This window comes from Diospyros lotus, chromosome 1 (assembly GCF_014633365.1).
Source record: "Diospyros lotus cultivar Yz01 chromosome 1, ASM1463336v1, whole genome shotgun sequence".
NCBI lineage: Eukaryota > Viridiplantae > Streptophyta > Magnoliopsida > Ericales > Ebenaceae > Diospyros > Diospyros lotus.
The window spans coordinates 6838513-6910601 of NC_068338.1; the positions used below are offsets into that span (position 1 = coordinate 6838513).

Sequence of the window (72089 nt, forward strand, 5' to 3'; positions counted from 1 at the left end):
TATTAAATTTGTTTTCTCATATATATATGTGCATAAGTTTTGCATTAGAATTTTTAAAAGGTGTCAATTCACCCCCCCTCTTGACTAGGTTAGAACTCAACAATTTTGAGTTATTAATTTTGGGATTTTAAGTATCTCGATAAATTTGATGTTTGAGGGTGTAATTGTAATTAGAGAATTATTCAAATGAAATAAGAATAAAATTAAGAGCTTATGTAGTAAAATATTGAAGTTGAGGACTTGAAATAAGAGCCAAAGTGTTATTTGAAAGAAGTTTGGGGTTTTAGCTTGGATTTCAAAAGTTGAATTCATTCTAGCTTTGGATTTCAAAAGCCATTCAATTATAGGTTTGAGTCTTTGGAGTCCATGGCTAAGATTGTGACAAGTGGCACAATGTGATTGGTTGGAGAAATCTATAAAAAGACACCATGGGTTGTTCTCAAATCATTCCAAATAACTTTGAGAGTTGAGGCACTCTAAGAGGAGGATCTTTCTCTAGAGAGAGAGAAGGAAGTTCGGCAAGGAGGCGGGAAGAAAGTGGCGGAGAACGAGCCTCGTCGGAGTTACAATCCTTCGTCGGAATTTGCCAAAATCAGTCAGAAAAAAAGCGAGGTAAGTCCCATTTTTTTATGATCTTATAGAGAGGGAAGATAGGGTCGCGTAGGTTCAAACGGTGGTCGAATCGGAGTTAAAATGAGGGAGTTATGGCCGAAATACCAACCCGAGGCGAAGCAGTCCGAGACTGTTGTGCAGCGCGTGAGATACACGCGCCGGATAATGGCTGCTCGTGAGGGCGCGTGAGGGGCCTATTTGTCTTCAAATTTTTCAGTTATGCCCCTACTTTAATTCCCTTCAACCTTATATAAAAATAGTCAAGGTTAGGTTTACCGAAACGCATGTTTTTTGCAGAAACCTAGGCCGTTTGCTGTGAAATTATACCGTCGAAAAGATAAACCAACAAGGTGAGACTCCTATACTCCAAATCCTATTTTTTATTCTCTTATGAGAGACTTCTATTGCATGAGACGTGTTTTGTGAAGTTCTCGTTCGTAAACTCTATTTATTCTCTTACGTGAAATCATGTTGCATATATGAAATGTATTTATCGGAAAAATATATGTTATTGGCTTTTTAACTGTCGCATTTATAAAATTCGTGTGGCCATACTGTTGTACCTATTTGTTGTTGACCGAGGGAAAAAGTCGGATATCCCCCGAGAAGCGCTATGCGTGCGCCATTGAGAAAGCTCTTGTGGGAAAGACCGTGAGTCTAAGGAACAACGGATGTGGTGCTTGCATGAGTTCTATGAGGTCAGGCCGAAACGACATGGTTAGGGACCTCCCAAGAGGCGCTATGCGTGCGCCATTGAGAAAGATCTTGTTGGAGGAGGCTGACGTGTTCACGAGGCACTTCGGAGTAGTTCTCCTTGTCTTCTCATACATTTTATACTTGATCATGCATCGATATAAACTGTTTTTGGAGTTTCTCACTAGAAGATTCATCTTCTAATTGGACTATGTCCCTGGAATATTCAAACGTTCCAGGTTCAACGAGCGGCTCTAAGGGAAATGAGGTAGTTGAAGAATAAGTTTAATCTGCTGTCTGTATCATGTTTAGCATATTTTTGTTTATATGCAAACCTATGTAATTTTGGATATGTTTAAGATGTTCAATTATCACTTGATGATGTCCATGTAATATATTTTGTAGACGTCTTGAACAATTTTATGATAAATAAAGTATTATGGTTGAGAACCATATCAGGTTCGATCTAGCTTCCGCATTCTAGATTTTAACGCCTGTCTTAGCTATTCGATTATTGGGTTTGTTAAGCTGAGAAGGTGAAAATTAGGGTTTTTGGGATATTGCATGATGTATGACAGCTATTGTGATATGAAAAATTTTTATATTCCCGAAATCCTAAGTTATAACACGCTCAAGAAATTTGGGGTGTTACATCCCCGCTTGATCAGTAGGGAGTGATCCTGAGCCGATGTTAGGTGGAGGTGGGATTGGTTGATTCCCCATCTGTCAGTTTGGAGAAACGAAACGGTCACCCCCTTGTGTTTGAGCATTATGAGGGAGAGGAGGAGCTCCTTGTTGTTGAGAGTTCTGTGGTGGCGGGCATGTTTCAATGCCTTGAGAGAGAGTTCGACGGTGTCCACGGGTATTTGCCATTCTTAAGTTGACTTTTCGTCTTTCGTTTCCCACAGATGGCGCCAATTGTTGTTGCCAAAATACAACAATCTATTTTTAATTGCGGATAGACGCAAGAGTCTTGGTAGTCGTGTCTTTGCTAATGAGAATCTTGACAAACAATTGGATCTGGTAAAGGTTCAGATATGGTAATTTGATAGAGCTGATGATCTGGTGGCCCAAAATGATCTGGTGGCCTAAAATGATCTGGTGGCCTAAAATGACCGAGTGGCCTTGATGATCGAGTGGCCTTGAAGATGACGAGTGGGCTTGGTGACGAGTGGCCTTGATGACGAGTGGCCTTGGTGACGAGTGGCCTACAAAAAGAGAGCACCGTTAGGACGCGGGTGGGGGTCCTCGCGCAAACCCTCCGATGCTTGAGTTAGATCTCAAGAGAAAATGAGAAATTGTACTTCAAATACTCAAGAATGCGTACCTTGAAAAGAAGGTGGGGTCTCATATTTATAGTGGAGGAGAGAGAGAGGCCTTGCGGTATTTTCGGCGAGATTCTCGTGGCCCAATCCGGGAATTTTGGGGCCCATTTGGCTGGCTAGACGAGGGCCATTCGGCTGAATCGTCAATCCCGAAAGGTCACTCGGCATGGCCGAGTGACCCCCACTCAGTTAGGCCGAGTTGGGGAAAGGGCCACTCGATATGACCGAGTGACCCCCACCACTTGGTCATGCCGAGTAGACCCCCACTCGGTTGCGCCGAGTGGGGAAGAAACCACTCGGCAATGCTGAGTAGACCCCCACTGTAACACCCCAAATTTCTTGAGCGTGTTATAACTTAGGATTTCAGGAATATAAAAATTTTTCATATCACAATAGCTGTCATACATCACACAATATCCCAAAAATCCAAATTTACACCTTCTCAGCTTAACAAACCCAATAATCGAATAGCTAAGACAGGCGTTAAAATCTTGAATGCAGAAGCTAGATCGAACCTGATATGGTTCACAACCATAATACTTTATTTATCATAAAATTGTTCAAGACGTTTACAAAGTGAATTACATGGACATCATCTCTCGCAAGATATAACTGAACGTCTTAAACATATCCAAGACATACATAGGTTCGCATATAAATGAAAATATTCTAAACATGCTATAGATAGCAAATTAAACTTATTCTTCAGCTACCTCCTTTCCCTTAGAGCCGCACGTCGAACCTGGAACGTTTGAATATTCCAAGGACATAGTCCAATTAGAAGATGAATCTTCTAGTGAGAAACTCCAAAAACAGTTTATATCGATGCATGATCAGGTATAAAATGTATGAGAAGACAAGGAGAACTACTCGAAGTGTCTCGTGAACACGTTAACCTCCTCCAACGAGAGATTTCTCAATGACGCATGCATAGCGCCTCTCGGGATGTCCCTAACCATGTCACTTCGGCCCGACCTCATAGCACTCATGCAAGCACCGCATTCATTATTCCTTAGGCTCACGGTCTTTCCCACCAGAGCTTTCTCAATGGCGCATGCATAGTGCCTCTCGGGGGATATCCGACTTTTGCCCTCGACTAACAACAAATAGGTATAACAGTATGGCCACACGAATTTTATAAATGCAATAGTTAAAAAGCCAATAGCATATATTTTTCAGAAAAATACATTTCATATATGCAACATAATTTCACGTAAGAGAATAACAAGCGTTTATGTATAAGAACTTAACGAAACACGTCTCATGCAATAGAAGTCTCTCATAAGAGAATAAAAAATAGGATTTGGAGTATAGGAGTCTCACCTTCTTGGTTTATCTTTTTCATGGTATAATTTCACAGCAAACGGCCTAGGTTTCTACAGAAAACATGCATTTTAGTAAACTTAACCTTAAATATTTTTACATAAGGTTGAAGGTTATTAAATTAGGGGTATAACTGGAAACTTTTAAGAAAAAAGGACCCTTCACGCGCCCTCACGTGCCCCAAGAAGGCTAGCCACGCGCCCTCACGCGCAGCTATTATTCGGCGCGTGTATCTCACGCGCTGCACAGCAGTCTCGGACTGCTTCGCCTCGAGTTGGTATTTCAGCCATAACTTCCTCATTTTAACTCCGATTCGACCCTCGTTTGAACCAACGCGACCATCTCTTCCCCCTCTACAAGATTATAAAAAAAAGCGACTTATCTCGCTTTTTTCTGACTGATTTTGGCAAAGACCCGCAACTCCAACGAGGCTCATTCTTCGCCGCTTCTTACCCACTTTCTCCCCGCCTTCTTACCGAACTCCCTTCTCTCTCTCTAGAGAAAGCTCCTCCTCTTGGAGTGCTTCACTCCTCAAACTTGGTTGGAATAATTTGAGAAGAACACATGGTGCCTTTTTATAGATTTCTCCAACCAATCACATTATGCCACTTGTCAAAATCTTAGCCATGGACTCCAAAGACTCAAAGCCATAATTGAGTGGCTTTTGAAATCCAAAACTAGAATGAATTTAACTTTTGGAATCCAAGCTAAAACCCCAAACTTCTTTCAAATAACAATTTGGCCCTTATTTCAAGTCCTCAACTTCAATCTTTTACCACATAAGTTCTTAATTTCATCCTTATTTCATTTGGATAATTTTTTAATTACAATTACACCCTCAAACATCAAATTTATCGAGATACTTATAATACCCGCTATTACATGGTATTGAGAATAAATAACTTTTGATTATTTTGTCAGGACCTCGGGTGGTTCGAGAAGACTAAGGGTCAATCTCGAGAAATTAATTAATAAAATTGTCGAATTAGCAGTCGAGAGTGCCTCGGGACTTGGATGTCCAGGGAAGAGGGCAAGGGATAGATGACAGTCTCGAGATGAGGATAGTGACATTGGAAGCTGTCCGATCGGGAATAATTTTCAGAATAAATTCTATATAAACACGAGTGGGTGCCAATACTGAATAGTTAGAGGGGACCCTAGAGGTGGTTCAGTTTTCTGAGTAAGGCAACCCTTAAGTGTTTTCGGGTCGAATAAAGGTCCCGTGCAGGTTCAGGGACGAGGTCGGTACTCCCGAGTAGTGGTCGATTAATAATTTTGATAAATCGAGATTTGTTGTAGCTTGGTGGTATAATTTAAAGTCTTAGGAGGGTCCAAGAGCAATTATAGAAAATCCCTAAGTGTAATTATTAAATTCCTTAAGTGGGATTAATGTGAAATTAGGAGAAATAATATAATTTATGTATTATATATATGTATATCCGTGTGTGCGCGGGAGAGGAAGCTTCCTTGAAGCTTCCTAAATGTTGCCCCTCATATTTTGAATCTGAAAGAGGAAAATAAAGGGATTTAATTTGGTAGTATATATATGTTCTACTGTTTTGTGCTCGTGTATAAGGGAGAGGAAGCTTCCTCCCAAGTTGTCTCTGTAAATTAAAAACAGAGAGATAGCATGGCCGAGAAGGCCATCCGCGTGCATAGAAAGAGAGCTCGGGAGAGAGCTTTACCGCGAGAGATCGAGAGAGTGGGGGAGATCGAGAGATGGAGAGATGGCCGGTTAGAGGCTGCGTGATGCAGAGGCGGCCATGGAAGCAACGACGGCTTGAAAAAGCCGCGGCCATGGTCGCGGTTGCAAGAGCTCGGAGAGACGAGGGAAGCAGCGAGGGCCGGCCAATGAGGGTCGAAGATGGCCGGTGAGGTCGTGCGAGCAGTGGCCAAAGGTAGCAGCGGGTCAGAGCGAGCAGCCGTGATCGGCCATGGCAGCGCAGGGGTGCTCGCGCTGCTGCTTGCAGCAATGGCTCCTGGTAGTGGCGGCCAACCGGTGTAGCGTGGCCGGCGGTGATGGCACGGGAAACAGCGGCCGGTGAAGCTGGAAGGCGATGGTTGGAGGCTGCCGTGGGTGAAGAAGAAGAAGGAGCAGGTGGCCGTGCGCGGGGAAGAAGAAGAAGCACAGTGCGCGCGCGGGAAGCCAGGGAAGAAGAAAGGAAAAGAAGGAAAGAAAAATAAAAAAAAAAGGAAAATAAATTCTGGAAAATAAGGAAAAATATGGGAAAAGTCTTGGAAATTAATTTGGGGCTCGAGGAGTGGGTCGGAGGTTCGATATGGGAATCCGAGGGCATTATGGCGGTCTAGTAGGCGATGCCAATCTGGGCGATTAGCCGATTTTCTCTTCCAGATTAACTGAGGTGAGTTAATTAATTCTTTTCAAAATATTTCCTTTATGTGAGATATTAAATTGTGTAGAGTAATTTAATTGTTGGATTAAACCCTGGGTCAGGGTTGTTTGGAATTTATTGACGGCTGGTGTAACGCGCCGCTCCCACTTACGGGTGTTACTCGTGAACAATCACCCGAATTGTCCACCTGCCCGGCCTTAGCGGAGGGTGAATCGTGTTTCAAGACGAAACGCCCTAGGTGGGAACTAGGCTCGTCCTTCCCTTCGCTGAATCCCAGGATTCACTAGCAAAATTGGGCTTTAGCCACACCGCATTGGATATAAAGAAAATCTCCTTCAGGCGCCCAATCGCCATTTTCTCATTTTATTTAATTCTTTTTCATTGAAGAATTTTACCGGGCTCCAAAAATCACCATTTAAACCAATCCATTGATGGATCACCAATTTTGGAGGATAAACTCATCATTTTCAAATTTTTAAATTTTCGGCATTTTCTCCAAAGGCCCGAAAATCCATTTATTTTGAAAATTCCTCCGGGGCCCAAAATCGATTTAGAAATGCCCCAATTTCTCCCAAAAATTCCGATTTTTTTAAAAAATTGGCCGGCGGGGCCCGCTGGCTCGCCCGGGGGCCCGCTGGCTCGCCCGGGGCCCCGCTAGGCGCTAGCCGCGCGGCCTAGCCGCGCCCGCGCGTGCCCGCGCGCTGGCACGGTCGCCCGGACGCGGCCGCCTGCCCGTGCGCGCGGCTGCGCGCCTGCCTGCGCGCGGGCTGCAGGCTGCTGCTTCCAGCAGCCTGCAGCTACCCCCTTTCACTCCTTTACTCCTTTTTTTTTTTTTTTTCCTTGGGCTATAAAACCCCAAATTTTCCAGAATTTAACTTAAACAAATAAACTTCACATTTATCTTGGTTTGCCTCTAATTCTCCATAATTAAGGCTTAATCCACCTCTTGATGAATACACAACATATCATACCAAAGTGAAGTTTTTGCCTAGGCTTCAACATGCCATAAGCCTCAATCTCATTCACTAAAAAAAAATCAACCCTTCAAGGAATATACACTCCAAATATACACTTTGGGCTTAAGAAACCCTTACATAAAGCATATACAACTTAAGCATAAATTACACCATTTGAGAAAAATATTCAATGTCTTCATGCTCAAGCTTCTTTCTCTTGCCAAACCCTTCCATAGCATGCTTCAATACCTACAAGAGGTCAAATAACCTCATGAGCTCCAAGAGCTCAATAAGGGTGCAATGACATAAAGTATGGAAATTAACAACATAGATGCTAATGCCATATGCAAGTGCCTAGGGTTCCAATACCTCAACCCTCAAGGTTAAAGGCTTCAACATACCCATCCCAACACACAATTTCATGGCCATGAGTCTCATGCACACAAGCATATGCAAAGCGAGCACAAAAATGTTAAAATGCATACAAGAGTCATGCTAGCCTCCATCCACTTGGGGCTTTCCCCTTACCTCATACTCCATGGATCTTCAAGTTTCCAACAACTTCAAGCCTCCAAAATCACTTCCTTTAATTTCCTCAAACTCCTTACATGAAAAACAAGCCTAGGATTATAAAGAAATCCTTTAAAAATGAGAGATACAAGAAAATTATGAAACCCTTACCTCTAGGCTTCTTGGATTTCTTCTTCTCCTTTTTCTTCTTCTTTCTCTCTTCTTCATTTCTCTTTATTTCCTTCAAATGGCTAAAGGGAAGACTTCCTCCATCTTCCTCTCTTTTCTTTCTCAAGACTCTTCAAATGGAAAAACTTGAGCTTGAACGTCCACTTCCCTTTTTATACACTTTCATTTCTCTTTTCTTTTTGATTTATTTTCCTAGCCTTGATATTCCCAATTGCAAGACTTGATCCTAACCTTTCATTTCTCCTTTACTTTTTGAGAATAAATCTTGACCATTGGAAGAAGCACAATCCATAGCCCTTAGTCTTCTTTAATCTCAACCCTTGATGCATTTTGGAAGACTAAATCCCCACCATCCAAATTAACACAATCCATGTGTTTCTCAAGAATGAATCCTAGCCATGGACTTCTTTGGAGATCCAATCTCCACCATCCATTTCATTCTTCTATTGGATCCTTACATCCCATTTGGCAATCCATGCCAACATAAAGCCTTAAATCTCTACCATTAGATAAATTCCAATTTCAAGACTAATTTTCCACCATTGGATCAAGTCTTCAAATCCCATAAATATCCCATTTCTCATTTATTTAATTGGGACTAATTTCACCACATTAAATATGAAAGACAACTTGGAGAGACATAAATGCTTTTCTTTCTCATTTATTTTAATCTCCCATTTCCCCCCATTAATGCTTGACCATTTTCTTTTCATTTGCAATTTCTTTTTATTGCAACAAATCATTACACTCACATGGGCTAAATGGCTCATCTTTTCCATTCTTTTTGGTTTATTTAAATCCTTTAATTTTGCTTGAATAAGACCATGCCAAGTGTCACTCTAAGACACAAACTTGGCTTCCAAGTCTTCCATCTCACCCATCCATTAATTATAATCATAATTTACCAATTAATTATTTCCACTCCCATAATTAATTTCCTCCTTTTCTCATAATTAATTCCTTTATGAAATTTCTCTCCAAAATTACCAAAACATCCTTTGTGAATTTTCAATCCCATTTATTTCCACATAATGCAAAATGGGAACTAATTCACTTCCATATTCAATTCCACCTTGGAATTATCTCCAATGTACCAAATTACCCTTTTATTGGACTTTGCCATCCAATTTACCAAAATGTCCCTCTCATAGGGCACCCTTATCTCAAGGATTCAACACCTTCTCAAGGGCATTTTTGGAATTTTTCTTACTTCCTTTTCTGTTCTCCTAACACCGGTTACACCGGGTGTTACATTCCACCCTCCTTAAGAGAATTTCGTCCTCGAAATTCACCTTACCATAATCTTCTGCCTAAGATAATCGCATTCTCAGGCTACATGGCAAATTCTTGTGCTCGAGAACCTCATAGCCTATTCATTTCTCACATTTACCTTGGGTTACACCTACCTCAAGGCTTTGCTTTAGGCTTTTGATCCTCCGACTCTCGAGGACATTCACCGATCGAATACCGCTTTGGCCTCCAGCCAAGCCGCACCTTTGGTCGCTGGTATCGCTTTATTGCAACGCTATCCATCTACAGATGGATTTTCTCTACCGCGAAGCATCACTTTGCTGTCCACTTCCCATTTTCCATCAATCAAACAACTCTCACTGACATTGCTTCACTGATCAGTCTACCACGGTTTTACGCCGATCACACACAGCAACGTTTCACACTGCCAAATCACATGGCCACGATTTTACGCTGGTCCAACCAGCAACGTTTTAGCACTGATCATCCACCGCAATGTCTCTTTTAGTGCCCACAAGACACTCTGACATCTATTCATCATGGCATACCGCCATTATCACACCCACGCATAGCCTAAGTTGATCCTCATGGCAACCTCTCATTACCGATCGACTTATCGTGCTACACTACATGGGAAGCACCTATTTAGCCCACCTTGCCAACTTCGACCATTTCATACATGGTCTTCTACCTTGACCAGCCAACCCTCATTTTCGATATGATTACGCAAAATCCACATACCTAACACCATGCCAGGTAATTACACCATTCAACCGTACGTACATTACCCGAGTCCAACTCGAGCCTGGCGATGCACGCACCATTACAATCTCACCTCGAGCTTAACCATGCTCGGGCCACAACCTTCTCCCAACCAGGAGTTCTTTGCATTTAAGCACACAAGGTACTTACTAGCCGATATCACACGCTAGTAGGGGTCTCTTACCCATACAAGGGAATTCTTCACTGAGCAACCCCTCTTCAATTCTTCACCCCATTCCGACTTTTACAATCATGTCCCCATGCTAGGCCTTACCTTGGTTATCTACCCTACCACGAGTCCAGGATCTTACCATTTCGCTTTTAGGTCACAGGAGGTGGCCGGTGATGGCTGAGACGTTGGCAAGGGGGGCTCGCAGCCATGTGCGGAGGCTGTTGGCCGAGAGGAAGGAAAAAGGCGCGCGGGAAGGTTGGAGAAGAAGGGTGAATAGTGTCGCGCGGGAAGCCAGGGAAGAAGAAAGGAAAAGAAGGAAAAGAAAAAAAAAAAAAAAGGGAAAATAAATTCTGAAAAAAATTGGGAAAAATAGCTGAAAATTCTAGAAAATGAGGGAAAGTTCTGGAAATTAGTTTGGGGCTTGAAGAGCTTGTCGAAAGCTCAAAAAGATGGAATTTTGGGCGCGAGCGGCAGCTCGGGAGGCAACGTCGGCGTGGTCGTTTCTGAATTTTGTTTCTGAATTGTCCGAGGTTCGACCGGGAAGGCAGTGATCCTAGAGGAACTTGCGGTTCAGGTTGGAGTTCGTGCCGAGGCAGAGAAGAGGCTTCGAGCCAGGTAAGGGACGGCCCCATGTGGAGGTGGCCTCGCAAGTTGGTAAATATGTCTGATAATGTTTTTATGTTGCATTGGCATGTAGTGGTTATATCTCGTGTGATGCAAGACCTAGTGGACCAATGGCCATATGGAGAACTAGTGGTGGGGGCTGATAGGTTGATGCCTCAAACCTTAGTGGGTTGTGAGGATGTGTGAGCCTAGCCTCATTTGCATGCATTTGGCATACATAAACATGATTATATTCATATTTACATGCATTGCACCCTTACTGAGTCTTTATGACTCATGAGGTTTTACCTCATGTGTAGATGATGCAAGTTTGGATGCAAGCAAGGATGGCGCCGGGGGGCCGTTGTGGCAACTAGCTGAGTTTCCCGAGTTATGTATTTTTAATATTGCTTGTATGTAGCCAGGGGGCGTGGTGTATGTATACCCTTGTGAGTAAATGTCTGTGTTATTGAGCTTAAATTTATTAAATTGTGTAATCATCATAGCGTGATAAATGGTTGTGAGATTGCTTGTTGAAGATGGCATAGTCGGTAAAGCCAAGTTTCGGACCGAGTCAAGATCAGCAAGGTACGTTCTCATAAATGCCCAATACTCAGCGAAGTGTTTGCATGCTAGCTTTGTGCCTGGGTCACCTCTGGCTTGCTATGGGGTGAGCTGAAGAGAGGTGAAGCTCACTCAGGTTTCGGGTCTTGGTCCGCTGGATTTTCTTATTTGAGTTGGGACCGATTCCTGAGTGGAGCGAAGGGAAGGACGAAGCCTAGTTCCCACCTAGGGCGGTTCTTGTTGAAACATAGTCCAACCCTTCAATTGTAGTTGTCGGGTGAGTAATCTGATCGATTATTTATCGGTGGCGCCCGTAAGTGGGAGCGGGTTGTTACAGCTGGTGTATGCTATAACACCCTATATTTTCGTGAAATTGCCACGTATTATAAGTGAGTTAAAATATCGAAAAATATGTTTGAAATGGCAACAAGTGACCGAATCAGTTGCAGGGAGTGCCCTAGAGCTTAGATACCTAAGGACAAAGGTATAATTTTAACGAGCGTCTCGAGGTGAGACTTATTGCACTGAAAGAAATCAAATCAGAAATGGTTTTCGGTTAAGCTAAGTTATAACCTAAAAATACCGAATGATGGTAAGGGGCTTCCGAAAAATCGTATATATTGAGTAATTTTGAGTTAATAATTCTGGGATTTTAAGTATCTCGATAAATTTGATGTTTGAGGGTATAATTCTAATTAGAGAGAGAGAAGGAGGTTCGGCAAGAAGGCGGGAAGAAAGCGGTGAAGAACGAGCCTCGTCGGAGTTGCGGGTCTTCGCCGGAATTAGCCAAAATCAGTCAGCAAAAAAGAAAGGTAAGTCCGATTTTTTTTTGATAATCTTGTAGAGGGGGAAGAGACGGTCGCGTAGGTTCAAACGGGGGTCGAATCGGAGTTAAAACAATGGAGATATGACCGAAATACCAAACCGACACGTTGCTGTTCGGAATCTGGTGTCTGCGCGTGAGTTACACGCGCCGGATAATGGCTGCGCGTGGGGGCGCGTGTCCATCCTTATTTGGGCGCGTGAGAGGTCATTTTTACATGAAATTTTTCAGTTATGCCCCTACTTTAATACCCTTCAACCCTATATAAAAATATTTGAGGTTACATTTACCAAAACACATATTTTCTGCAGAAACCTAGGCCGTTTGCTGTAAAATTATATCGTCGAAGAGATAACTCAACAAGGTGAGACTCCGTGAGACTCCTATACTCCAAATCCTATTTTTTTATTCTCTTATGGGAGACTTCTATTGCATGAGACGTGTTTCATGAAGTTCTTACACATAAACGCTTGTTATTCTCTTACGTGAAATCATGATGCATATACGAAATGTATTTTTCTGAAAATTATATGCTATTGGCTTTTTAACTGTTGCATTTATAAAATTCGTGTGGCCATACTGTTGTACCTATCTATTGTTGGCCGAGGGCAAAAGTCGGATATCCCCCGAGAGGCGCTATGCGTGCGCCATCGAGAAAGCTCTCGTGGGGAAGACCGTGAGCTTAAGGAACAACGGATGTGGTGCCTGCATGAGTGCTATGAAGTCAGGCCAAAGTGACATGGTTAGGGACCTCCCGAGAGGCGCTATGCGTGCGCCATTGAGAAAGCTCTCGTTGGAGAAGGCTAACGTGTTCACGAGGCACTTCGGAGTAGTTCTCGTTGTTTTTCTCATATATTTTATACCTGATCATGCATCGATATAAACTATTTTTGGAGTTTCTCACTAGAAGATTCATCTTCTAATTGGACTATGTCCCTGGAATATTCAAACATTCCAGGTTCGACGAGCGGCTCTAAAGGAAAGGAGGTAGCTGAAGAATAAGTTTAATTTGTTGTCTATAGCATGTTTAGAATATTTTCATTTATATGCGAACCTATGTATGTCTTGGATATGTTTAAGACGTTCAGTTATATCTTGCGAGAGATGATGTCCATGTAATTCATTTTGTAAACGTCTTGAACAATTTTATGATAAATAAAGTATTATGGTTGTGAACCATATCAGGTTCGATCTATCTTCCGCATTCAAGATTTTAACGCCTGTCTTAGCTATTCGATTATTGGGTTTGTTAAGCTGAGAAGGTGTAAATTTGGATTTTTGGGATATTGTGTGATGTATGACAGCTATTGTTATATGAAAAATTATATATTCCTGAAATCCTAAGTTATAACACGCTCAAGAAATTTGGGGTGTTACATATGCCGTGGTTAGTGTTGCTTGGAGATAGTGTTGATGCATGATTTTGCGGTGTAAGCAAAAACGAAGGCGTTGATTAATGCTTGATATGGTGGGGTTTTGCCTGTTTGTCTCTAGGTTCGATCAGGAAGGCAATGATCCTAGAGGAACTTGAGATTCAGGTTGGAATTTGTGCCGAGGCAGGGATGAAGCTTCGAGCCAGGTAAGGGACGACCCCATGTGGAGGTGGCCTTGCAAGTTGGTAAATATGTTTGATAATATTTTTATGTTACATTGGCATGTAGTGGTTATATCTTGTGTGATGCAAGACCTAGTGGACCTATGGCCATATGGAGGACTAGTGTGGTGGGGGCTGATAGGTTGATGCCTCAAACCTTAGTGGCACTACAACAAATTTTGGTTTTCTCTACAAAATTTTTCGTAGTTAAAAATCTAATTTTCGTAGCAAAAAACAATCAGCTACGAAATTTTATTCGTAGCTTGAATCGTAGCCAAAGCCTCGTAGCTAATAGTATTTAGCTACGATTTACAATTTCGTAGAGAATAATATACTTTTCGCTACAATCCGATAAACGTAGAGAAAACATTAATTTTATACTACGACATATATCGTAGCTAATTATACCGATTTTCGTAGGTGATGATGCTGATTTTCATGGTTGATGATGTTAGTTTTCGTAGCAAATAACATAGCTTTTACTACGAATGTCAAATTGTAGAAATAAAACTTATTTTTAACTACAACAAATCGTAGCTAATTGTACCAATTTTCATAATAAATTTTCGTAACAAATTTATTATTATTAATTTTCACATACCAATTTTCGTAGCAAATTAATTTTTTTCTACAATTTTCATAATTAATTCTATATACAACTAACAAACCATATCATTAAATTCAATTTCGTAGCCAAAAATAAAAAATAAAATCCCTTTTTTTGGAAATAATATTTTTCTCTAAACCTACACCAACCCTTACAATTAACATGAAATTTAAAATATAATACATAACTTCAAAATCATTCAATTAATCACATAAAATAAAATTAATGTCGACCACAATCTTCACCATGTTTTGAATATGGCTAGTACATAAAATCAATATGTGTAATATTGATAGCAACATTAAATTCTAAAATGAAATGTTAAAAATTGACACAACGAAAATGTATCTCGAAGTGTCTTTCTTGTTTTCTTCTTTTGCTGCTTACGCTTTCTTTCTCTACTACTTGTGCACGGCAAGAACCTGGAAAACAAAAGTCAACACAAATTAAAAGAAGAAATAAATAAAATACTTTTTGAATTGAACTCTTTGATGGAAAAAGAAAGGGTCATGCATACATACTGAGAGGATTAATCTAATAATTCTAATAGAATTAAGATCCCAGAGTAGGAAACTTGAAAAATTTTAGTCTAGGATATTTTAGAGTTGTAGATCATAAGTAAAAGCCAAAAATAACTTCATCTATGTTATTACTTGAATCAGCAGTTTAGGTTATAAAGAGTTTTAGGCTATGGAGAGTTTCAAGTTCGTATGGTTAAGTAGCCTAAAAAGGGAGATAAAACAAAAAAGAAGAAAACAAAAACACAATCTATGTTTAGAAATTCCAAAAATGAATAACACCCTAAGTTTAGAAGTCCTAAACCTAAATTTCTTTTATATTACCTAAAGTTTTACAGAAATTTCGGCAGAGTCTCCCCTGTAAATTGGACTTAGCCAACCTGTAAAGGGACACCACATCCACATCACAACTAAAGACACCTAATCACACTCATCCAACATCTCAACAACCACCAAATAATTCAAGTTTCAACCCCCAACTCCACAACAATAAAAATATTAACCAACTAAGTAAATAACTTAGTCCAAATAGAAGATTTGGATCCAACCAAACCAAAACTAATTTATTCAAAATTTTAGGATTAAACAATTAAAAGAATGGGTAAATAAATGAATACAACACACCATCAAATCACTTTACATTATTTATCTCAACCAAGATTTCATGATTAAACATCTTTTGTGCTCCTCCTATTTTACATTATTTATCTCAACTACTAATATTCACAACACCACTATTTCCAACATATACAATACACAATTGAAGAATTAACAATGTGAAGAAGAGGAAAAGGAATAAGATAGCATTCAAATCACTTACCATGAAAAATTATTCGGTAGAGTCAAAATCAGATCCAAGTAACCTCTTAAAAAGGAGATCATGTTGCTCTAACTTTGCCATGGTAGTGTTTAATTGTTCCTTCAATTGGTCCCGTTCTGCTTCAGATTGTCTAAGGGCCTCTTCCAATTCCAACATTTTTTGTGTATTTGAGTTTGTTGTTCTTGTTGGTTTTGGTCCATATCCGAGTCCCTTGATATATCCTGACTTTGTGCCAAGGACCATGTCACAAATTTTAGATCGACTTAATGAAGTACCATCAACAATTGATTGAGTAAGAAGTTCTTGCATTTCATTCTGCAAAAGTATAAGAATTGGAATGCTGAAACCTCAAAACTTATGTAATCAATTATTGAAATTAGAATGTAAAATTGTTATCCAAAGAAGTAACTTACATAATTTGCTTCTGCTGCTGGATTCGTCCATCCTTTCCCTTCACTACAGTAAGTGCGTTTATAAAATGTTATTCGATCACATTCCTCTCCATCAAGCTCATTCAAACTCTACATTTTTTTATATCAATAAGAAAAAGTTTATTGTACAAAGGATACATATTGAATAATAAAATTAATTCTTACAATTTCATTTCGAAGAGTGACAAAGGCTCGTGAACCTTGGCTGTGAGATGTAATTCTTTTTTTCCTATTCTCCTTATTCTTCGCACATCTTTCCTATACAGGAACAAAATCATATGAAATACCAAAAGGAAAGTGGAGAATTTGAGTTTGAACATTAAGGCGATACACACCTGAACCTTGGGGCTTGACCAATATGCACAAAGATCATCCCAATTCTCTTGGGTAAGCCTAACGGGTTTGCTTTGTTTTGCTTCTTCTAATGTCTTAAATTTTTGAAAATGCTTGTGAAGATGATATCTTTGATCCCTACTTCGATTCTTCAATATATCTTCCACTTTTTTTCTTACATCTTCTTCTCCTATATCAATAATGTCCAACCTCATCTAGAAAAGAAAATAAAATAATTTAAGTTATTACACATATAAATGAAATAAGCTAAATTAAAATTTAAAAAAAAAAACAAAACAAAATGGTGATCGTTAAAGATAAAAAAATAATTGAGTACAAGTTTACTTACATCAAGCCGGTCATAGGCAGAAGTCAAATGATCATGATTGTTTTTAAGATCCTTCCACTTTGTTGGCATGGGCAAAAAGTCTCGAGCTATAATACCAAGCTCACTTGATAGCTTTGCAGATTCAATCCTATCAACTGGTCATCCTTTATCCATCGAAATATGTATAGGCATTTTTTTCTTAATTATTTTGTTAATCTTTCTTAAGCCCTTGCCTTTTCGGACCTTGGCCTGTACTAGTTGCATTAGAAGTGGAACCTACAATAGACATCACTATTTAAGTAGATATAAAGCAAAATAAGTACCATATTACAACCACAACTTAATGTTTTAGAAATACCGGTATTGTCTGATGGAGTCAATGGAGTGCTACCAGGTTGAGGACCATCTGTCGTTGAAGTAAGGGACGGTCCACATGGCTCTTGAGGAGGTGAGTCATTTGAGGTATTAATAGGTTGAGGTGGCCCAGTTGAAGTCCTTGAAAGAGGTGGTCTATGTATCCCTTGAGGCATGTCACTAGATTTCTTAATCACTTTTTGCTTTCCAATGTTGAGTGGAATATTGAATGGAGATGATGACTTTGTAGTATGGGGTAGTTGTGATGCTTCATTTGGATTACCATTATAAGATGGGACAACTCGATTGCCAATGGGGCCAACTCCGGTAAGAACTGGATTAGACAACCTCTGAGAAAGGATAAATTTGGATGATTTATGTGATGTATCTTTAGCTGATGGAATGACTCTGTTTAGGCTTAGTGGAGGGATAAATGTCGCAGTTGACCTTGACGAATTTGACAATCTAGATATCCCTTGAGGTTTAGGGCTTGAAGATGTAACTTCACTAGAAGTAGACTTTTTGAACTTACCATGACATAATGCAGATGCCATGATTAACTAAACCTATAAAACCATAAGAATTACCTTTAGCATGAAATATTTATAGCAAAATCCTAAATGTTTACAAAATAACAAGTAAAATCCTAAATATTTAAGCTCATACTATTTTTCTGCTTCAACAAATTAACACATTCTGCCAATATTTTAAATCAATAAAAGTCCAAAGAGCCTTTAATATAAAAGGAAACTTCAAAGGTTTTAACACAGTGAGTATGTTTACAAGTTAATTTAACTATCCATCTATCTACATATAAAAAGGTGATAAAACAGAAATTAAACCTGTGTAAGTTGCAATTTCTGGGTTGCCAAAGCCAATTGGTAGAAATTATCAAGCAATAGAAAGAAATCACCTGTTGTCTCTTGCAACTAATAACAAAACTTGAGAAGTTGATATTGTGTAGAAAACCTGACAAAAACATCAAACCAATAATATAACTAATGAGAAACTAAAGTAAATAAAGAGTTCAATTAATGAGAAGCTCTCAATACACATTTATGTAATTCTCTAAAATAAATTACTATTGAAAAATCCATTACATTAAATTAGAAGAAAAGAAAATTTCATATAGAATATTAAACTAAAAGTACAAATCAAAGTTCAAGGTCACTATATTCATCAATAGGCTCCAACTCCTCATTGTCACTACAATTGCTGGCTGTGTCATCTTCATCATCATCATCCAAAATGAAATCATCATATTCTTGCTCCATTTGCATGTTGCCTCCCAAGTTGTGGACACCACTAGCTTCTACTACACTTGGATTGACGTCATCTCTAAGCAATGGTGCCATTCCATGATCTTCAATTGAAATTACCCCACCCTCTAATGATTCTCCATCTTGTCGCACCTCATCATTGGCATCATCTTCTTCAGCATCTATGTTTTCATTCTCAAGTATGTCATATACATGTCTATGTCGAAATCGCTGCACAATTTTCCAATTTTCCCCTAACTTCATGTCATTGATGTAGAAAACTTGGTTCACTTGAGATGCTAGCACAAAAGGATCATGTTGATACCATTTTTTTGTGACATTGATGCTTGTTATGTTACCATCTTTCTGTATACATGACCTTTTATTACTAACATCAAACCAATCACACTTAAAGAGGATGACATGTTTTTCTTTGATGTAATCTATTTGAATGATATCTTTGAGAACTCCATAGAAGCTAAGGACATCATCTCCATGGTTTCCTTCAACAACTACCCCACTATTTTGACTTCTAAGGCGAGTATCACGCTCCTGAACGTGAAACCTAACCCCATTTATTATACAACCAGTATATTTCATAACAACTTGAGGTCCACATGCCAATGAATATAATGCCTCAGTTTCTTCAGGTGCTTTAATGTTGTATAAGTGTGTTATCTGCAATAGAGAATAAATATTTAGTAGTAATAAATATTTAAATATTCAATACTGTTATGAATGTAGTCATAACAAAATAATTAATTAATTACCTGTTGTCTAAACCATGAAGGGAAATGTTCTTTTTGGCTTTTAACAAGATTTATTGCATTTTCTTGCTCAAGCTTCCTATTGTGCATTCTAATTGCAAGACTTGTTAGTTTAGAGATAACATTAACCAAATTAAACACATACAATAGTATACTTACTCAATATATGATTTTGCTTCCTCACAATTGTTCAACACATACCAATGAGCTAAATTGAGCTCTTTCTCAGTTAGACCACCATATATTTCTCCTCCAATTGGCCTAAATCTTTGTGAGAAAATAGGCAACCCACAATTCTCAGCCACATCAAAATTTCTTTCTTCCTGATTAAATTTAGTCTCAATTCCTTGCAAATACATTGAACAAAATGTCAAGCATTCATTCACAATGTAAGCTTCTGCAATAGAACATTCAGGACATGCTCTATTTCTTACATAACTCTTTAGAGTCCCCAAGAATCTGGAAATATATAAATGTTGAAATAAAAAAATTGTTACTACTACATAATTGGGTAAAAAATTATAACAAATATATGGGGAGCATATTTTATTTTTTAAATAGATTTTTCCAAAAAAAAAGGCTTTTCAACAAATAATTGTAAGGAAAATGACATCACCTTTCAATTGGGAACATCCATCGATATTGAATTGGTCCACCGAGGATGGATTCATTTGGGAGGTGAATTGCCAAATGTACCATTATGTCAAAAAAGGCCGGAGGAAAAATCATTTCAAGCTTGCAAAGTATCAATGTAATCTCTTGCTGCATGGTCTCTAGTTCATCTATCTTCAATGTCTTACAACAGATTCTTTTAAAGAAATCTCCTAGTTCAACCAATACATTAGACACATCCTTACTCAAACATCCACGTATTCCACAAGGTAGCAAACGTTGCAATAGAACATGACAATCGTGGCTTTTCAAACCTGATATCTTGCCATCACTCACATTAGCACATCGAGAAATGTTAGAAGCATAGTTGTCTGGAAATTTTACTGACTTTAAAAATTCACAAAATTTCTGTTTTTCTTCCTTGGAAAGCGTATAACAAGCTGGTGGTATTATATATGATCCATCATCTCTCTTCTTCAAGTGTAATTCTTTCCTAATTTTCATGTCCTCCAAATCTTTTCTTGCCTTCAGTGTATCTTTTGTTTTCCCTTCAATGTCAAACAAAGTCCCCAAAATATTTTCACATATATTCTTTCAACATGCATCACATCAAGGTTATGCCTTAACTTCAAATTTTTCCAGTAAGGAAGCTGGAAAAAAATACTTCTTTTAGTCCAATTCAATTCTTCAGGATTACGCTTCCTTTTTTTATTAGTTGGATGCTTTCCTAGTGTGACATTGATTGATTCTAGCTGATGTAGCACATCTTCACCAGACAAATCCTTATGTGCCATTCCATATTCTGCCTTGCCATCAAATTTCCTACTTTTCCTCCAACAGTGGTCACGTGGCAAGTATCGGCGATGACCCATATAACATATTTTGCTTCTCAATTTTTGAGAATATGTATGCTTGTTACAAACAGGGCATGCTAAGTAACCCTTGGTGCTCCATCCTGACAAATTCCCATATGCAAGGAAGTCATTAATGGTCCATAACAAAGCAGCATGCATTTGGAAATTTTTTCTAGAAGCAGCATCATATGTTAATACATCATTGGCCCACAACTCTTTTAATTCATCTATCAATGGTTGCATGTAGACATCAATGTCCTTTCCAGGGGCTTGAGGTCCAGGAATAAGTAAGGACATCATAAAAAATGACTCTTTCATGCATTTCCAAGGAGGTAAGTTATATGGAATAAGGATTACTGGCCACATGCTATAAGAGTTACTCATATTACCAAAAGGATTGAAACCATCAGTTGCTAAGCCTAACCTAACATTGCGAGGATCCTCAGCAAACCATGGATACTCCTTATCCAATTCCTTCCAAGCTTTTGAGTCAGACGGATGTCTCAACAAATTCTTATCATCAATCCAATTATTCTTGTGCCACCTCATATCTGTAGCTGTCTTGCTTGACATAAATAATCGTTGGAGCCTTGGTTTCAATGGAAAGTATTGCAGTATCTTATGTGGTATCTTTTTTCCTTTAGCATCATTAAGCTTCCATCTAGAGGTACCACAAACTGGACATTCTTGTTGATTTTGAAACTCTTTCCAAAATAGTGCACAATCATACTTACATGCATGAATAGGAACATATCCTAATCCTAAGTCTTGTAAGACTTTTTTTGCTTCATATTCAAAATTTGGAAGCACCTCACCGTCAGGAAATATGCTTTTCAAATATGCTAACAACATGTCTACTGATTTCTTGCTCCATTTATTGAATACCTTCAAATGGAGAATCATAATGATGAAAGAGAGTTTTGATGCTTTAGAGCAACCTGGATATAATTCTTGTTGAGATTCATTTAATATTTGCTCAAAGTTTTCAAGGCCTCTATTAATAAAATCACCGTCAACATCACTTCTAAGATTGTTTTCAGTAAAATTTCCTAAGTCAGCTAGCATATCTTCCACTCCATCATCTTGCTCATATGTCATTTCATCATCATGAACACTATCAGGAATTTTATACTCAGAGCGTTCCCCATGATAGATCCACCGAATATAATCTCTGTCTATACCTCGCTCTAGGAGATGTCTAAGTACTTCTTTTTGGCTTCTTTTGTCTAAGTTTAAACAATTTTCACAAGGACATCGAATTTCACAATCTTGACCCATATTATCTCTAACAAATTTCATGAAAGACTGAACTCCATGCACATAAACCTCAGACCATTTTTTGGCAGACATCCAGCTTTTATCCATGACTTTGGACACTTTCTGAATCACATAAAGAATAAAAGAAAAATTAAGAATAAAACAATATCATCAAACATAAATTATCAAACATAAATTATGGTTTTCCACTTATTTAGAACCTTTTATTGTGCTAGATGGCATTTTATATGTCAATTGGTGTAAATGAATACAGATGGGTTTTATTGTTTCAATATAGATGCAATCAATATATAATTATTATTTAATTTATAATTATTTTCACACATGCTTTATTAACAATGTGATGAGGGTCGAGCTACGAATGAAGTTGAAACAACATTAGCGTATTTGAAAAAGTTTGATTGTGCGTCTTCAAAGAAATGGGTGTAGAATTCGCTTACGGACTCCGATTTCAGCCCACAATATATGCTTTTGGGGTAGCTTGACGAGACAAATGCAACTAGTAGCCCCGCTGCTACAAATTATGTTTTTTTGCCATTTGAATTTTCCTTTTATGCTAAAATGCAATTTTTTAATTATTCTAGAGTCTTTTATTTTGTAAGGGCAATGGAACTAGGTAGAGCACTATGCTGTACAACCAAAAAAATAAATAGTGTGTACAAGAGTGATCAGACATAACACTGTTATCAAACAAAACATAGAGAAAGCTAAAATTTGTTGTAGTAACCAAACCATAGTAATTAATAAAAGGCCATCGACTTTAACAAAATGAATAACAAGTTTTCCCTCTATATATTATCGACTTTAACTTGGCTTCCACTTGCTTTTTGTTGCAAAAGGTATTTAATGTTGCATTTGGTGCTGCGGAAATTATACATAATTCGTCTTAAATTTGTAGGTAAATCATGATACTTTGTACTTGATCCTAAAACCGTTGAGATTATATAGAGCTGCACAATTGATTGATCATTATCCTTTTTTTTTCTCTCTATAATTCAACTGTTCTGTTGCTTTCATTGTTTTCAAATGGGATCTGTAACGAGCTGCTTTATAATCTGTAATAGCTTTATAATCTGTAACGAGCTGCTTTATAATCTGTAACAACTTTATAATCTGTAACGAGCTGCTTTATAATCTGTAACAGTTTTCAACTGTTCTATTGATCATTATCCTTTTTTTGTATCTGTGCCAAACCAAAACAAATATTTGCTACTTGACTCCCTTCTTGTTAGACCTTTTTAACTCTGCCTTCACTGTTCTAATTTTGACATAATCTCTCCTGGATGTTTGTAACTTCTTGTGCTAATTTATTAATTTTTGGATTAATAAATGAAAGTGGCCCTTATAAAAAAAGCTGTGGAATGAAGTTCTAAAATATTTTGCTGCCTGTAATATCAGAAGTTAAAGTCTTGCTTGTTATTTTGTCTATTTTCTTGTCACTTTAGCACAATTGATGCCCTTTGTGCAAAACTACGTGGTTAAGATGCTATCAACATTTGGGAGGCTAGCTTTCTCTATCTGCCAAATATACTTCTGTCCCCAAAATTGCAAACTGAACCTTTTGAATTCAATTTAATGCCACCCACTGGCTTGTCTTGTTTAGCAAGTTCTAAATTTTGTTTGTTTAACAACATAATTAATTAATTTGTTAATTTTCTTTGTGTAGCAGTTAACAATCAATCATCTTAAGTTAAACAAATAACAATAAAGTGTTTATATTTCCCAATAAATAACATGTAAAAATCAATCATCGGTAACATGTAATACGAACACACGAACACTGATTTGATGGAATATGTATGTTACACACATAGAGTATCAAATTAACTAAACTCTTGAGCACACAGAATGTATAACAGTGGTCAGAGCACTTATTAGGCATTTTATCAAACATATGGTGTGCTTGTATAGTTAAAACATAACCAATGTACCCAAGCAATAAGGGCAAAACCAATTTAGGGATGAAACAAATTGACGTACCAGATTGATATCCCTGCAATGAGGTTTTGGATTTGGCAAGGATGAAGGGTTGGCTCTTCGTTGAACAGATTGACGTACCAGATTGTTGCGTAGTGTGTTTCTCTTCGCTGGGATTGAAGGCGTGGGTTTTGTCTTTGTTGAACAGATTACGTCTTGGGTTTTGTCTTCGCTGAACATATTGCGTCGTGGGTTGTCTTCGCTGAACAGATTACGTCGTGGGTTTTGTCTTTGTGGGAAGAAATAGATTCGCTGGATTGAAGGCTTTGGATTCGACGGGGATGAAGGTTGTTCCTCGCTGGGATTGAAGAAAAAGAGTGGGTTTACGTACAAAATCATTGCTGGGATTGAAGCTCTAGGGATTTTGGATTTGACGGGAAACTGGGCTGCTTCGCCTTGCCTTCTGGGTTGCTTCACAATATAGAGACTGTTTTGCATAAGAGGGAACTCAAATTTTGCGCGAGAGAGAGGGTTTGCACGAGAAGGAGATTGCCACCAAAAGTTAGTGAAAATTGAACTTTTTAAATTTGAGTGAAAACAAAATTAAACCCTCCCAGTGAAAAAAAAATTGAACGAAATTGAACTTTTTATATTTTTTTCAGTAAAACTAAAATTTCAGTGAAAAATTTTTCCCACCAAAAATTTTTTCCTCACCAAATGTTCCCCGCTCATTTTTTATATTTTTTAATTTTCATTATTAAACTTATCATTTCACTACAATTTAATTATTTTGTAGCAAAATCTTATTTTTTAGCTACGTAATTTAGGATTGTAGATAAAACTTTGGTATTGAAAAATTATATTTGGTAGTAAAAAAATTGGCTAATATAAATTGTATATAATTTAATAATTTCGTAACAAACTATTAAATTTTAGCTACGAAATTTATAGCGTAGTTAAAATTTTCGTAGCTAAAAGTTATATTTGGTGGGAAAAATTTTAACTCCTACTATTTAATAGTTTCGTAGCAAAATGTTAACATTTTGCTACGAAAATTTCTACGTAGAAAAAAAAATCGTAGCGAAAAGATTGTTTTATTGTAGTGTGGGTTGTGAGGATGAGTGGACCTAGCCTCATTTGCATGCATTTGACATAGATAAATATGATTATATCCATATTTACATGCATTGCACCCTTACTGAGTCTTTATGACTCATGAGGTTTTACCTCATGTGTAGATGATGCATGTCCGGATGCAAGCAGGGATGGCGCCGGGAGGCTGTTGTGGCAACTAGCTGTGTTGCCCGAGTTATGTATTTTATTATTGCATGTATGTAGCCAGGGGGCGTTGTGTATGTATACCCTTGTGAGTAAATGTATGTGTTATTGAGCTTAAATGTATTTAATTATTGTAATCATCATAGTGTGATAGATGATTGTGAGATTGCTTGTTGAATGTGGCATAGTCGGTAAAGCCAAGTTTTAAACCGAGTAAAGATCAGCGAGGTATGTTCTCATAAATCCCCAATCCTCAGCGAAGTGTTTGTATGCTAGCTTTGTGCCTGGGTCACTTCTGGCTTACTATGGGGCGAGCTGAAGAGAGGCGAAGCTCACTCGGGTTTCGGGTCTTGGTCCGCTGGATTTTTCTTGTTTGAGTTTGGACCGATTCTTGAGTGGAGCGAAGGGAAGAACGAAGCCTAGTTCCCACCTAGGGCGTTTGCTGTTGAAACATAGTCCAACCCTTCAATTGTGGTTTGTCAGGTGAGCAATCTGGTCAATTATTTACCGGTGGCACCCGTAAGTGGGAACGGGTCGTTACAGTTGGTATCAGAGCATGGCTAGCTATAAGAGTGGGGAAGGCTAGCGTGTTGGAATGCTAAGTATGATCGATTAAGTGAGTCGATGATGACTGGTATGAATTCAGATATAAGTTGAAATGTCCTAGTGGCTGAGTTTGGGGTCGAGAATAGTTATTTGTGATCTCAAGGTTTGGATGTGAGATTGATTGATGATCTCAAAAGTTAGACATGTGGTCTGAGGACCCTAAGAGATTGGGTCAAGTCATTGAGGCCTGCAATGGTATGTTTGGATATTCCTGTTCTAGGGATGAGAAAATGCCCTGGATTGAGATGATATACCTGTGAGAGGTATACGGGTTGAGCAATGAGGAACCAAAAACCCAAGTGTGGGTGTCGGTGTCACGAAAACTTGAATGTGGCATTTCAGGGATATGAAGTGTTTTAAGAATGGGAACTCCTTGGGATTGAAGTGTTGAGGCTCTTGTGGGGACACGAAGCTGAAGCATGACTAATCCGAGAGGGGATTAGTGGAGCGTCCTTATGCCAGGGATTTGTCGAGCATGTTCAAGGGAATAGAGTTGTCCCTTGGAAGTGGTGCAGTAAGGCTTGTGCGCTTGAGATAGAGTGAGCTAAAGTGGAAGTTAGCTCGGGACTCAAGGAGATGAGACGTCAATGAGGCTCTATGGAGAGTGCCTGTAAGGCATCTGTATGTCATGGCCAATGACGACATGAAGTAAGTAGCATCCGGAAGGAATCTGAGGGGAGTCAGGATGCTAAATGTATGTGATGCGATGTGATCGTATTGTTATGATGATCCCAGAGGGGATGTGCCTAGGGTATGAGTAGACCCTAGTTGGTTTCATGATGAGACGAGGTCTATCCTTGGGAATGATAGGCGTGTGGCAAGTGGACCCTAGTGGGTGTTTGCATGAGATGGAAGTCCCAAGTGAGTCGAGCTGGAATCCAAGGGAATCCAGATCTGGGATTAAGGAGTTGGGCATGCGTTGATATGCATGTGAGAGCCATTGGGTTAGAAGTCCTAATTGCGAAGGGCCAAAAGACCGTTCATGTGAGTGATGGATGAGGGGTCAATCAAAACTCTCATTAGAACGCTTGGCGTCTGGTGGGACTCCTAAGGTTGGGAGATGAGAGGTGAATAGACCCTTATTATGATGCCTGAGGTCGTGATGACGCCTAAGGTCTCGAGACCCTTGATGGGAGACGAGGAGGTCACCCAGTGAAGGGTATGAACGGGTATGTGGGCCTAGGGCGATGAGTTGTGACAACAGGACATCCATAAGCTATGCGCGCGATGGAAATGCCAACTTCAGATGCCTCGGTGGGCAGGGGCATGGCGTGCAACGTGGAGGCCTCGAATTGTAAATTCCAAGTTATGGAAGGCCAGGCCGAGCGTCATGACTAAATGCACTGTGGGTGTGCAAGGAGAGACGGGAGGTCTCGATTTACCTGGAGGGTAATGGTAGGTGCTCTATAACTATGGGTGCTAGAACTTGAGGTAGGCTCAGCAAGTCCGTTGTGGATTGAGAGGTTATAGATAATCAAGCTTTGGGATGAGCTAGGTGGCGAAGTGTATCATGATGGACTCGAATCCATGGGTGTGGGAAGTTGAAACTTTCAGATATTAATTGAAAGCCGTGAGGTGTGGTCTTGTGGGGTAAGATCAGGAGGCCTCAAGAGTTGGAGTGATTTGACAGTCTCTTAAGCGGTAAGAGATGTAGAGTCCCGAGGAGCGAGGCTCATGGTATGAGCTTGAGGTTATCAAGGTAAGGATAACCAAGTAAGATGGCTTTGGTAAGATGGTGGTGGAACCATCGTAGCTCGAGAGGGCTTTAAGTAGCCTTGATGTTAAGGGTGTAAGGCTCGGTGTAACGGATCTGATGCTATGGACCGTGTGGCAGAGGACTAATGAGTTGGCTCGCGTTGAGGGCAAGTGGCCCATGGACCTGAGCAATTTAGTGAACTGCAGATGACGGTCATATGCGGAAGATCTGGAGCAGCACCTCAGGAAATTTGGTCAGGTGAGACCGAGAATCTCCTGTAAAGGATAGGACATCTAGAGTAGTCCTAAGGAAGAATCGCGGAACGCGATAATGATCCGATAGATTTTTGCCGAGTAGGAAGCCTGGTAAGGATAGTGGCTGCGAGCGTGGCGAGGTAGTCATGCCGGGTTTGATATCAGAGGTGTGACTGGAAGGCTGAAAGTCACATAACGGGGTGCAAAATAGATCAGAGTGGGACCTGAGCCATGCTGTTGGAAACGATTGTTGGGCCAATGTAAGGGAGCAACACGGTAATAATGATTGGGTGTTGACTCTCCGAAGCACAGGGCAATACGATGGGGAACCAGTGTTGGGCCAGTGTATGGGAGTGACACATGATTGGGTGTTGACTCTCTGAAGCACAGGGCAACACGATGGGGAACCAATGTTGGGCCAATGTATGGGAGTGACACGGTAATGATGACCAGGTGTTGGCTCGCCTAAAGCACAAGGTAACACAGTGATTATGTAGATGGTCAGAGGCTAAAGATTTGTGAAATGCGGTAGGGTGACGAAAGTTGTGGCCAGTTCCACAACTCGGTTGCTAGTAATAAGAGCGGTTAGGGCGTTGCACCTGAGTCAAGGGTTAAGCCCTTTATTTCGATAAGTAGTGTCGAAGTGGTTTGGCGAATGTTTGGGTGTTGTAGCGCTTCGAGATGTTTGAGAAAGAAACTCGTGGAAAAGAAACGGGTCTAGCGTAGGAATTGAAGGATCATGAACGAGGATACAAAAGCATGCAACGGAAGCGTTTTAATCAAAAAACGTTCCTCGTATTGATTAGAATCTAGGAGACTTACTTTTTCGGCGGATTACCGGACGGAATGGAGCGATAGGAGCAGGATGAGCGGGAACTTCTTCTCGTAGTGGAGACGACGGCTGTCCTGCAATCCTTCGGCTCCTTCGCATTAGAACTCAAAAGCACTCTTTCGATCTTCCGGAGTATGACTCGAACTCGTGGCCTCTCTTTCGGTGAAGAAGAGCAAAAACGACCTTGGATGAAAAAACAACCAAAGAGAGATATATATAGGGAGAACCCTAGGGTTAAAACCCTAGTGGGCCAAACCCTAATGGGCCAAGTCCATTTAATTAATTTTCTAATTGGGTTAGCCCAATTTAATTAATTAAACTAATGAACTATTATTTTATTCTAGCCCAATTAATTATGGACCATCCTGTAACACCCGGTGTAACCGGTGTTAAGAGAATAGGAAAGGAAGTAAGTAAACTTCCAAAAATGCCCTTGAGGAAGTGATGATCCTTGAGATTGAGAATGCCCATGAGAAGGGTAATTTGGTAATTTGGATAGAGAAATCCAATAAAAAAGGTATTTTGGCAAATTGGAAATAATTCCTATGTGGAATTAGGTGAGTAAGTGAATTAAATCCCAAATTTGTGTTTATGTGGAGATATGGGATTAATAATTCATGAAATGAGAATTTTGGTGATTTGGAGTGATTCCATAAAGGAAATTAATTATGGAAAATAGGGAAAATGGTGGATATTAAATTATTGAGGAGAATAATTATTTTTCCCTAAATTGGTGAATTAATGTGGTAATGCCACATGGAGGACCAAGATAAAGAATTGGAAGCCAAATTTGTGTCTTAGAGTGACACTTGGCATAATCTTGGAAATTTAAGAGAAATTATATATGTGGATTTATGAGTTGGAGAAGGAATTAATTAAATGCAAAAGAAATATTAAATGGTCCTTCAAGCATTTAATAAGAGGCATGATTATATGGATTAAAGAAAATCCAAAAGAAAATGGTAAATGGTCACCACTAATGCCTTGGAAAATATGAGAGTTATTTAAATACATAAGAAAGTATTTATGTCTCTCAAATGTGATGTTGGAAATTAGTCCCATTAATTTAAATGGGAAAGAAATTATTTATGTCTCTCAAGTGTGATGGATGTGAAATTAGTCCCATTAATTTAAATGGGAAAGAAATGGAAATTAGTCACTCATTTATGAGTGAAAATGGGGAGATTTATTTAAATGGGAAATAAATATAAATTCAATGGATGAGATGTATTCTTGAATTAGAGAATAAATCCTATGGTGGGGATTTAAAGAGAAGAAATGGCATGGATTGCCATCCAAATAAAAGTGTGCTTTCTTTCAATGGTGGAGATGAAGTCTTGTAAAGGCAAAGGTAATCCAATGGATGAGATTAACCAAGAAAAGAGCACATGGATTGTGCTTCTTGTGTTTTCTTCAAGAGAGAAGCCTTATTTATTAAAATGGATGGTTGAGATCAAGTCTCCCATAAGCACATGGATTATGCTTTAAATGGATGGTGAAGATCCATTCTTGAAATTTGAAAAATGGTAGTATAAAAAGGCAAGTGTGGGAGACTTGTCTCCCTTTTGGCCATTTGTAGAAATGAAGAAGGAAGGAAAGAAAGAAAGAGAAAGAAGTCTTCCATGGAGGGAAGAGTGAAGAAAGAGAGAAGATAATGAAGAAATCAAGTAAGTATGCTTTCTTCTCTTCATTTTTTTGGGTATGATTGTTTGCAAAAAAATTTAGTGGCTTGTTGGAATGCCATTTAGATGGGAGCAAATGAAGAGGGAAGCTCTCTTGAGAAGAAGAAATAAAGCTTCAAAGAGAAGATTGTTAAGGTAAGGGATGGCCCCAAGTGGTGGAGGCCTTGCATTGCATTGTAAGTAGGTTGCATAAATCTTTATGTATCTTTTTGCATGCTTTACTTGTTCATGAGACCTATGGCCATGGGGGTGGGAAAGAAGTGGTAGGTTGATGCCTCAAACCATGTTGGGTTGTGAGGATGGAATGACCTAACCATACTTGCATGCATTTGTTATTACATAGACTTGTTATGCTTGTATTTACTTTGCATATGCACCCTTACTGAGCTTTGTGGCTCATGAGGTTTTATCCTCCCCTTGTAGGTTGTTCTTATGCCAAAAGAAGAAAAGGGAATGTGTTGGAAGCTTGTGGTTGAAGCTCATGATGTATCATTTATTTTTTGTTGTAAAGCTAAGGTTATGGCTTGAGAAGCCTAGGTTTGTGGTGTTTAATTTGTGGTTTAATGGCTTAGGGAAGCCTATTGTTGGTAAGTGCTTCATGTGATGTATGTTAAGGGTTTGCAAGGGCTTGTGAAGGCCTAGAACCATGAATGTAATTTATTTGGAATAAATTGTGAGGTTGGAGAAAGAATTTTGTTGTAAAAATAGGCTTGGAAATTGGAAATGTGGAAATTTTCAATGCAATTTTTTGGAGTGGAATTTCTGGAAAATTTGGGGTTTTATAGCCCAAAGAAAAGAAAAAAAAAAGAAGAGAAAAGGAGGGAAGCAGCAGCTGGAGGCTGCTGGAAATCAGCAGCCTGAAGCCTGCGCGCAGGCAGGCGCGCGGGCAGGTGCGCAGCCGCGCGCGCGCGGGCGGCCGTGCCAGCGCGCGGGCAGGCGCGCGCGGGCGCGGCCAGCCCGCGCGGGCCCCGCCGGCCAAATTTTTTAAAAATTTGGAATTTTGGGAAATGAAGGGGCATTTCTAAATCGATTTTGGGCCCCGGAGGAATTTTCAAAGTAAATGGATTTTTCGGGCATTTTGGAGAAAAGGCCGAAAATTTAAAAATTTGAAATGATGAGTTATTCCTCCAAAAATTGGTGATCCATCAATGGATTGGTTCAAATGGTGATTTTGGAGCCCGATAAAATTCTCCGATGGAAAAGAATTAAATAAAAAAAAAATATGGCGATTGGGCGCCTGAAGGAGATTTTCTTTATAGCCAATGCGGTGTGGCTAAAGCCCAATTCTGCTAGCAAATCCTGGGATTCGGCGAAGGGAAGGTCGAGCCTAGTTCCCACCTAGGGCGTTGATTGGGGCTGTCGAACACCAATAGATTAGTTGAATAAGAATTTTGATTTGCAGCAAGGGTGCAACCCAAAGTCGTCTCCCAATGAACCTCAAGCGTATCTGTCAAAACAAGGCTAAACGGGGGGGGGAAAGTTTTTGATAAAAAACAGAAAACTAAACAAGCAAGAACACAAGAAATCGAAATGCAATCAATTGCAAACCAACCTTCTATCCCAGTTTTCATCGCCTTCTCAATAAACAATTTGTTTAGTTTTAATCCTCAAATCAGAAATCACAAAAATCCTTTAACAACCGCCAAAGATTGGAAAGAAAACCGATAAAAAGATTTCAGAAACCTCTTAGTTCAATCTATCAGTTTTGATTCCCCTTATTACACAGATTCGAGACTGATTGTTCTTGCTTCTAGTTAAAGCCTCAACCGAGCACAAAAACCTTGGATTCTCAAACAAAGACAATGCATGCATTCATCCAACCGGCATCAACACATACACAGATTTAAGAGAGAACAGAAACAAGAGAACAATAGAGTTAAAACTAAAAACTAGATTTCCATTAAAACCAAAGACTGAAACCGGGAACAAGGATGGTATTGCAACTGATTACAGAATTCTTAGCCCTCCATCTTGACAAGAACAATGGGAAGAAGGAAATCTGGCTACTGTTCATGCCCTTCGAAATAATTCCCTCAAAATCGGCCACTTAAGGTGCTTAAGTAGAGCTTAAGGATGAAACCCTAGGTTACTGCCACTTCACAGCCGATTTCGGATAGGTTAACGTGTGGACTGGGCTTCGGCCTCTTCACAAGAATTGTAGATCAGGAAGATTAGATAAATTTGGGATTTTAAATCACTTGATTTGGATATCGGACGCCCAAGATATGGCCTTTTAAAGAATCAGCATCTGTGCAGCTTTCCTAATTTGACCCAACTTCCTAACCCCGACTTTGAAGTGCTGTTTGAAGGCCCAAAAGAACTTGGATTTGGACAAACCATACCATTCAAGAAATCCCTAGAAGTCCTCTACAATATCTCTGAAGACATCATCTTCATTCTGGAACTTTATCTTGGCCAAAATACTGAAGGAAGTGCAGGAGGTTAAATCTGCTAAAATTGCCCTTACTTCTCTTTCTCCAATTTCCAAGATATCTCATTGCCATCAAGACGTTTCATGCCCCATATCATGCTCCCATAGCCCATAAACCTGGAAAAATAAAGTAAAATAGTGTGAAGCCCAATTCCTATAAAATAAAACCAAGATGAATAAAAAGGACACAACTAATGTGCAAAAAAGACTAAATTTGAGGGCTAAATAATATGAGAATATGTGTTCTATCAATTTCCCCCACACTTGGACTTTTGCACTCCTGGGCAAAACACTAAACACTAACATTCACTCTTTCGAACAAAAAGGATGCAAAGAATGCAAAATGAGAGGCATGGCAAGTTTTATAGGAATTCAACACTTCAAAGATCATCTTTCTTACACTTCCCAAACAAACAAGTAGCATGGCAATTATACTTGGCAAGGCGAGCCAAAATAAGCAGACCGTCATAGAATAAGAACATGCTTTCAAGTTCCTCAAATGCTATGCTCAACTCCACTCAATCATAATTCCACTACCAGATATGCTCATCTTCTAAATCTCCACTCTCAGTGCTTTATGCATGCAAATCAAAAGGACTTTTATTCAAGGCTCAAACATGGTAAGGTGAAAGGGATAGGAAGATAACAATGAAAAGTAAAGTAAACCTTAGGAAGAAAACATTCAAGACAACCCAAGATCAATGAAGAACTATTAAGCAAGCAGAAAATAGACACAATTGTTTTTGAAAGGTGGGTGCGTTTTACGCTCCATCCCAACCTTTGTGAGTGCGTTTTACGCTCCATCTCACCTTGGCGAGTGCGTTTTACGCTCCATCTCACCTTGGCCTTTGGCCTTTCTATCTATTTTTCTTTTTGATTCCAAAGGACTTGCTTAATATGTTGCCATAATCAAGGGATGCAATGAATGTTCTTCAACCTAAAGAAGGGAAAAGATCACTTTTTTTTTTCCTTTTTTATTTATTTATTTATTTATTTTTTTTAGTATGACGAGTAAAATGAAAGAATGCCTTAATCATCTTTTCACATGCATGAGCATTGATAGCTTCAATAAAGATTCAGAACAAGCTCTGGAGTGATACCCATAATTAGTGGATGTAGGCATAGCATAAGAAAGGACAAGAACATGCACAAATATCCCCACAAAGGCTACCTCAATCAACTCACCAAGCCAAACTCATTTCCAATTTACTTGAAAGCCCAAAAAGATAAGATCAACTTTCTAATCATGTTAAATTCTTTCAAACTCAATTTGCCTCATTTTGCATTATTTTTATTTTTTTTTTCAATTTTCTAAAACTCCTCCCCCCACACTTAAACATTACATTGTCCTCAGTGTAAGCATGCAGCAAGAATCAGGTATAGGACAAGTAAAGAATATAAAAAAAAAAAATTAATAAGGAGAGAGGAACAGCCTGATTTTTGTCAATTGTAGGCGGCGTTGAGGAGATGCAGCTCCTCCATAGTATGCTCCTGAAAGCTCTCGTAGAATGGCTTAAGCCGCTGCCCGTTGACTGTGAATCGCCTTGCGGTTGACTCATCCATAAGCTCAACTGCACCATAAGGAAAAACATGAGTAACCACAAAAGGACCAATCCAACGAGAACGCAACTTACCTGGCATTAGTTTTAGACGGGAGTTGTATAGGAGGACTTTTTGGCCAACTTCGAACTCTTTCTTGATGATGAATTTGTCATGAGCAGCCTTAGTTTTTTCCTTGTAAATTCTGGAGTTCTCGTATGCTTCCAATCTCAATTCCTCAAGCTCTTGCAATTGAAGTTTTCGTTGGGAACCAGCCTCTGTCATATCCATGTTGCATTGCTTTACCGCCCAATAGGCCTTATGCTCGATCTCTACCGGCAGATGACATGTTTTTCCAAAGACCAGTCGATATGGGGACATGCCAATAGGAGTCTTGTAGGCCGTGCAGTAGGCCCAAAGACCTTTTGCTCCAGTCTTTCCTGTTGGGCTGGACTGTCTTCTCTAGAATATGCTTGATCTCTCTGTTTGAAACCTCAGCCTGCCCATTGGTCTGTGGATGGTAGGGCGTCGCCACTTTATGTAAAACTCCATACTTTTGGAGCATGGATTGCATCGTTCTGTTACAGAAGTGGGATCCTTGATCACTGATGATGGCCTTGGGAATGCCAAACCTGCAGAAAATATGAGATCTAACAAAATCTGCAACCACAGAAGAATCATCAGTCCTGGTGGCTCTAGCTTCCACCCATTTCGAAACATAATCCACAGCCAAAAGAATGTACACAAAACCAAAGGAGACAGGAAAAGGGCCCATGAAATCAATGCCCCAAACATCAAAGATCTCACAAAATAGTAAGGGTTGCTGAGGCATTTCATTCCTACGTGATATTGATCCTGTGTGCTGGCAACGTGTGCAATTCTTACAAAATGTATGAGCATCTCGAAAAAGGGATGGCCAATATAAACCTGAGTCTAGGACCTTTCTAGCTGTGCGTTGAGGACCAAAGTGACCACCACATGCAAGTGAATGACAGAAATGCAAGACTGAAGCAAACTCAATATCGGGCACACATCTCCTAAGGACTTGGTCACTACACATGCGCCATAGATATGGATCATCCCATACATAGTACTTGGCCTGACTTTTAAATTTACTTAGCTGATCTCTCTTAAGATGGGCAGGGATATCAGATGCAGCTAGAAAATTAACAATGTCAGCATACTAGGGCTCAGTACCATGCAAGTGATAGAGTAACTCATCTGGGAAGTCATCTTTGATAGGCTGACAGTCCATGGTAGTGGCATCTGAAGGGGAAGGAAGCCTGCTCAAATGATCAGCCACAAGATTCTCAGCTCCACTCTTATCTTTGATCTCAACATTGAACTCTTGAAGCAGGAGCATCCACCGTATCAACCTGGGTTTGGCATCGTGCTTCTTCAAGAGATATTTCAAAGCTGCATGATCAGAAAACACGACAACATTAGAACCCAGGAGATAAGAGCGAAATTTATCTAAAGCAAACAAAATGGCAAGAAGCTCCTTTTCAGTAGTGGTGTAGTTTGCTTGGGCGTTGTCCAAAGTGCGCGAGGCATAAGCAATGACGTGTGACTTCTTCTCCACTCGTTGTGAAAGGACTGCACCAACTGCATAATTGGAAGCATCACACATGAGCTCGAATGGCAAGTCCCAGTTGGGTGGCTAGATGATGGGTGGAGAAGTCAAGCGCCTCTTGAGCTCCTCAAAGGCCATCTTGCAAGACTCATCAAATTTGAATTCCACATCCTTCTGAAGTAGGTTGGACATTAGAAGGGCAATCTTGCTGAAGTCTTGGATGAATCTCCTGTAGAATCCTGCATGTCCAAGGAAAGAACGTACCTCCCGCACAGACGCGGGGTAAGGCAAAGAAGAAATGATATCGACCTTGGACTTATCAACCTCTATACCCCTCTTGGACACAACATGACCCAAAACAATCCCCTGCTCAACCATGAAATGACATTTTTCAAAATTTAGGACAAGATTCTTCTCAACACATCTCTCTAGGACTCTACCCAAACTGATCAGACACTCATCAAAGGAGGTCCCATAAACAGAAAAATCATCCATGAAAACTTCCATGCAATGCTCAAGTAAATCTGAAAATATACTCACCATGCATCGCTGGAACGTACCTGGGGCATTACATAGACCAAATGGCATCCTCCGGTATGCAAAAGTGCCAAAGGGGCAGGTGAAGGTGGTCTTCTCCTGATCCTCCGGTGCTATGCAAATCTGAAAATAACCAGAAAAACCATCAAGGAAGCAGTAATGGGACTTTCCAGCTAACCTCTCTAGCATCTGATCAATGAATGGGAGCGGGAAATGATCCTTCCTGGTAGCTTGGTTGAGCCTCCTATAGTCAATGCAGACTCTCCAGCTGTTCTGCACTCGCATGGGCACTAGCTCATTCCTCTCATTGGCTACCACTGTGAATCCTGTCTTCTTCGGAACTACCTGCACTGGACTCACCCACTTGCTGTCAGAGATAGGATAAATAATGCCAGCTGAAAGTAGTTTACTTACCTCTTTCTTGACCACATCTAGAATGGTGGGATTGAGTCTCCTTTGGGGCTGCCTCACTGGTCGAGCTCCTTCCTCTAAATGAATCCTGTGCATGCATAAGGAAGGGGATATACCGGGAATGTCTGCAAGTGACCAACTTATGGCTCTCTTATGTTGCTTCAACAAATTCAGCAACTTCTCCTCTTGGTCAGGCTGAAGGTTGTCGGCGATGATCACGGGTAGCTTGTCTCCATCCGCCAAGTAGGCGTACTTCAGATTCTTGGGCAGGGGCTTACACTCCAAGGTGGGTGGCTGTTGAATTGAAGGCACCAATTTGTTTATGTTTCCACCTACCTGCACTACATTCTCAGCAACAGAAACTTCCTCTATGGGAGGCACATGAGAATCGGATATAGTATGAGAAGGTGCACTATCAACAATACTCAAAAACTCATCTATTTCAGAACAAACACTACACTTACTGAGTCCGTCATGACTCTGAGGGCAATGCATATCATCAGGAAAATTATGGATGGTGGGGAATTCAGACTCAAGATTATACAACTCAACACATGCTTTCTCCACCATTAAGTCAATAAAGTTAACATGCAAGGCAGAATGATCTTCTAAGGGATACTTCATGGCATCAATGATATTGAATTGAATGGTGTTACCAGCGAACTCCATAGATAAAGTACCCTCATGCACATTAATTATTGTCCTTGCAGTTTTCAAGAAGGGTCTACCTAGAATAAGTGGTGCGTGTCCGGGTGTGTGATCATCCTCCATATTCAAAACATAGAAGTCAGCAGGGAATATGAAATCCTTTACCTTTACTAATACATCCTCTAATACTCCCTCAGGGTATGCTGTGCTCCTATTTGCCAACTGGACCACCACTCCTGTAGATGTCAATGTGCCTGCACCTGCCTGCAAAGAAGAATACACAGATTTAGGCATCACATTAATAGAGGCTCCTAAATCCAACATAGCATTATGAAATTGCAAATTTCCAATAGTGCAAGGAATGGTGAAAGTCCCTGGATCTTTGCATTTCTGAGGCATGGCAGGTTGAATCAATGCTGACACATTTCTTCCCAAGTTGATTTTTTCATTTCCTTTCAGTTTCCTTTTATGGGTGCACAAGTCTTTGAGAAACTTGGCATACTTGGGAATCTGTCTGATGGCCTCCAAGAGTGGTATGTTCACCTCAACTTTTCTGAAAGTTTCCATGATCTCCTTGTCCAACTCAGCTTCTGCCCTCTTTTTATTTTGAGTGGCTCGGTGAGGAAATGGCAGTGGATGGTTGTGAGAAGTCTCTCCTCTATCTTGATCAATGGTGGTGGGCTGCTTGTCCTTTTGAATGGGAGGAGGCTGATCTTCTTTTTGTCTTTCTTGTTACTGCCCAAATTCTGGTTGTGGAGAGGGTGGGCTGCTTAACTCTTTGCCACTGCGGAGAACGATAGCACTTACATTGCCCCTTGGATTTGAAACTGGCTGTGAAGGCAACTGACCCGAACCTTGACTCCGTAGCTCACTGATGTTGGTTGCCAGCTGTCCAATCTGTGTCTCCAAATTTTGTATGGCAGTGTCGGTCCTTTGCTGAAACTGGAGATTGTTGGCAACGAGCTGCTTCATGATATCTTCCAAGCTTGATTCGGATTTAGGAGCTGGTTGGGGTTGCTGCATTGATTGACTTGGTCTTTGTGCATTGAATCTGTGCTGCTGAGGTTGTTGTTGCTGTGGCTGGAATGGCTGGTTGGAAGGACCTCCATACCTCAAATTCGGATGATCTCTCCACCCTGGATTATAGGTGGCAGCATATGGATCATATCTTTGTTGCTGTGGCTGCTGATGCTGTGGCTGGAAGGGTCTTCCTGGAAAAATGCCAGCACAAGCTTCTGTATTCTCCTGCAGTTGAGGACATTGGTCAGTACCATGGGAGGATAATGAGCAAATACCACATACCTGCTGAGATTTGGACTGTCCTTTATCAAGGGCTAGTTGTCTGACCATGGAGGCCAATTCCTCCAGTTTGTTCTCTATCCTCTGTTGGTCATTGATGGCAGCAACACCTGTAATACCCTAAAACTTGTAATCTATTTCTATTTAATAAATTAAACGATTTCCCGATTTTCTTTAGGTTCTCAAAGACTTGGGAATTTGTGAGATTCAAGGATCTTTAGGGGACTTAAGGGCAATGGACTTCAAAGTTCATTTAAACCTAACTTTGGATTCCAAAACGATATCAAAAGTGGCTGTGGATTTCAAACCCGAATTAAATTCAATTAATGGACACATGTCACCATATGGATGGAGACACATGGGTAGAAATGATTACATGGACACGTGGCGTAATTTGGATGGAAAATTAAAAGTAATAATTAAACACCAATCTCGAGGGACACGTGGCACCGTAGGATGGAAGCAATGATGAAGGCTCACATCTTGAGGGACACATGTCGTAGTAGGAAGAAAGCAATAATGAAAGCTCATATCTCGAGGACACGTGGCGCCGTAGGATGAAAGCAATCATTACGGCTCAAATCTCCATAACATGTGGCGAAAATTCATTCGTTAAAGGGTTAAAAATGTCATGATAAGGCTCATATCTCAAGAGCCACTTGTCACCATGGGAAGAAAGCAATAATTAGGGTGTAAATCTCAAGTGCCAAGTGTCACCATCTTAGAAAGCCAAGTGTCACAATCCTATGGATTTAAGGGCACTATATAAGAATGCCTTGGGTTGGGTTTTTGGCCACCAAATTAAGGGGGTAAGTTGCTTATAAAGGAGGGGAAACTCTGCTGTAAAGAAGGGAAGGAAACCCTGCCCGAGTAGGAGCCAAAAGCAAGCCGTTGGAAGGCACGAGTCCCTTGAAATCCGTGCAAAACAGTAACCAAAACTGCAAGGTAAGCTCATCTTCTTTCTGTAACCACGTAGAGGGTTGAAAGAGGAGTCCGTAGGTTCAAACAGCACTTGAATCGGAGTTAAAATGAGAGAGTTATGCCCGTTTTAATTTTCAGGGTCGGAAGTCCGTCTGGCGCGTGAGCCGCACGCGCCCAACAGAGCTGCGCGTTCAGGCGCGTGGCCGAATTTGTGGGAGCGCGTGTGGGCGCGTTATAGGTCTTCTTGGCTTGAAATTTTTCATGAAAACTCATAATTTTAGTAGCTACTTATATATCTAAACTTATTTTAGGTTTGGACACAAAAAGGTCTCGGTTTTTATAGAACAGTCCACTTGGAGCGACGTTTGGCCGTGAATTTGTGCAACCAAGAAGTGGGAAGATTCGGTGAGTGGTTTCTAAACTGTATTTCTTACATGTTGTGCATATTATTGAGCATGTTGGCGGTGATTGCAAGTGCATATCATGTTATTTCATTTCATACGCATGTTTCTTTCCATTTGTTCATGCATCACTACGTGTGGCTTGTGACTAGTTGTGAATATCATGGGTGAAGGGAGTCTTCACTTGGCCGTGTTGTTAGGCTGTGTTACATGATAAGGTTGGCAGGGGTGATTGCAACACCCTGGCGTCACATCCACCTGGAGCATGCATCTCTGCATCTTGCATTTGCACGCATGAAGTTATTTTAACCCTCACTTAGATTTAACGATCTAACCCGGGTGTTCATACCCCTGGAATATTCAAATGTTCCAGATCTGTCAGGCTCGGGCTCAAAGGGAGAAGGCCTAGAGGCGGCGCGAGTGTAGTTATCTTGTTTAGGCGTCTCTTATGATGTTGTAGTATGTTACAAGATTTGTACTCTTAACTTTGACAATATTTTGTCTCGTGGAGAATGAAGTCTACTTTCCCTGCTATCTTGATAAATTGTGTGTGTGAATGTTTATTTTATGGAAGTCCCAACATTTCAGGTTACGATCCTTACTGTAGTATATGGGATTTCCTTAACGCCCGTGTAAATATTATAGTACCTTATATACTATCTTGGGGTTGGGGCGTTACAACACCAATCTCATTGGCTTGTCTCATGGGAGTGGCTGACCTGGTACCAAACTGTTGGGCATTCTGTGTCATCTTGGAGATTAGCTCCTGAGCAGCTGCTGGTGTCTTTTTAGAGAGGGCTCCTCCACTAGCTGCATCCACCAAATACCTATCCATTGGAATAAGACCTTCATAGAAGTATTGGACCAGCAGCTGGTCACTGATTTGATGGTGTGGACAACTAGAACAGAGTTTCTTGAATCGCTCCCAATACTCATGTAATGTCTCCCCATGATTCTGCCTTATGCCACAAATTTCTTTTCGAATGGCGGCTGTTCGGGATGCTGGAAAGAACTTCTCCAAAAAGATCCTTTTTAGCCCATCCCAACTTGTGATGGCAGCAGGTGGTAGGTAGTATAACCAATCCTTTGCAGCTCCATCCAATGAGAATGGGAAGGCCCTAAGTTTTATCTGCTCCTCATCAACTCCTTGTGGCCTCATTGTGGAGCAGACAACATGGAATTCCTTGAGGTGCTTGTGCGGATCTTCACCTGCAAGGCCATGAAACTTGGGAAGCAAATGGATTAGCCCAGATTTCAATTCAAAGGTTGCATCCAATTGGGGATATTGAATGCATAAAGACTGGTAGTGCACATCAGGGGCAGCCAATTCTCTAATGGTTCTACCATCCAAATGACCATGATTTACATTATTTCCATTATTTCCATTCCGATTGTGTTCATTCCCATTACCTGCCATTGTGTTTAAGTCAGGGGTAGGTATAGAAACAGAAGGAATATCAGATGTAGTGGCAGAAAAGGCAGGAGGATTATCAGGTATCCGAAGCTCTAACTCTCTAGCCTTCCTTTGCTTCCTAAGGGTCTTTTCTATTTCAAGGTCTAGGTCAATTGGTATGCCCTTAGAGGACCTGGTCATGCACTAAAGATCAGCACAAAAACACACTCAAAATGACTCACAAAGAACAGCACACAAACTGGCCTATGCACACCAAAAACTCAAAAACACAAAAAACACACAAACACAAAAACACTAAAACAGGTCAAGCAAGAAGCCCTTAGATGATTTTTTTATGCAATTTTTCACAAAGTTTCAACACTAAAACACTGAGGGACCTAAAAACACTAAAAACCACACAAAATTAGCCACTGAGAAACACAAAATGGACCAAAAAGTGGTCTAAACATTGGAATTTGGCCAAAAAATGATCTCCTCACTGCAATTCAGTGACTCATAATCCTCACACCCCCATTTCTTTGGACACCAAGTTTCAGCAAAATCAGAGAAAGTTGGAAGCAGTGAACAGTAACTGTCAAAATCGTTTTTTTATCAAATCAGCTCCTATTTTGCCTCAAAGACCACTCTAAATGCCAGAAAACATCAAGGGAGGCATAAAGACATGAAAGAACATCAAGTAAGGATGAGAAAGGAAGAGGATAGAACCGGTATCTTGTTCTCAATCCTTAAATTTTGCTATCTGTCATGGAGGCTGTCAAAATCTGCTGAATAAGAGTTTGCTGAGTTTGCTGTCAAAACTGCTGAATATTGCTCTCTCTTGCACTTAGATTCAGCTTGCTGGTCTCACTACAAAACAAAGAATAAGAGTTTTCTGTCAGCAGCTATTCCTGAAGGCATGTTCACTTCTTGATTTGTGGCATAAACTCGGTACGTGGCGTTGTATCTAGCGGTGCCGAGTATGGTTAACTCGCTTTGGACCAGTAGCCCGCAACCAGCTAGTTTCCAACCTATATACCAAGTAGCAACCACAACTTCTGCTATTAGATTATCAAAGAATATATATATATATATATTTTTGAATTAGTCTTCTTTTGACAGAAACGAGATTGGTTCCCCGGCAACGGCGCCAAAATCTGATCGGGGCTGTCGAACACCAATAGATTAGTTGAATAAGAATTTTGATTTGCAGCAAGGGTGCAACCCAAAGTCGTCTCCCAATGAACCTCAAGCGTATCTGTCAAAACAAGGCTAAACGGGGGGGGGGGGGGAAAGTTTTTGATAAAAAACAGAAAACTAAACAAGCAAGAACACAAGAAATCGAAATGCGATCAATTGCAAACCAACCTTCTATCCCAGTTTTCATCGCCTTCTCAATAAACAATTTGTTTACTTTTAATCCTCAAATCAAAAATCACAAAAATCCTTTAACAACCGCCAAAGATTGGAAAGAAAATAGATAAAAAGATTTCAGAAACCTCTTAGTTCAATCTATCAGTTTTGATTCCCCTTATTGCACAGATTCGAGACTGATTGTTCTTGCTTCTAGTTAAAGCCTCAACCGAGCACAAAAACCTTGGATTCTCAAACAAAGACAATGCATGCATTCATCCAACCGGCATCAACACATACACAGATTTAAGAGAGAACAGAAACAAGAGAACAATAGAGTTAAAACTAAAAACTAGATTTCCATTAAAACCAAAGACTCAAACCGGGAACAAGGATGGTATTGCAACTGATTACAGAATCCTTAGCCCTCCATCTTGACAAGAACAATGGGGAGAAGGAAAGCTGGCTACTGTTCACGCCCTTCGAAAGAATTCCCTCAAAATTGGCCACTTAAGGTGCTTAAGTAGAGCTTAAGGATGAAACCCTAGGTTACTGCCACTTCACAGCCGATTTCGGATAGGTTAACGTGCGGACTGGGCTTCGGCCTCTTCACAAGAATTGTATATCAGGAAGATTAGATAAATTTGGGCTTTTGAATCACTTGATTTGGATATCAGACGCCCAAGATATGGCCTTTTAAAGAATCAGCATCTGTGCAGCTTTCCTAATTTGACCCAACTTCCTAACCCCGACTTTGAAGTGCTGTTTGAAGGCCCAAACGAACTTGGATTTGGACAAACCATACCATTACAGAAAGCCCTAGAAGTCCTCTACAATATCTCTGAAGACATCATCTTCATTCTGGAACTTTATCTTGGCCAAAATACTGAAGGAAGTGTAGGAGGTTAAATCTGCTAAAATTGCCCTTACTTCTCTTTCTCCAATTTCCAAGATATCTCATTGCCATCAAGACGTTTCATGCCCCATATCATGCTCCCATAGCCCATAAACCTGGAAAAATAAAGTAAAATAGTGTGAAGCCCAATTCCTATAAAATAAAACCAAGATGAATAAAAAGGACACAACTAATGTGCAAAAAATACTAAATTTGAGGGCTAAATAATATGAGAATATGTGTTCTATCAGGCGTTTCGTCTTGAAACATGGCCCACCCTTCGCCAAAGGCCGGGCAGGTGGACACTTCGGGTGATTGTTCATGAGTAACACCCGTAAGTGGGAGCGGGGCGTTACACATCCTAAATAAAATAATTCTCTCTCAATGTAATTCACCCAACAAGCCAAATGTATTAAAAAATACATGAGTTACATCGAGCTACCCCGGGGACCAAAAGACAAATTCTTCACGGCTACTAAAATGACCAAAATATCCCTGCTACCTAGTAGCTATATTTTATCATTCTAAGTGTTCCAACTATCACCATATGGTAACACTGACCCCACGAATAATTTTGCATATGCAATGTCTTTGACCTACTAGTGTAATGACGAAAATACCCCTCTGCGTAACACCCATCATTTAGAAAGGAATAATGTACTAACACCTCTCTAAATGATTTCTACCATCCTTAGATCACTAGTCCAATAATCGGTGACTACTCGAATGTACTTGCTTATCACTGGGAGCTACCCAGAAGCACACACTCTTAAGTCACGTTCCCAGGGCCCTGGATTATTTGATCATTCTTGGACAATCACAAGGGGGTGAATCACAGAAACTATCTTGTATTAGTCTATCTTAGCTAATTAGAAACCATACTCCCAACTCAAAAGGATATTGATCTTTGATAGACCTCACCTACAATGAATCTAAGAATATAGCTCTAGGTTCACTAGACCACCAACTAATACTCAAGTATTAGAGTACTCGTCCACGTAGTAGCAGTGATAGACTAGCTCCATGATAATTAGTACTTTGTCATTAGCTTCTATCACAGGTCCACTCTACGCATTCCAAATGCGCTTGTACAATTAGAGTAAACAGACTGTTTACTGGCTAAGGCAAGCCATCCTCCATTAGGATCTATTGCACAATGATCTTATCATGATAGAATGCCCAGTTCTATCAAAAGATCAAGAGTAATATTTTTCTTGCTTATTAAGTACCCATGATTCATGCCTAACTGTGAAGAACGACCCATCACATGAATCACTTACTTAATAGCATGGACACTTTTCCAACAATTAAATGCAAATAATATATGTGCCATGAACTGAATAAAAGAAACATCATTACCATAAATTAAACAAAACATGTCTTTAGGGTATACATTTCCAACAGGAATAACGCTACAGCTGATGCCTACGGTTGACGGGTCTAATGCTAAGGACCACTGGATATAGATGGTTAGTTCACAGGAGGGACTACAACCCTCTATGTGGAGTAACCTGTCTGCGGTGGAGACGATTAAACACCGAAGACTTGGGGTATGCTGTAGGTTATGTCTGGGCCAGACCTAAAATTCCGTAAGGGTTGAAAAATCATGGTAGTGCCTTTTGTTGTCTTGGCCGTAAGAAGGTTTGTGAATTGATTGGGTGATATCCTGTGGTATGAAAAAAAAAAAAGATGTGTGGCGATGCTCCTTGCTAAAGGATGCTAACGCAATTGTGGTTAAATTGATCGCAGTTGACCGGGAAAAAAATTTGAGATGATGGACCCTGTGTGACCTTGCGGTGATGCAATAAACTGGGTCGATTGGTGGAGTCTATAAATGGCTCTAGAATGTTACGTAAGTGCCGTAGAGGCCGAGACTTACGAGTTGGAAGCCGACCATCAGATGGAATTATTGAAGCATGTAAAAGTTTCAAGTAGGGGGATCTCTAATCCTGTGATGTGAGTTGTGGCAGGCTGAACAAGTGGATAAGGCACGGTTTGAAATCCATGAAGGATCGTGATTGCACAGTTTAAAGTTAGTCCTGATGTGTCTATGCGAAAATGAAGAAGTATCCTCATGTAGCACTGGATGGATTTTTGATTGATGACACAGGATCAGTTGCCAGGTGGTAGCACCTGATGGCAATGATAGGAGCGTGAGGCTCGAGGACTGTGATGAAAAGCCTTATTGATTGGCCGTGTACAAAAAGATTCAGCAGGTCCTGGTGGTTAGACCAGGCGAATTTTGAGAAAGAGATCCAAGGTGATAAAAGATGGTTGGTCAAGGCAAAGTTATGCTGCTTGAAGGAGTGCTACTCTGTAGCGAGTGTTATAGATGGTAGTGTTGAAATGTGGCCTAGGTAGAACTTGAGATGTTCTCCTAAGAAAAGTTGGGCGTGGGGGCACAACACTAGATGAACCTCCTAAGGCACTACAACTCTAACAGGATGGATCACCCGGAAAGGCTAGCGTAACGGCGAGTGCCTGAGTAGGAAGGTGAGTCATACGGTATTGAGTGGAAGTGTGAGTTCCACAGGAGTGGCAAGGGTAATTTTCAACAGCTGGAGTTTCTATCGAAGCGGTAGTCGATGTTTGCAAGTGTAGTGCCTGGAGGAAGGTTGTGTAAGTTATGAGCCGGGTGACCCGGCTAGAGCTAATTGAGTTGGTCAGATGAAAGTTGAAGGCAAATTTAAGATGTCGCCCGTGGGTGACGAGAGTTCGAAAGAAAGGCTTGGGGGACAAGATTGGTTCCCAGGAATCGTGTAGAGGTGATGAAATCACCTGGAAGCTGTGAGTAATACAGCTAGAGGGATGCCTTGGTGTTTGGGCAATTAATGAGATTTAACCTCGTGGCTAAAGGTTAACGATTGTGAAAGGAAATCAGCTAGTGGAGCCGATTGGTGACTAGCTGAGGGTAGCCGATGGTGACCAAAGGCGCCAATTGGTGATAGCAGCAGCGGCGAGCAGTGGCTAGCCATGGTCGTGTTGTGTCGTGAGAGTAGCTGGTCAGTGGCGTTGGTGGATCTCGAGTCGCGGTTGCGGCTGGATGTGGTGCTAAGCGATGGCAAGAGATCGTCTTAGCTGATGATGATGGCGTTAAGGCTAATGTGGACGCTCACTGAGTGATGTGAGCTAGTTGTAGCAAAAGTTATAAGAAACTTGGGAGAAGCCAAAGTTTCTCAGGGAATAAGCTAGCTGCTATAAGTATAGCAAAGTGATTTGTGAAAAATAGCCTAAGGGTGGGGTCGTGTTTGTTGTGATGACCAGTAAGATTCAAGAAGTAGCGAGTCTTTTGAGATGACGTGGTGGTGTCATCATCGCTGTCAGAGAATTCATTGTTCTCATGGTGTTGTCCTTGCCGAGTAGGACAAAGGGAACCATTATGCATGGTTTAAATCAGGTGTTTATCACAAATTGAGAAAGAACCTGATTTTGGGATTGCCGAAAAGTTCCATGCTTCAAGAGTAAGAGGCTTTGTTGAGAAATGTGAGATTTAAAAAGTCCCAACAAAATTGAAGCTGGGGGAGTAAATTTGTCTAGAAGACCGCTACAAGAGTGGGGGTGTTACCGTGTTAGCTTGTTGTGGTGCGGACCAAAGGCACAAGTCATCCTACAGGTGCGATGCAATAAGTGATTGTGCAGATGGTAATAAGCCAATCACTTGTGCCACGCACCGTGGGTGATGACGAGGGCTGATTAATGGTTCCGCGACCTTAAGCACAATGGTAGGATCCTTGACTCGCAGTAGGGTTTAATAGCCAAGGTAAGGCCTAGCATGGGGCATGATGGTGAAAGTTGAATTGGGTGAAGAATTGAAAAGGGGTTGCTCAGCGAAGAGTTCCCTGATAAGGGTATGAGACCCTACTAGTGTGCAATAACGGCTAGTAAGGAAGGCTAAAGTATCTCTGTGTGCTTATGCGAAGAGCTTCTGGTTCGAAGAAGGTTGTGGCCCGAGCATGGTTAAGCTCGAGGTGAGAATATAATGGTGCGTGCATTGCTAAGCTCGAGGTGAACTCGAGAAGTGCACGTATAGTTGAAATGTGAAATGGCCTGGCATGGTGTAAGGTAAATCGATTATGCATAATCGTAACGACAAATAAAGGTCGGCTGGTCAAGGTAGAAGACCATGTATGAAATGGTCTAAGTTGGCTGGGTGAGCCAAATGGTTGCTTCCCAAGTAGTGCTAGCATGGTTAGTTGATCGGTAATGAGAAGTTTCCATGAGAATCAACTCTAGCTGTGCATGCTTATGATTAATGGCAGTATGCCATGGTGGCATAGGTGTCAGAGTGTCTTATTGGCACTAGAAGTGACATTGCGGCTGATGGTCAGTGCTAAAACGTTGCTGGTTGGACTAGCATAAAATCGTGGCCATGTGTGATTGGCAATGGGAAACGTTGCCGTGTGGGATCGGCATAAAATCGTTGTAGACTGATCAGTGATGCAATGTTCGCGAGTGTTTATTTTGATTGATGGGAAAATGGGAAGTGGACAGCAAAGTGATGCTTCGAGGCAGAGAAATTCGTCCAGAGATGGACATCGTTGCAGTAAGCATGACCAGCAACCAGTAGTGCAGTTTGGCGAGAAGCCAAGGCGGTATTTGGTTGGTGAATGTCTTCAAGAGGCGAAGGACCAAATGCCTAAGTGAAGCCTTGAGATGGGTATAACCCGAGGTAAAGGTGGAGAAATGGTTCGGCTACGAGATCCTCGAGCAGGGAATTTAGAGAGTAGCCTGAGAATGTGATTATCTTGGGCAAGAGATTAAGGCAAAGTGAATTTCGAGGACGAAATTCTTTAAGGAGGGTGGAATGTAATACCCGCTATTACATGGTATTGAGAATAAATAACTTTTGATTATTTTGTCAGGACCTCGGGTGGTCCGAGAAGACTAAGGGTCAATCTCGGGAAATTAATTAATAAAATTGCCGAATTAGCAGCCAGGAGTGCCTCGGGACTTGGATGTCCAGGGAAGAGGGCAAGGGATTGATGAGAGTCTCGAGATGAGGATAGTGACGTTGGAAGCTGTCCGATAGGGAATAATTTTCGAAATAAATTCTATATAAACACAAGTGGGTGCCAATACCGAATAGTCGGAGGGGACCCTAGGGGTGGTTCAGTTTTCTGAGTAAGGCAACCCTTAAGTGTTTTTGGGTCGAATAAAGGTCCCGTGCAGGTTCAGGGACGAGGTCGGTATTCCCGAGTAGCGGTCGATTAATAATTTTGATAAATCGAGATTTGTTGTAGCTTGGTGGTATAATTTAAAGTCTTAGGAGGGTCCAAGAGCAATTATAGAAAATCCCTAAGTGTAATTTTTAAATTCCTTAAGTGGGATTAATGTGAAATTGGGGGAAATAATATAATTTATGTATTATATATATGTATATCCGTGTGTGCATGGGAGAGGAAGCTTCCTTGAAGCTTCCTAAATGTTGCCCCTGATATTTTGAATCTGAAAGAGGAAAGTAAAGGGATTTAATTTGGTATTATATATATGTTCTGCTGTTTTGTGCTCGTGTATAAGGGAGAGGAAGCTTCCTCCCAAGTTGTCTCTGTAAATTAAAAACAGAGAGATAGCATGGCTGAGAAGGCCATCCGCGCGCAGAGAAAGAGAGCTCGGGAGAGAGCTTTACCGCGAGAGATCGAGAGAGTGGGGGAGATCGAGAGATGGAGAGATGGCCGGTTAAAGGCTGCGTGATGCAGCGGCGGCCATGGAAGCAGCGACGGCTTGAAGAAACCGCGGCCATGGTTGCGGTTGCAAGAGCTCGGAGAGACGAAGGAAGCAGCGAGGGCCAGCCAATGAGGGTTGAAGGTGGCCGGTGAGGTCGTGCGAGCAGCGGCCAAAGGCAGCAGCGGGTCGGAGCGAGCAGCCGCGATCGGCCATGGCAGCGCAGGGGTGCTCGCGCTGCTGCTTGCAGCGATGGCTCCTGGTAGCGGCGGCCAGCTGGTGTAGCGTGGCCGGCGGTGATGGCGCGGGAAGCAGCGGCCGGTGAAGCTGGAAGGCGATGGTTGGAGGCTGCCGTGGGTGAAGAAGAAGAAGGAGCAGGTGGCCGCGCGCGGGGAAGAAGAAGAAGCACAGTGCGCACGCGGGAAGCCAGGGAAGAAGAAAGGAAAAGAAGGAAAAGAAAAAAAAATAAAAAATATAAGGAAAATAAATTCTGGAAAATAAGGAAAAATAGCCGAAAAATTCAGAAAATATGGGAAAAGTCTTGGAAATTAATTTGGGGCTCGAGGAGTGGGCCGAAGGTTCGATATGGGAATCTGAGGGCATTATGGCGGTCTAGTAGGCGATGCTAATGTGGACGATTAGCCGATTTTCTCTTCCAGATTAACTGAGGTGAGTTAATTAATTCTTTTCAAAATATTTCCTTTATGTGAGATATTAAATTGTGTAGAGTAATTTAATTGTTGGATTAAACCTTGGGTCGGGGTTGTTTGGAATTTATTGACGGCTGGTGTATGCCGTGGTTAGTGTTGTCTGGAGATAGTGTTGATGCGTGATTTTGCGGTGTAAGCAAAAACGAAGGCGTTCATTAATGCTTAATATGGTGGGATTTTGCCTGTTTGTCTCTAAGTTCGATCAGGAAGGCAGTGATCCTAGAGGAACTTGAGATTCAGGTTGGAATTCGTGCCGAGACAGAGATGAAGCTTCGAGCCAGGTAAGGGACGACCCCATGTGGAGGTGGCCTCGCAAGTTGGTAAATATGTTTGATAATATTTTTATGTTACATTGGTATGTAGTGGTTATATCTTGTGTGATGCAAGACCTAGTAGACCTATGGCCATATGGAGGACTAGTGTGGTGGGGGCTGATAGGTTGATGCCTCAAACCTTAGTGGGTTGTGAGGATGAGTGGGCCTAGCCTCATTTGCATGCATTTGACATACATAAACATGATTATATCCATATTTACATGCATTGCACCCTTACTGAGTCTTTATGACTCATGAGGTTTTACCTCATTTGTAGATGATGCAAGTCCGGATGCAAGCAGGGATGGCGCCGGGAGGCCATTGTGGCAACTAGCTGTGTTGCCCGAGTTATGTATTTTATTATTGCATGTATGTAGCCAGGGGGTGTTGTGTATATATACCCTTGTGAGTAATGTATGTGTTATTGAGCTTAAATGTATTTAATTGCTGTAATCATCATAGTGTGATAGATGATTGTGAGATTGCTTGTTGAATGTGGCATAGTCGGTAAAGCCAAGTTTTGGATCGAGTAAAGATCAGCGAGGTATGTTCTCATAAATCCCCAATCCTCAGCGAAGTGTTTGTATGCTAGCTTTGTGCTTGGGTCACTTCTGGCTTACTATGGGGCGAGTTGAAGAGAGGCGAAGCTCACTCGGGTTTCGGGTCTTGGTCCGCTGGATTTTTCTTGTTTGAGTTTGGACCGATTCTTGAGTGGAGCGAAGTGAAGAACGAAGCCTAGTTCCCACCTAGGGCGTTTCCTATTGAAACATAGTCCAACCCTTCAGTTGTGGTTTGTCGGGTGAGTAATCTGGTCGATTATTTACCGGTGGCACCCGTAAGTGGGAGCGGGTCGTTACAATACTTAAAATCCCAAAATTAATAACTCAAAATTACTCAATATATACAATTTTTTGGAAGCCCGTTACCATCATTCGGTCTTTTTAGGCTACAACTTAGCTTAACCGAAAACTATTTCTGATTTGATTTCTTTCAGTGTCATAAATCTCACCTCGAGACGCTCATCAAAAATATACCTTTAACCTTAGGTATCTAAGATCTAGGGTACTCCCTACGACTGATTCAGTCATTCATTGCCAATTCAAACATATTTTCGGTATTTTAAACTCACTTAAAATATGTGGCATCTTCACAAAAATATGGGGTATTATACCCACTCGGTTATGTCGAGTGGGGGGGGGGGCTTAGCTACTCGGTTGTGCCGAGTGGTGATGCCACCCGGCTCGACCGAGTGGGTCTTCCTCGGCTCCCCGACTCTGCTTTATCTCACTGATATTGGGGCCCACACTTGACCATATATCCATTTCTCCTTCCTGCGTACATTAGGAAGCATATGAATTATCAGAGAAGCAAGAAAAATGTGCAATCGAAGAAGAAGAAGGCTCTACATCCGAAGAAGAGAAAAAAGGAGGAGGCACAGGCTTGCAATCCGAATTAAAGACCAGTTAAATTTCAATGGAAAAATCTGCCACCAGGCCTTTAAAACGACAACTGAGTCGTGAAAATAGCATGCTTGAGTTGAATAGGGTGAAACAGGGAATAGAAGACGAAGATGGTAATGTTGAGGCGGAGAAGGAAAAGGGAAAGTCTGTTGAATCAAAATGGGTGTTGTTTCAGAGGTTGTTGAATGAAGACGAAGAATCATCATCAAAAGAAACTGGAGAACAGGAAGCATCTGAATCATTAGTGAAGTAAGAAAAATGTGCAACCGAAGAAGAAGGAGGATCAGAAGTCACAGGCTTGCAATCGGAATTCAAGACCAGTCAAATTTCAATAGCAAAATTTGTCACTAGGCCTTTAAAACGACAACTGAGTGGTGAAAATAGCATGCTTGGGTTGAAGAGGGTGATCTAGGAATAGAGGACGAAGAAGGTAATGTTAAGAAGGAGAAAGAAAAGGGGAAGTCTAGTGAATCAAAAAGGGTGTTGTTTCAGTGGTTGCTGAGAGAAGACGAAGAGTTATCATCAAAAGAAACTTGAGAACAGGAAGCATATGAATCATCAGAGAAGCAGGAAAAAATGTGCAATCGAAGAAGAAGAAGACTTTACATCCGAAGAAGAGGAAGGAGGAGGAGCCACAGGCTTGCAATCCGAATTAAAGACCAGTCAAATTTTAATGGCGAAATCTGCCGCCAGGCCTTTAAAACGATAAATGAGTGGTGAAAATAGCATGCTTGCGTTGAATAGGGTGAAATGGGGAATAGAGGACAAAGATGGTAATGTTGAGGATGAGAAAGAAAATGGGAAGTCTGGTGAATCAAAAAGGGTGTTGATTGAGAGGTTGATGAGTGAAGATGAAGAATCATCACCAAAATAAATTTGAGAATACGAAGCATCTGAATCATCAGAGAAACAAGAAAAATGTACAATCGAAGAAGAAGACGACTCTACATCCGAAGAAGATGAAGGAGGAGGGACAGGCTTGCAATCGGAATTAAAGATCAGTGAAATTTCAATGGCAAAATCTGCCACCAAGCCTTTAAAACGACAACTGAGTGGTGAAAATAGCATGCTTAGGTGAATAGGGTGAAACGGGGAATAGAGGACGAAGATGGTAAAGTTGAGGAGGAGAAAGAAATGGGAAAGTCTTATGAATCAAAAAGGGTGTTGTTTCAGAGGTTGTTGAGTGAAGACGAAGAATCATCATCAATAGAAACTAGAGAACAGGTAGCATCTGAATCATCAGTGACGCAAGAAAAATGTGCAGCCGAAGAAGAAGGAGGAGAAGTCATAGGCTTGCAATCGGAACTAAAACCAGTCAAATTTCAATAGTGAAATTTGCCACCAAGACTTTAGAACGACAACTGAGTGGTGAAAATAGCTTGCTTGGGTTGAAGAGGGTGATCTGGGAATAGAGGACGAAATTGGTAATGTTAAGGAGGTGAAAGAAAAGGGGAAGTCTGGTGAATAAAAAACAGTGTTGTTTTAGAGGTTGTTGAGAGAAGACGAAGAATTATCATCAAAAGAAAGTAGAGAACAGGAAACATCTGAATCATCAGAGAAGCAAGAAAAATGTGCAACCGAAGAAGAAGAAGACTCTACATCCGAAGAAAAAGAAGGAGGAGGAGGCACAGGCTTGCAATCGAAATTAAAGACCATTAAAATTTCTATGGCGAAATCTGCCATTGGGCCTTTAAAATGACAACTGAGTGGTCAAAATAGCACGCTTGCGTTGAATAGGGTGAAATGGGGAATAGAGGACGAAAATGGTAATGTTGAGGAGGAGAAAGAAAGGGGGATGTCTAGTGAATAAAAATGGGTGATGATTCAGAGGTTCTTGAGTGAAGACGAAGAATCATCACCAAAAGAAATTTGAGAATAGGAAGCATCTGAATCATCAGAGAAGCAAGAAAAATGTGCAACCAAAGAAGAAGTCGACTCTACATCCGAAGAAGAAGGAGGAGGAGGAGGCACAGGTGGCCAACGGTTGTCGAACCACTCCAGAATGAGAGATTTATGTATCTCTTCTCTAGTGTGCAGCAAAGTGCACCCTAGGTCATCTCTCACAAGGAGCCTCACTTTCCTCTACGAACAAGGAGAAGCAATATAAAGAACAGTTTGTTTAGGGGGGGGGGGGTTTGACAGAAAACTAATTAACAAAACAGAAAGACAAGGATGGATGAAAAATCAGTAAAAGAAATGCAACCGGCTGTGTATTTGTCCCCTCTATGAAATCTTCCTCATCCAATCTATAAATCTTAGCTTGTTAGATGTTTTAATCTCTAGATATCAAACTTAAAGCATCCCCAACAACCGTTCAAGGATTAGAATGATTGGAATAACAAAATGAATACAGAAACCTCTTATAAACAAAATGCAACCATCCACTCTCTATTCAACATATCAGGACCCATGCAAGAACAACCGTTCAAGCACATAATATTCATTTCCGAGATGTTATACCAACCGGCTATAACATTCTGTTCTCTTAAGCATTTAACAGAAAATGAAACCATGCAAATTCACACAAACCTGCCATGAACTCCATGCATTCACAAATCTGCTCAAACTAAACCAAATGGAAATGAATAAGAAACAAACAACAAACCAGGTTTTTGTAGCTCATCCGGGACTCAGATTCCACATGGATTCAAGATACACAACCGGTTACAAATGCTCTATCCTATCATTACAACAAGCAAGACAAAATGGAACAAAATGGAATAAAATGAAGTAAACAGAAAAAATGCTACAACAATAAAAACGGCCAGAGAATCCTCTCTCTTTTCTCTTCCCTCTCTCCCCATGAAATAAGTGCTAAGAGGCCTTAAATACATGGCTAAGAAATGAAGAGCTAGGAAGGCTAGGGTTGGGCCTAGCCCAACAGAAAATAAGTGAGCCCAAAAACAGCAAAATTGAGCAGCCCAAGTCTGCTCCTTGAAAGTGAGCCCAAGCTTTTTTAGTTGAGCCACTTCTCTAGCCCATCCAATATTCCCTAAAGCCTGGATCCATAGAAGTAAGATAGAAAATAGTGTAAGGACGATTTGAAGTATAATAAAATAGAAACAATGAAAGATCAACAAAAATTACTTCAAATGACCTAATAAGACTGAGGTGAAATGCCGAAATATAGTATAAATATGCATGCTATCAACAGGCTCGCAATCAGAATTAAAGACCAGTAAAATTTCAATGGCAAAAACTGTCACCAGGCCTTTAAAATGACAACTGAGTGGTTAAAATAGCATGCTTGAGTCGAATAGGGTGAAACGGGTAATAGAAGACGAAGATGGTAATGTTGAGGAGGAGAAAGAAAAGGGGAAGTCTGATGAATCAAAATGGGTGTTGTTTCAGAGGTTGTTGAGTGAAGACAAAGAATCATCACCAAAAGAAATTTGAGAATAGGAAGCATCTGAATCATCAAATAAGCAAGAAAAATGTGCAACTGAAGAAGAAGACGACTCTACATCCGAAGAAGAAGAAGGATGAGGAGGCACAGGCTCGCAATCAGAATTAAAGACTAGTAAAATTTCAATGGCAAAATCTGCCAGCAGGCCTTTAAAACGACAACTGAGTCGTGAAAATAGCATGCTTGAGTTGAATAGGGTGAAACAGGGAACAGAAGACGAAGATGGTAATGTTGAGGCAGAGAAGGAAAAGGGGAAGTCTGATGAATCAAAATAGGTGTTGTTTCAGAGGTTGTTGAGTGAGGATGAAGAATCATCATCAAAAGAAACTAGAGAATAGGAAGCATCTAAATCATTAGTGAAGCAAGAAAAATATGCAACTGAAGAAGAAAGAGGATCAGAAGTCACAGGCTTGCAATCGGAATTCAAGACTAGTCAAATTTGAATAGCAAAATTTGCCACCAGGCCTTTAAAACGACAACTGAGTGGTGAAAATAGCATGCTTAGGTGGAAGAGAGTGATCTGGGAATAGAGGACGAAGAAGGTAATGTTAAGGAGGAGAAAGAAAAGGGGAAGTCTAGTGAATCAAAAAGGGTGTTGTTTTAGTAGTTGCTGAGAGAAGAGGAAGAGTTATCATCAAAAGAAACTAAAGAACAGGAAGCATATGAATCATCAGAGAAGCAAGAAAAATCTGCAATCGAAGAAGAAGAAGACTCTACATTCAAAGAAGAAGAAGGAGGAGGAGCCAAAGGCTTGTAATCCGAATTAAAGACCAGTTAAATTTCAATGGCGAAATCGGCCACTAGGCCTTTAAAACGACAAATTAGTGGTGAAAATAGCATACTTGCGTTGAATAGGGTGAAATGGGGAATAGAGGACAAAGATGGTAATGTTGAGGACGAGAAAGAAAATGGGAAGTCTGGTGAATCAAAAAGGGTGTTAATTGAGAGGTTGATGAGTGAAGACGAAGAATCATCACCAAAATAAATTTGAGAATACGAAGCATCTGAATTATCAGAGAAGCAAGAAAAATGTGTAACCGAAGAAGAAGACGACTCTACATCTATAACGCCCCGCTCCCACTTACGGGTGTTACTCGTGAACAATCACCCGAATTGTCCACCTGCCCGGCCTTTGGCAATGGGTGGACCATGTTTCAAGACGAAACGCCCTAGGTGGGAACTAGGCTCGTCCTTCCCTTCGCTGAATCCCAGGATTCACTAGCAGAATTGGGCTTTAACCACACCGCATAGGCTATAAAGAAAATCTCCTTCAGACGCCCAATCGCCATTTTTCTCATTTTTATTTAATTCTTTTCCATCCAAGAATTTTACCGGGCTCCATAAATCACCATTTAAATCAATCCATTGATTGATTACTAATTTTGGAGGAAAAACTCAAATTTTCAATTTTTTAAATTTTCGGCATTTTCTCCAAAAATGCCCGAAAGATCCCTTTATTTTGAAAATTCCTCCGGGGCCCAAAATCAATTAAGAAATGGCCAAAAATCCTCAAAAAGTCCAAATTTTAAAAAAAAATTGGACGGCGGGGCCCGTTGGCACGCCCGGGGCTCGCGTGGGGCCCCTTTGGGCGCTGGCCGCGCGTGCTGGCTGCGCATGCCATGCGCGCGCTCGCCCGCCCATGCGCGGCCGCAGCCACCCACGCGCGCCCTCCTGTGCGCGCGGCCTTGCGTGCCCGCCCGCGCTCGCGGCCCCGCCTACGCGCGCGGGGCTACTGCTGGCTGCTTCCAGCAGCCTCCTGCTGTTCTTTCACTCCCTTTTCTTTTCTTTTTTTTTTCTTGGGCATTTAAACCCCAAATTTCCAGAAATTAAAAAGAATAAAAATACTTCACATGATTTCAATTTTAGCCTATTATTCTCCATAATTAAGGCTTAAACAATATTCTTGATGCTTCCACAACATACATCAAACACCCACTAATTTTCCAACAAACCCATATGAATTAACTTCTTGGTGTTTCTTACAACACACACCAAAATGAGACCTCACTCAACCTAGGCACCTGTAACACCCCGTCCCGCCAGGCGTGTCACTATAAGGGTATTCCCGGGATTTCTTTTTTTTTTTCTTTAAGTTAAACATGCGCGGTATTTCAAGAACAATCTTCACATGCAGAAACAAAACCCCGCGAACCCCAGTCTTGCCCGTTTAACTATCAAGATCAATAATCTTAAACTAAACGAGTCATAATACAACGCAGCGGATACACTAATACCAAAACACCATAGTATTTCCATAGCAAAATACTTAATACAGATCAAATGATAAAATCGCTATTATACAACTGTTCATTTACAACCTGAAATACATACTAAAGCCTCCAAACGTTACAACGACTTAACAAACTAAGCACCATTGGCCCTCAACCGGCCACATCCTTGCCCTCGCAGCAGTTCCTGGCTGGAACATTAAACGTTCCAGGGGCATAGCCCAAGTTAGATGATAAACATCCAAGTGATGACATAAAACAGTTCATACAACGCATGAGAGACACACGAGCATGGCATACTCAGACAAACGTAAATATGCAAGACACGTCTAACTCGAGATATCACCTTGACATACTTAATCCCTCGAATGCCCCACTGTGGCACACATTCACCTGGTCCAACGTTAATCCCTCGAGTGCACCGTCGTGACACTCGTTCACCTGGTTTAACATTATTCCCTCGAGTGCCCCAGTGTGACACCCGTTCACCTGGATTAACATTGTCCCAATCTCAAGTAGACCCCATCCCGCCCCATACGGACCCAACGATGCAGTTAAACTTGACCGCAAATGATATGAAAATTTACACGCCATGCACTAACATTTTAAAATAAAACAGTTAATGCAATGTAGCAAATATCGACACAATGATCATAAGCAAAAACCTTGTAAAATAATTTATGTCTAGGAGGGTATAACCGCTCACTAGAACCCACCACAAGCACCCAAAAACACTTCCAAGACAAGATAAAGTTGGAATCAAACCACTCACTTCGAATATATTCAGATTGCCTCGATCCTCGTGCAACGCCTCGATTTGCGTGCCAAATCCCAAATGCTTGAACTTATACTCAACCTCGAGCCACAATACTTCCTAAACACCATATTTAATTAAGGAAGCATTAAAATCCATTTTCCTCAATTTTCCATAATTTTCTCTATTTTCTCCCAATTTTCTCCTCGATAATTCCAAAATAATTATTTATTCAACTATTTTCTGAAATATTTCAACACAATAAATCCTAAAATAATTAATTAAAAATACTGGAAGAAGAAATACCCAAAATGCCCATTTCACGCGCCCTCACGCGCCCTGCGCGTGGCTGCGCGTGGAGGCTGGCGCGTGCAGCCACGCGCGTCGTCTTCTTCCTCAAAACCAGCCGGCGACGACCCCTCCGATGACCGATCTGAGCACACCCCCTTCAAGACCTCGATGATTCGATCCCATTGGCACCATTTTTAGGCCGAAAGGCCACCGAAAAGTGGCCCAAACGGCCAGTTGCAGGTCGGTGGTGGCGGACCGCCTCCAACCCTCGGCCAAGTTCGAACACCCCTCAAACATACACCAAAATGCTTCAAATCGATCCCAAAGTGATCCTTGATTCCTCGCGACCAAAAGCCCCTTAATCACTCGCCCAAAAACATTCAAAAACTTGGTCGATTTATGCTTTAAAAGCTTGAACTCGCGGCCTCCTTTTATACCCGAAAATCGGCTAAAATCCGGCCAATCACCGACCAACCCTTGCTCCCCAAGACTTCTATGGCCGTATACGACCTTCCCCAAGCAAGCCTCGGCCGTCCCATCGCCGGAAACGGCCTCCACGTGCGGTGGCAGTGCGGCGGCCGTTTTCTCCCTTACGTTCACATTGCAAAATTTTGCTAAATTGCATTTTCACCCCCTGATTTCTTCATTTGACATTTTAGCCCCTACCAATACACCCCTGATCTTTCCAAATATACCACTAAGGACCACAAGTCTTTACTATTCATTTCATTCTTGAAACTTCCAAAAAATTATCGTTTTGACCTCCCTCGGGTAAATTTAGAAAAACTGCACTTAGGCCCGACTGATTGATTTGACCTTAAATCCATTCAATTTAACCCGAAATCTCTTAAGGGTTGTTCTATACATAAAATATTAGTCCCTAACATGCTCCGTTGACTTTTCGGATGTCTCCTATGTCGATTCGGTTTTCTCAGCCTGGCCAACAGCTGTACCGAAAACTGTTCCTGATCCAATTTATTTCATCACTAAAAATCATAATTCGAATCACTTGTCGATATTATACCATTTTCCTTGGCTATCTAAGGTCCGGGGTACTCCCTCGAGCCAATTCGGTCTTTTAAGACTGCAATAGTGTGTCCTAAAGCCTTATTCTTTTGATAATTCCACTTGTACCATTCATCAAATATTATTTATGACCTCAAATCATTCCTAGGTATTACAGCACCAATGTGTCATAAGCCACTATCTCATTGTATAAATACTACACTTCAACTAGCAACACATTTACATTACATAAATCAAACACATAAGCTTCCATAAGCCAAAATATACACTTGAATCTTCTTCCATGCTTTCCCATGCCATTTCACTTGGCCTTGACTTTATCATGCTTTCACAACCTACATGTGAGGGTAAAAACCTCATGAGCTATTAAGCTCAATAAGGGTGCAATGCCAAATAAATATGAACATAACAAGTTATATGATGCCAAATGCATGTAAGTGTGGCTAGGTTTCTTTGCCCTCACAACCATCCAAGGTTAGAGGCATCAACCCACCATTTCAACCATGTTCTCAAACTAACCTATGGCCATAAGTCTCATGAACACAAAGAACATGCCAAATGCAACATATACATTTATGAAACATATTTAAAACCCATTGCAAGGCCACCCTCCCATGGGGCCATCCCTTACCTCTTCTTGAATAATTAAATCTTCACTTCAAGAGAGCTTCCAACATCACTTTCTCCCATCTAAAATGGCATTCCAAAAGAAATTTACTTTGCATACAAGCATACTAAAATGGAGAGAAGAAAGAATAAAGCTTACCTTAACTTCTTCTTCTTTTCTTCTCCATTTCTTTCCTCCATGAGAGACTTCTTCCTATCTCTCTTCTTTCTTCCTTCTTCATTTCTACAAATGGCCAAAAGGGAGACAAGTCTCCCACACTTTCCCTTTTATACTAGTTTTCCCATATTTCAAGAATGCATCCTAGCCATTCACTAAAGGCACAATCCATGTGCTTAAGGGAAAACTAATCTCAACCATTCATTTAAAGCAAACAAGTCTCCTCTCTAAGAGAAAACACACCTTTAAATATGTTGGCAATCCATGCCATTTACTTTCTTTAAATCCTCACCATTGGATTTATTCTCTATTTTGAAGAATGCATTTCAACCACTAGATCTCTTGAAATTTCCATTTAATTCTCATTTACTTAATGAGACTATTTTCATATCCATTTTCAAGACTTAAATATAAGTCATTGGATATATTTCACCTTTTCAAGACTTGATCCTAACCCTTGGATCAATTTAGTCTTCCAATACCAAAATTAGCCATTTTCTCATATATTTATTTTGACTAATTTCAACACATCACATGAGAGACCACTTGAAAGACATAAATCCCTCATTTTCTATTTAAATAAATCCCACGATTTTCCAAGCATTAATGGGTGACCATTTTCCCATTTTCCATTCCATTTATTTAATTCACCATAATTTCAAACATTAATGGTGACTATTTTCCTATTTCATTTGGATTTTCTTTAATCCAACACCATGATGTCTCTCATTAAATGCTTGAAAGACCAATTATCCTTTCTTTTTTGCATTTAATTTAATCTCTCCAATTCATAAATCCACATATATAATTTCTCTCAAATTTCCAAGATTATGCCAAGTGTCACTCTAAGACACAAACTTGGCTTCCAATTCTTTATCTTGGTCATCCATGTGGCATTACCACATTAATTCACTAACTTAGGGAAAATTTAATTATTCTCCTCAAATAATTTAATATCCACCATTTTCCCTATTTCCAAAATTAATTTCCTTCATGGAATCACTCCAAAATTCCCAAATACTATTTGTGAATTTATTAATCCCACATATCTCCTCATAAATACCAAATTGGGATTTTTATTCACTTATACACCTAATTCCACATAGGAATTATTTTTAATTTATCAAAATACCCTTTATTGGATTTCTCTATCCAAATTACCAAAATACCCTTCTCATGGGCATTCTCAATCTCAAGGATCCATCTCCTTCTCAAGGGAATTTTTGGAAGTTTATTTACCTCCTTTCCTATTCTCTTAACACCGGTTACACCGGGTGTTACAACATCCGGAGAAGATGAAGGAGGAGGCACAGGCATGCAATCGAAATTAAAGACCAGTGAAATTTCAGTGGCGAAATCTGCCACCAGGCCTTTAAAACGACAATTGAGTGGTGAAAATAGCATGCTTAGGTGAATAGGGTGAAACGGGGAATAGAGGATGAAGATTGTAAAGTTGAGGAGGAGAAAGAAATGGGGAAGTCTTATGAATCAAAAAGGGTGTTGTTTCAGAGGTTGTTGAGTGCAGATGAAGAATCATCATCAATAGAAACTGGAGAACAGGTAGCATCTGAATGATCAGTGACGCAAGAAAAATGTGCAACCGAAGAAGAAGGAGGAGGAGAAGTCACAGGCTTGCAATCAGAACTAAAACCAGTCAAATTTCAATAGCGAAATTTTCTACCAAGACTTTAGAACGACAATTGAGTGGTGAAAATAGCTTCCTTGGGTTGAAGAGGGTGATCTGAGAATAGATGACGAAGATGGTAATGTTAAGGAGGTGAAAGAAAAGGGGAAGTCTGGTGAATAAAAAACAGTGTTGTTTTAGAGGTTGTTGAGAGAAGACGAAGAATCATCATCAAAAGAAACTAGAGAACAGGAAGCATCTGAATCATCAGAGAAAAGAAAAACGTGCAACCGAAGAAGAAAAAGACTTTACATCCGAAGAAAAAGAAGGAGGAGGAGGCACAGGCTTGCAATCGGAATTAAAGACCAGTAAAATTTCTATGGCGAAATCTGCCACTAGGCCTTTAAAATGACAACTGAGTGGTGAAAATAGCATGCTTGCGTTTGTTAGAACAGTAGGTTCTATGGCACACACCAAGAGGGAGGGTGAATTGGATATTTTAAAAATCTTTGATAGAACTTTGAAATCCTTTTGATGGAAAATTCGATGCAAGTGAGGATTATTGAATTGCTTGAAATAATAAATGAAATAAAACCACAAGCACAAGAGAAGAACACAAAGGATTTATAGTGGTTCGGCTTAACCCAAGCCTAATCCACTACCTTAGCTCCTCACTAAGGATTTTTCAAACCATCCACTAAAACCCCCTACTTAAACCAAGTAGGTCCTCTAGTCCAAGACTAGGAATTACAACCTCCCACTCAAATGGGCCCTCTAGCTACACAAGCTAGGAAAATAACAACGATACAAATGAAAGAGAGAAGCTAAGAGTTAACACTCTTAGTCACAAGTTCTCTCACAATGAAAACTAGGCTTAAGAATAGATTTACAATGATAGAACGAAGCCTTGCATAGAAAAATATAAAATTGAAAGCACAGAGAACACTGTAAGCTCAAATAAAATGATTTCCAAATTCTAGATCATCTCGTTTCCGTCCATTAGCCTTCTCTTGATCATCTATGACATGTATATATAAGTGTCCCACGAAGTTGAAGAGAAATATAGCCGTTTGGAGCCGTTGGGATTTGAAAAAATAGCTGTTGGAGTTTTCTGCAAAAAGAAATAGTCGACAGAAGAAATATATAGTTGACTATTTTTACAACTAAAGCAAGAAATAGTCGACAGACAAAACGAATAGTCGACTATTTTATAACACAAAATTTCAATAGTAGACAGACACATTTCAATAGTCGACAGATGCTGAGATATGAAAAAATTTTTGAATTTCATGAACAAAAATAGTCGACAGATCAAAAGGCATAGTCGACTATTTTTACTCGATAGTCGACATATGCTAAAATAGTCGACAGATGCTTAAATAGTCGACAGAACATAAAAAATAGTCGACTATTTTGAAGCATAGTCAACAGAATGAAGCTGATAGTCGACTATTCTTTAGAAAAACTTGAATTTTCAATACATCCTTATTTGATTCTTTAAAAACTCATTTTGATTATCTTTAAAGCAAGTTGAGATTATCAAAAGTATGATTTGAAACAAATTATTCTTAACAAATCAATCTTTCATCCATACTCAATATTTCATATCTTGCTTTAAGATTTATATACTAAAAATGCATTTTCTCATTCATATAATCTATATAGTAGAAATTGATTTTCATATAGACATTCATCAAAACCATTTCATTACTAAGAGATATTAGATATCAAAATACTAGGAGATAGTTTTCTAAAATGAACATACTTTCAAAAACATGTTCTAGTTGGTCTTGTGCCTTAGAATTATTTTGACCAACGATTTCAAGGAGATTCTTTTTAGATCTTAAAACTTGTTAATGCTAATCTCCAATTAATATAAAAGATCATAGATCATTTTAACAAAGCACTTTGAAATTGATTTTAGTTTCCAAACCATATGCTTTGATTGAGAGAAAATAAAAAGACATTTGAAATTTTTCATCATCAAAACTAAACACAAGAGTAAAATATCAGCGTTGAATAGGGTGAAATGGGGAATAGAGGACGAAAATGGTAATGTTAAGGGGGAGAAAGAAAAGGGGATGTCTAGTGAATAAAAAAGGGTGTTGATTTAGAGGTTCTTGAGTGAAGACGAAGAATCATCACCAAAAGAAATTTGAGAATAGGAAGCATCTGAATCATCAGAGAAGCAAGAAAAATGTGCAACCGAAGAAGAAGTCGACTCTACATCCTAAGAAAAAGGAGGAGGAGGAGGCACAGGCTCGCAATCGGAATTAATGACCAGTAAAATTTCAATGGTAAAATCTGCCACCAGGCCTTTAAAACGACAACTGACTGGTGAAAATAGCACGCTTGAGTTGAATAGGGTGAAACGGGCAATAGAAGACAAAGATGGTAATGTTGAGGAGGAGAAAGAAAAGGGGAAGTCTGGTAAATCAAAAAGGGTGTTGATTAAGAGGTTGTTGAGTGAAGACGAAGAATCATCACCAAAATAAATTTGAGAATAGGAAGCGTCTGAATCATCAGATAAGCAAGAAAAATGTGCAACCGAAGAAGAAGAAGACTCTACATCTGAAGAAAAAGAAGGAGGAGGAGGCATAGGCATTCAATCGGAATTAAAGACCAGTAAAATTTCAATGGCGAAATCTACCACCGGGCCTTTAAAATGACAACTGAGTGGTGCAAATAGCATGCTTGCGTTGAATAAGGTGAAATGGGGAATAGAGGACGAGGATGGTAATGTTGAGGAGGAGAAAGAAAAGGGGAAGTCTGGTGAATCAAAAAGGGTGTTGATTCAGAGGTTGTTGAGTGAAGACGAAGAATCATCATCAATAGAAACTAGAGAACAGGTAGCATCTGAATGATCAGGGACGCAAGAAAAATGTGCAACCGAAGAAGAAGGAGGAGGAGAAGTCACAGGCTTGCAATCGGAACTAAAACCAGTCAAATTTCAATAGCGAAATTTGCCACCAAGACTTTAGAACGACAACTGAGTGGTGAAAATAGCTTGCTTGGGTTGAAGAGGGTGATCTGGGAATAGAGGACGAAAATGGTAATTTTAAGGAGGTGAAAGAAAAGGGGAAGTTGTAACGTCCCGCTCCCACTTACGGGTGTTACTCGTGAACAATCACCCGAATTGTCCACCTGCCCGGCCTTAGCGAAGGGTGGATCGTGTTTCAAGACGAAACGCCCTAGGTGGGAACTAGGCTCGTCCTTCCCTTTGCTGAATCCCAGGATTCACTAGCAAAATTGGGCTTTAGCCACACCGCATTGGCTATAAAGAAAATCTCCTTCAGGCGTCCAATCGCTATTTTCTCATTAATTCTTTTTTCATCGAAGAATTTTACCGGGCTCCACAAATCACCATTTAAACCAATCCATTGATGGATCACCAATTTTGGAGGATAAACTCATCATTTTCAAATTTTTAAATTTTTGGCATTTTCTCCAAAATGCCCGAAAATCCATTTATTTTGAAAATTCCTCCGGGGCCCAAAATCGATTTAGAAATGCCCCAATTTCTCCCAAAAATTCCAATTTTTAAAAAAAATTGGCCGGCGCTGGCCGCGCGCTGGCACGGCCGCCCGCGCGCGGCCACCTGCTGGCGCGCACGGCTGCTCGCCCGCCCGCGCGCACGCCCCCGCGCGCGCGCGCCCGCGCGTGGCCGCCTGCCCGCGCGCGCGGCTGCGCACCTGCCTGCGCACAGGCTGCAGGCTGCTGCTTCCAGCAGCCTGCAGCTGCCCCCTTTCACTCCTTTACTCCTTTTTTTTTTTTTCCTTGGGCTATAAAACCCCAAATTTTCCAGAATTTAACTTAAACAAATAAATAACTTCATATTCATCTTGGTTTGCCTCTAATTCTCCATAATTAAGGCTTAATCCACCTATTGATGAACACACAACATATCATACCAAAGGGAAGTTCTTGCCTAGGCTTCAACATGCCATAAGCCTCAATCTTATTCACTAAAAAAAAATCAACCCTTCAAGGAATATACACTCCAAATATACACTTTGGGCTTAAGAAACCCTTACTTAAAGCATATACAATTTAAGCATAAATTACACCATTTGAGAAAAATATTCAATGTCTTCATGCTCAAGCTTCTTTCTGTTGCCAAACCCTTCCTTAGCATGCTTCAATACCTACAAGAGGTCAAATAAACCTCATGAGCTCCAAGAGCTCAATAAGGGTGCAATGACATAAAGTATGGAAATTAACAACATAGATGCTAATGCCATATGCAAGTGCCTAGGGTTCCAATACCTCAACCCTTAAGGTTAAAGGCTTCAACATACCCATCCCAACACACAATTTCATGGCCATGAGTCTCATGCACACAAGCATATGCAAAGCAAGCACAAAAATGTTAAAATGCATACAAGAGTCATGCTAGCCTCCATCCACTTGGGGCTTTCCCCTTACCTCATACTCCATGGATCTTCAAGTTTCCAACAACTTCAAGCCTCCAAAATCACTTCCTTTAATTTCCTCAAACTCCTTACATGAAAAACAAGCCTAGGATTATAAAGAAATCCTTTAAAAATGAGAGATACAAGAAAATTATGAAACCCTTACCTCTAGGCTTCTTGGATTTCTTCTTCTCCTTTTTCTTCTTCTTTCTCTCTTCTTCATTTCTTTCTCCAAATGGCCAAAGGAAACCAAGACTTCCCTTCTTGCCATTTTATACTAGTTCCCTCATTTTTCAAGAATGCATCCTAGCCATTAGATTTATTTGGTGAGAATAAATCCTCACCATCCAAACTAACACAATCCATGGCATTAAGTCTTGTTTAAAATCCACCATTGGATCTTTTCTCACTTTACAAGACAACATCTTAGCCATCCAAAGGAAGCACAATCCATGTGCTTTGCTAGGTTTTAATCCTAGCCTTTGATTTAATTTGGAGATTAAATCTCCACCTTCCAATCATTTCTCTTCAAAATCTCTCCACCCATTTGGCAATCCATGCCAACTTCCAAGATTTAATGGCAACCCTTGGATCACTTTCCCATTTCAAGAATTAATCTCATCCCTTGAAATATCCTTTCTTTCCCATTTAAATTTATGGGACTATTTTCATAACCATCACACTTGAATGACATAAATAAATTTCTTTCCCATTTAATTTAATGGGACAATTTTCCACTATCACATGAGAGACCACTTTGAAAGACATAAATGCTTTCTTTCTCATTTAAATAAATCTCATAATTTCCAAAGCATTAATGGGAGACTATTTTCCCATTTTCCTTTTCATTTATTTAATCCACCATAATTTCAAACATTAATGGTGACTATTTACCATTTTCTTTTGGATTTTCTTTAATCCATCACCATAATGTCTCTCATTAAATGCTTGAAAGACCAATTATCCTTTCTTTTTGCATTTAATTAAATCATTCCCCAACTCATAAATCCACATATATAATTTCTCTTAAATTTCCAAGATTATGCTAAGTGTCACTCCAAGACACAACTTGGCTTTCAATTCTTGTTCTTGGTCATCCATGTGGCAATACCACATTTATTTACCAATTTAGGGAAAAATAATTATTCTCCTCAAATAATTTAATATCCACCATTTTCCCTATTTTCCATAATTAATTTCCTTTATGGAATCACTCTAAATCACCAAAATTCTCATTTCATGAATTTTTAATCCCATATCTCCACATAAACACAAATTTGGGATTTATTTCACTTACTCATCTAATTTCACATAGGAATTATTTCCAATTTGTCAAAATACCCTTTTTATTGGATTTTCCTATCCAAATTATCAAAATACCCTTCTCATGGGCATTCTCAATCTCAAGGATCATCACTTCCTCAAGGGCATTTTTGGAAGTATATTCACTTCCTTTCCTATTTTCTTAACACCGGTTACACCGGGTGTTACATTCCACCCTCCTTAAAAGAATTTCGTCCTCAAAATTCACCTTACCATAATCTCCTACCCAAGATAATCGCATTCTCGGGCTTCATGGCAAATTCTCGTGCTCGAGAACCTCATAGCCTATTCATTTTTCACATTTACCTTGGGTTACACCTACCTCAAGGCTTTGCTTTAGGCCTTTGATCCTCCGACTCTCGAGGACCTTCACCGATCGAATACCGCTTTGGCCTCCCGCCAAACCGCACATTTGGTCGCTGGTCTCGCTTATTGCAACGCTGTCCATCTACAGATGGATTTTTTTTTTTTTTTTTTTCTCTGCCGCAAAGCATCACTTTGCTGACCACTTCCCATTTTCCATCAGTCAAACAACTTTCACTAACATTGCTTCATTGATCAGTCTACCACGGTTTTACGCCGATCACACACGGCAACGTTTCACACTGCCAAATCACATGGCCACGATTTTACGCTGGTCCAACCAGCAACGTTTTAGCACTGATCATCCACCGCAATGTCTCTTTTAGTGCCCACAAGACACTTCGACACCCATTCATCATGGCATACCGCCATTATCACACGCACGCATAGCCTAAGTTGATCCTCATGGCAACCTCTCATTACCGATCAACTTATCGTGCTAGTACTACACTGGAAGCACCCATTTGGCCTACCCTGCCAACTTCGACCATTTCATACATGGTCTTCTACCTTGACCAGCCGACCCTCATTTTCGATATGATTACGCAAAATCCACATACCTAACACCATGCCAGGTAATTACACCGTTCAACCGTACGTACATTACCCGAGTCCAACTCGAGCTTGGCGATGCACGCACCATTACAATCTCACCTCGAGCTTAACCATGCTTGCGTTGAATAGGGTGAAATGGGGAATAGAGGATGAAAATGGTAATGTTGAGGAGGAGAAAGAAAAGGGGATGTCTAGTGAATAAAAAAAGGTGTTGATTCAAAGGTTCTTGAGTAAAGACGAAGAATCATCACCAAAAGAAATTTGAGAATAGGAAGCATCTGAATCATCAGAGAAGCAAGAAAAATGTCAAACCGAAGAAGAAGTTGACTCTACATCCGAAGAAGAAGAAGGAGGAGTGTAATATCCGGTATTACATGGTATTGAGAATAAATAATTTTTTTTATTATTTTGAAAGGACCTCGGGTGGTCTAGGAAGCCCAAGAGTCGGTTTCGAGAAATTAATTAATAAAATTGTCGAATCGGCGGCAGGGAGTGCCTCGGGACTTGGATGTCTAGGGAAGAGGGCAAGAGATTGGTGAGCGTCTCAAGATGAGGATAGTGACACTAGCAACGGTCCGATCGGGAATAATTTTCAGAATAAATTATGTATAAGCACGAGTGGGTGTCAATACCGAATAGTCGGATGGGACCTCCTGGAAGCTGAGGGGAGCCTAGGGGTGGTTCGATTTTCTTAGTAAGGCAACCCTTAAGTACTTTCGGGTCGAATAAAGGTCCCGTGCGGGCGCAGGGACAAGGTCGGTATTCCCGAGTAGTGATCGGTTATTAATTTTGAATAAATCGAGATTTTGAGTGGCTTAAGAGTAATTAATAAAAGCATTGGAGGGTCCAAGTGCTATTTATAAAAATCCTTAAGTGTATTTTATAAATTCCTAAGTGGAATTAAAAGAAAATAAAGGGATTAAAATAGTAATTATGTGTATATATACATATATAAGCACAGCCGCGTGGATTGGGGGCCAAGCCATCTACAGTACATTTTCTCTCAAATGTTGAGATTAGAAGCAGAGAGTTGAGGAGGGTGAGCGATCGGGAGAGAGCACAGCAGGGTGAGGCTTCGCGCAAGAGAGAGAGAGATCGAGAGAGTGAGAGAGTTTGAGGGAGAGGCGATGGCAGAGGCAGCACCAGAGGCCACGGTGGCAGCCGATTGCTGCAACCAGCAATGGAGGTCGCCATGGCCGATGGTGGAAGATGATGGCAGCAACGGTTGCGGCCTGAAGCAACGGCGAACCAGCTGTGGCGCGCACCAGAGCATGCAGGAGGTGGTGGCAACCAGGCGTGAAGCTAGCGGCCAGAAACGGCCGCCCGCAGCAGCAGCTCTGCGCGTGTGGAGGGTCGGCGATGGCTGGAGGCGCGGGAGGCTACCGTGGTGTTACGTTGGAGGCTGCTATGCGCGACGGAGCTGGGCGACCGTGGAGGCGGCGCTAGAAGGCGGCCGAGGCTGGCAGCAACCGTGCGAAGAAGAAAGGCACGAGGAAGACGATGAGCAGGAGCTGATGGCGCGCGGGAAGGAGAAAGCGGGAGAAGAAAGAAGGAAATAAAAGACAAAGGAAAAGAAGAAAAAAAAAAGAAAAGAAAAATATGGAAAATTCTGGAAAATAGGGAGAAATTCTGAAAAATTCCAGAAAAATGGGGAAAGTTATGGAAATTAAATTGGGACTGGTGGAGCGTGTCGGAAGCTCGAAAATGAGATTTCGGGCATGAGATGGCAGCTCGGGAAGCAACGTCAGCGTGGGCGATTGGCCGATTTTTCCTTCCAATTGAATGAGGTAATTAATTATTTCTTTTGAATTATTTGCTTATGTGAGATATTGTGGAACATTATAATGTGAAGAATTGATTGGGTTTAAACCCATGGTTGGGGTTGTTTGTAGTTGTTGGCAGGTGGTTCTTGCGGTGATTAATAAACGCGTAGGCCCTAATGCCGGATGTTAATGGAGTTGGGGTTTTGTGTGTTTGCCTCTAGGTTCGACCGGGAAGCAGTGATCCTAGAGGAACTGAAGGTTCAGGTTAGAGTTCGTGCCGAAGCAGAGAAGAGGCTTCGAGCCAGGTAAGGGACGGCCCCATGTGGAGGTGGCCTTGCAAGTTGGTAAATGTGTTTGATAATGTATTTATGTTGCATTGACATGTAGTGATTATATCTTGTGTGATGCAAGAACTGGTGGACCTGTGGCCATAAGGAGGACTAGTGGTGGGGGCTGATAGGTTGATGCCTCAAACCTTAGTGGGTTGTGAGGATGTGTGAGCCTAGCCTCATTTGCATGCATTTGGCATACGTAAACATGATTATATTCATATTTACATGCATTGCACCCTTACTGAGTCTTTATGACTCATGAGGTTTTACCTCATGTGTAGATGATGCAAGTCCGAATGCAAGCAGGGATGGCGCCGGGAGGCTGTTGTGGCAACTAGCTGTGTTTCCCGAGTTGTGTATTTTTATTATCTCTTGTATGTAACCATGTGGTGTTATGTATGTATACCTTGGGAGTAAATGTATGTGTTGATGAGAGTTAAATGTATCTAATTGTTGTAATCATCAGTGTGTTAGATGATAGTGAGTCTGCGTGATTTACATGTGGCACGAGTCGTTGAAGCCGAGTTCGGATAGAGTAAAGACCATCGAGGTATGTTCTCATAAATCCCCAATACTCAGCGAAGTGGTTCTGCTAGCCTTGTGCTTGGGTCATCTCTGGCTTGTTATGGGGCGAGCTGAAGAGAGGTGAAGCTCACTCGGGTTTCGGGTCTCGGTCCGCTGAGTTTTTCTTGTTTGAGTTGAGGCCGATTCCTGAGTAGAGTGAAGGGAAGGACGAAACCTAGTTCCCACCTAGGGCGTTTCCTGTTGAAACACAGTCCAACCCTTCAGTTGTGGTTCGTTGGGTGAGTAATCCGGTCGATTATTTACCGGTGGCACCCGTAAGTGGGAGCGGGTCGTTACAGTTGGTATCAGAGCATGGCTAGCTATATGTGTAACGCCCCGCTCCCACCTACGGGTGTTACTCACGAATAGCCAACTTACTATTCACACGCTAGGGCAAAGATGAAGAGACGGCTACGTTTCAACGGGAAACGACCTAGGTGGGAACTAGGCTTTGCCCTCTCTTCGCTCCGCTCGAGGGTCCGGGAATTATCGATCGACCTATTAAACCCGAAACCTCGCAATCGTCACCCCTTCCTGAGCTCTTTAATGAAGGGCTAAGGGTGACTTACCAAGATCAAAAAGGAATTAAGCTAACTCTCTAGCTTAAAGTAATTTATGGCATAACGCCTTAAATTATAAGGAAATAGGTTTTTCTTATCTTTGCCCCAACCATTAACCCATTTATTTCATTTCCAGCTCCTTAGGAAAATATTTGGATTAATCTTCCTTTAGAAAAATTTAAATAAAATTTTCCTCATTAAAGTTCAATTGATTTTTCCCTTTTATTTATTTCAAAATTCCATAATTTTCCAACCATTAGGGAATTAATTTTTGAAATACAATTCTCAAGCATCCTCATCCAATTTCAAAATTTAAGGAAAATAGCTCATTATTTAATTTCCCAAAATTTAGAAATTTTTCCCACAATTGCCTCAAATTTACATTAATTTAAAAAATTAATTTA

At 40.6% G+C, this 72089-nt stretch overlaps 2 protein-coding genes across 2 annotated transcripts; both read right to left on the reverse strand.

Moving 5' to 3' along the window:
• Positions 1-18276: 18276 nt before the first annotated feature.
• Positions 18277-34418, reverse strand: LOC127797493 (uncharacterized). The gene is made up of 7 exons (XM_052330486.1): positions 34223-34418; positions 34122-34159; positions 20425-21994; positions 19765-20308; positions 19350-19607; positions 19152-19251; positions 18277-19059 (listed from the first exon to the last, which is right to left on the reverse strand). The coding sequence occupies exons 1-7, from the start codon at positions 34416-34418 to the stop codon at positions 18277-18279; spliced, it is 3489 nt and encodes a 1162-aa protein (XP_052186446.1).
• Positions 34419-35787: 1369 nt separating this feature from the next.
• Positions 35788-41511, reverse strand: LOC127797564 (uncharacterized). The gene is made up of 3 exons (XM_052330613.1): positions 40602-41511; positions 38042-38705; positions 35788-37969 (listed from the first exon to the last, which is right to left on the reverse strand). Exons 1-3 carry the CDS (start codon positions 41509-41511, stop codon positions 35788-35790), a joined length of 3756 nt encoding a protein of 1251 aa, XP_052186573.1.
• Positions 41512-72089: the final 30578 nt, after the last annotated feature.

Bases quoted from the DNA above. Each gene is read 5' to 3' on its own strand.
- LOC127797493 (XM_052330486.1), bottom strand. From the start codon at position 34,418: ATGGATATGACAGAGGCTGGTTCCCAACGAAAACTTCAATTGCAAGAG. The intron at 21,995-34,121 runs GTCAACGGGCAG...TATGTGATTCAG, and splicing joins CAACCGCAAGGCGATTCACA to AAAGTGTCCAAAGTCATGGA. The intron at 19,608-19,764 runs GTGATGTCATTT...ATATATTTCCAG, and splicing joins TGGATGTTCCCAATTGAAAG to ATTCTTGGGGACTCTAAAGA.
- LOC127797564 (XM_052330613.1), bottom strand. From the start codon at position 41,511: ATGACCAGGTCCTCTAAGGGCATACCAATTGACCTAGACCTTGAAATA. The intron at 38,706-40,601 runs GTGTTGTAACGC...AGGGTATTACAG, and splicing joins GAGACAAGCCAATGAGATTG to GTGTTGCTGCCATCAATGAC. The intron at 37,970-38,041 runs ATTTGGGCAGTA...GCAGCCCACCAC, and splicing joins CCACCCTCTCCACAACCAGA to CATTGATCAAGATAGAGGAG.